General features: G+C 35.5%; 5 protein-coding genes across 5 annotated transcripts; 2 read left to right on the plus strand and 3 right to left on the minus strand.

Moving 5' to 3' along the window:
- Nucleotides 1-2,038: 2,038 nt before the first annotated feature.
- Nucleotides 2,039-3,121, minus strand: LOC132554474 (galactoside alpha-(1,2)-fucosyltransferase 2-like). The gene has a single exon (XM_060218791.1). It carries the CDS (start codon nt 3,119-3,121, stop codon nt 2,039-2,041), a length of 1,083 nt encoding a protein of 360 aa, XP_060074774.1.
- Nucleotides 3,122-8,624: 5,503 nt separating this feature from the next.
- LOC132554454 (C-type lectin domain family 6 member A-like) lies at nt 8,625-18,376 on the plus strand. Its single transcript, XM_060218772.1, has 4 exons — nt 8,625-8,667; nt 14,878-15,123; nt 15,421-15,609; nt 18,147-18,376. Exons 1-4 carry the CDS (start codon nt 8,625-8,627, stop codon nt 18,374-18,376), a joined length of 708 nt encoding a protein of 235 aa, XP_060074755.1.
- Nucleotides 18,377-21,756: 3,380 nt separating this feature from the next.
- On the minus strand, nt 21,757-30,922 carry LOC132554455 (uncharacterized). Its single transcript, XM_060218773.1, has 10 exons — nt 30,917-30,922; nt 28,307-28,403; nt 27,839-28,002; nt 27,346-27,470; nt 26,751-26,899; nt 25,890-25,950; nt 25,398-25,560; nt 24,335-24,464; nt 23,036-23,331; nt 21,757-21,795 (listed from the first exon to the last, which is right to left on the minus strand). The coding sequence occupies exons 1-10, from the start codon at nt 30,920-30,922 to the stop codon at nt 21,757-21,759; spliced, it is 1,230 nt and encodes a 409-aa protein (XP_060074756.1).
- A 3,426-nt stretch (nt 30,923-34,348) lies between these two features.
- LOC132554456 (uncharacterized) lies at nt 34,349-40,767 on the minus strand. Its single transcript, XM_060218774.1, has 9 exons — nt 40,695-40,767; nt 38,692-38,855; nt 38,070-38,191; nt 37,405-37,553; nt 36,670-36,730; nt 35,869-36,028; nt 35,216-35,294; nt 35,084-35,185; nt 34,349-34,611 (listed from the first exon to the last, which is right to left on the minus strand). The coding sequence occupies exons 1-9, from the start codon at nt 40,765-40,767 to the stop codon at nt 34,349-34,351; spliced, it is 1,173 nt and encodes a 390-aa protein (XP_060074757.1).
- Nucleotides 40,768-51,031: 10,264 nt separating this feature from the next.
- LOC132554460 (uncharacterized) lies at nt 51,032-52,463 on the plus strand. Its single transcript, XM_060218778.1, has 2 exons — nt 51,032-51,611; nt 52,333-52,463. The coding sequence occupies exons 1-2, from the start codon at nt 51,032-51,034 to the stop codon at nt 52,461-52,463; spliced, it is 711 nt and encodes a 236-aa protein (XP_060074761.1).
- The last annotated feature ends 15,214 nt before the right edge of the window (nt 52,464-67,677 follow it).

Raw genomic sequence — 67,677 nt, forward strand, 5'->3', positions numbered from 1 at the left:
AATGATACCATAGTATCTATACAGTTAACACATTGTGTCTGGCTACATAGATACCGGGACTGTTTTGTTATTAAGTAAATATTCCCATGCTACATATCTGGTATATGAACTCGTGTTCCATTACCTTTTGTGAGTAGCTGATATGGCTAATGTAATGACGTCAAACTAGTACTGTCATATCACATTATGACGTCACAACGGAGACGTTTAAAATATCAATCGCATAATTTTATCTCGTACAATCATGACGTCATAAATTCGCTGGTGTTATGACGACGTAAAATGCCTAGCAACAATGTATGTAGGAAATTAGTTATACGTCATAAAGTTCGGAAAAGAAAATGCTTAAATTCACGTAAATTCTAAGGTATCACATTCCTTGTAATGAACAAATCTTATGATCACATCATCTCTCGCATTATAACGACAGTATTCTGTCGTAGCAACGCATGTATCAAGATATTGAAAGGCTTTATTTTGGAATCGTGCCTTGAAATGGAACGTTATTGTTTGGATTGCGTTATTTATTGTTCTTCGTCAACAATAATTGTCATATAACCGTGTCTTTCACGTGAGAACGGATCGTATCATCACACAATTGTTAAGAACTGCTTCAGAAATTCAAACCTTGGACCTTGCAAAAAATAACACGTGATCCGCAACTATTGTATTGAGGTATTAATTATACTTCAGGATTATCAGTGATAATCCTATTTTTAGCGGCCTTCATGGTATATTTTACAGAGTTTGAAACATATAACCTATATATATATGTTAAAGAGTTATCGCGGCCTCTTTCGATTTACCCTTGTTGTTATTTACATTTCCACTCATTGGACCCCTAGTTTTATTGACAATTGCAAAAGGACGATGTGGGTGTAGTTTAATTTATTACTATTCACTGAATATTAGATAAGACGAGCATACCTGAAAATGACCTGTAGGTTCACGAGAGGATAAGCTCGGCAAACAAAAAAGGCGGAATATATTATAATGTTTTATGATATCATCGATTGTTTGGGCAAATATGATAGAGAACAGACATTCCTACGTCAAACGTGTAGTCGTGTTCGCTCTTTATTTATGGCCTCCATTGTTGTGTCACAATGTAATCAACAAATGTGTGACGTCATTTCCTGATCGAGAGAGATACAATATACTTCACATGTTAAAAACTCGAAAATATCACGTGTGTACACACACTGAATAACGTGGCAATCATTGTGATAAATACGTGTATGTATCTATTGTCAATAATAGTTTGTACTTTTGTCATATTCTGTTATTTGTATTAATGAATCAATTTGTGTAGTAGAAATTGGATGTGACGGGTAATGTCAAATTGTAATATTCCAAGTGCATAACACATACCCTACGGAAGCCCTGGAGTGCCACTACTGAAAAATATTTTATATGGCGGCCGCCACTTAAATATCTGGCTGTTGCCACTTAATTATATCTTACTGTAAGCGCTCCGGTCCAAAATGCCAGACGATAATTAATTAGGGCTTCCGTACATGCCTACTACAGTAACGCCTTTTCAACCGCTTATTCCCAATAGACGACACCAAATCATTTTCCAGGAAAACACTTCAGTTGCTGACTTTAATGTATTTATATGGGTAGCTATGCTGTGTATTGTTTTAAACTGATAAGATAGTCGAGATTGGATCTTTTTAGAAAACAAAGCAAAGTGTTAATAAAGAAAAACGTCTGCAAAGCAATTCCACGTGTTTCTCCGACTAACGTGTACGGAGTGCAATGTATAAATGTGACCTGTTGAATTTTTGCATTTATTTCTTCGATATTTTTGATTAGTTTTGTAATGATACAATAACTATGCTAAAATCAATTTACTGGCAATCAATACAACAGACACTACAAGATTACAGATAATATAGAATAAATGATAAAATGTACATTTTTAATCATTTTTTGATGAAATATGTATTATCTGCCAACAAATTAATAACACTTCTTCTCTTCTTTTCCTTTTTTTTAATACAAACATATCTTTTTTAAAGTTGAAGAAAAAACATCACATAGGAATCCAGTTTGGCGGATAGTAATCATTCCTGTTATACTGATCCGAAAGCCATGTTTTTGGTTTTGGATAGTCTTTAAAATACACAGTTTTTCCTCCTGCTAAATAAGCACCCCACCATCCGAAAGTTCCGGAAGTGATGATACTATGTTTGCAGTGCGCAAGTATGGCCATGTCTAAATATGCAATACTCGTTTCGCTAAAGACTACGTCATCGGCTTCCAGATTTGTCTTCACCCAGCTTACTGAATCACTTACAACGATAAACAGGACCTCTTCGAATTCGTACCGGAAGTATTCAAACACCTTCCGGAAGTATTTTACATCCGCTACATTATATCCACGACGTAGTTCACGTTTGGTGCTCATGTCCCCACGACGCACGTGCACGCCAACCAGAGTCTTATTTCCAGGCCGGAAACTGTTTATTATCTTTTTGGCTCTTCTAACAATATCATCAGTAAACTGGAACAACTTCCGGACCTGCGCAATAACATGGTGAAAATATTTCCACGACTGATAGTATCCATTCAATGTTATATTTTTAGAGTGTGTTAAGTTATGTATCCGGCAGTCGTATATTCCTGCGTGTCTTTCTCCGAATGAAACACGATTTGTGGTTGAAATATGACGAAAATATTTCTGAAACTCAAACGCAGAGAATAAAAGCGATTTTTGACGTAAGAATGGTGTATATCCATGCTGTGCGGCGATCCCAAGTAATGATGCATATTTAAACATTTGATTTCCAAGTCGACCATTAAGATCAACAGTCATATAATGATATTCAAGTAAATCTACAGCTCTATTTTTAGAATTAGGTTTATAAAACTCACATGTAGGTGATTTCGATGTTTCAACATATACTGGCTCCTTCCGAAGGTGAGGCTCCGGTTTAGATCGAGAGGGAGTGCTTCTCCATTTTGTTGAATTGAAAAATGAAATATACCACCGATCTTCAGAGTTAAGCGCCCTTATTAAGCTAATATTAATTACTACTACGGCCAGGATACAGATCACCAGAAAGAATCTCGCAGTTCTGTGCATTTGAAGACACCATTTTCTTTTTAACTTCATGATTACAACACACCGTCATTGCACGCGCTGGTCCCTGTTAATGTTACGGCGTCTTTTCCACTGCAACAGTGCCACACGCTGTATATAACAAGTCCTTGAGCTCGTATCATAAAGGAATTATCCATTGTAATATTCACGTAATTATAAATTCATGTATTTTTTAGTATTCAGTATCTTCCAATAACATTTTATGTCATGTATATTTTTATTTCAAGCACTTGACGCTTCAGTCCGCGTATAACCAATTAACCGTTCGGAGTCACTGAACTTGAATACACACCGATATGTACTTAAAGACATGTATGGCACATGTACACGTACCATGTTGATTTTTTTCTAAATTACCACATGTGATTTGAAGTCATTTATGAATTAGATCGAGGGTACGTTTTTAATGTTTGATTATACGTTTAATACACAATATAAATATATAACTATATTATTCATTATTTCTCATGAATATTAAAATGAACAATCAGGAAAATTCTGTTCGGCTATTCGGAGGAATAGCCATGAAATAAAGCGTCTTAAAAATGTCACATTTGGGCAAACAAATTATAAATATTTCAAATTTTAAACTTCCGCAAATTTCATGTTAAGCTGACAAAGCTTGATATGGATTGTTTTAAAACCCCGTTGCGACCCTAATCGAGCCATTGTCTTCAACCGATTGTAACAAACAATGTCTGGATTTGTTAGGTCTTGCATCATTGATCGTCTGTGACGTGTACAGTTTTAACAGAAGCCAGATCTGAGTAATATCAAACCCAGACTAGTCTCTGGTGAGATATACCCGATAGCCAAGGAATTCGTTCATACCACACACAGGGAGTTAACGTAATGGGGAAATATTTTACGTGTGTATGTTTACGTCAGATATTAATTTGTGCATTGCAATTTCATTGAAGATATATAATTTAGTTGAAACAAATTTTATTGCCAAAATAAATTTGTACAAGGTAATTGGACACAAGTTATTATAACTTATTGGAGCAGTCTCCAATCATTCATATTCAAATACATGCTTATAAAGATACAGGCTGAAATATAAAGTATACATATTAAGCATTCACACACAGACATAAATACATGAATAAGTTTCTTTTAAAATTATAATTAAATCCTCCTCAATGGACAAATATATTAAAATATCAAATGACAACTGATTTATGAAATATGAAGAGTGTTAAAACCGTGTCTTTGTTACGGTACTTATCAAACGTTTTAAAACCCCTGTATACCATCAAAAACCTTTTTACCCGCAGTCTGGCCAATTCACCAAGTATATTCTACTTCCAATATGTCATTCGATTGCTCCCTCTCCTAATAATGGTTTTAACATGGTGATATTTAAAGCGACTATAATTTAATGACATTTAATGACAAATTTATGGACGCAGGCTTTAAGCCTTTATATCCATATCTGAAATACAGTGATAAATATACCTATTGTATCAATGGCTTTTAAAAGTTAACGCATATCATAGTTATCAATAATCATAAATTATATCTTGAAAGTGTTCATCCCAAAGTTGTTCAAAGTGTCTAACTGAATTTGCATTAAAAAAAAGACTTTCTGTTAATTACTAAAACTAAAAGCCATTGCAACCATTTTTACTGATATCTAAAAAATAAAGAATGAAAACAGTGTGGTCTTGATCTAATTCATACATTACTGCTCGTAACCCTGATGCCGCGCATGCGTATAAGCCTAGAAAGAAGCAATATGGCGGACGCAAATACGCAAAAGCGACGAGGACCTAAAAGTTACCTTACAGAAAGTGCTAGAAAGCGTAATTTATATTAGACAGGAGATCGATAGATGGCGAAAGATGAAGGTGGATCTTTGACTGAATACGGGTTCGGAAGTTGCGAAGCTGCTGCTTGACTGGTTAGCTTAACGTTAGCACTATAATTATAACGTATCCGTCTGTCATTGATTATAATCCAATATCCAGTGTTTGACGCGTGAATATGTTATGAACTACTGTATTAAACGTGTTATCTGATAAATGTTGAATGAAAATAGTTGTCTTATTCGCTTGAATTTACTATCGACAACGTGTTTTTGTTGTTGACTGCAAGGTATAGCCCAATTGGGGGTATTCGTTCTAAGTGTAAAAGTATGACCGTACTGGTGTTTCTGTAAGTATAACAACCATGATGATAAACATAGCCTTCATAATAGACAGTGCAATATATATTAATGTGTACAGACAAAGTAACAATCCCTGTGCATTTCTGCACAATTTATAGTCCGATTGTAATTACCTCCCCTGGGGCCCCACTAGAGAGAAGAGAGAGTGGGGATGGGGGTTGGGGCTCTGTTGAAAACGGGATATTTACCCACATTGTTTGAACTCTCTTACGACCGTGTGGACATGTCTAACATAACAATAACTGAAGTTACTTTTACATTTCACGAAATGCCAAGAAAATATAAGTTTATCAGGCGTCCTACAAACTGTTTACTATCTCAATAGTGTCTGCAAATTCATATTTCCATCTCTTCCTCATAACTTAATGAACATAACATATCATTGTGTGAAGACATCGCTTTCCTGTGTCCGCACCGATTGCCTATCATTTTTTTCTCAAATGACCCTCTACCATATCTGTTAAACGGTTATTTAAAATGGGTGTCCCTAAAACGTCTTTGTGAAACCCATGTCCCTACAGTTACGGTTAGAATAGACAGAAAGTGCACAAAATTCACAAGATCAGTTTCAAATAATATTTTAGCATCAGGACAAATCAAGATATTTATTTACGAGTTGCCTCCCTTTAATCATTTGCTTACCGCCAGAATTCAAACGAAGAAATTAGTAAATGTTCCGTATCGTGACGAGGAACAAACAAACACATGTACGTAGATATCTTTACTTATAATTTTGAATAGATAGTGTGTATATACTAAAACCATGTATACTAGATATTATGGTCTTAGGCTGAGTTGACACAAAGTTGAATTCCATTTTGATCTGGACTTTAAATGGAATGTAAACACAATCAGCAATTAACATAGAATTCGAGATTCCTTGATAAGAAAACGTTGAATAAAAGTAAAATTGAAAATAAGTATATAATAGGTTCTTTGACATTGTTATAAAAATATATCTTATTGCTTTATATATTTATTTATTTATTTATTGACCGAGCTGTACTTCCACTTTCGGCCTTTTCGGTGGACATTCCCTCTTGTTTTATAGACCTTTTATGATTTGTTCCGGATATCATTGTTTACCTATATTTGTTTTGTCAACAAATATCTTCAAGTATCACGACAACAGTTGTATGCAGAATTATGTTAATGATCACAAAAATAAATAGCACACGATAAAAAGCTGGTTTTGCTATATATATTAGATATCGTTAAACATTCTGGGTTTAAAGGCATGCGTACAATTATACAAATCACTTTTAGCAAATTTCAAGAAATTATGAAATAATCCATCGTGTTAAACGTTAAAGGGCAGTTTACAGAATCACACTGTTGTAAAATAATTCTATTCATAATAAAGCAGAAGAGTTTTGAGATAATGGAGGAAACACGCTGTTAGAATTGATATTACTCTGTATCAGAGATTTTCAAAAGAAAATTAATTATGTATGAATATTTTCTATGAAGTGTATGAATTTCTACCATAACTATAAATAAGCAGGCACTGAACCTCATTGAATATTGTTAATGTTTAATATAATTCAATTAATTTTAGTTCCTTTAATGATAATAATATTATATATGAAAGGAAAAAAGAAAAACAATGCGGGATAGACTTCTATCTTACTTTTTTAACCTTGCTTTTCAACAATAATTATCATCACTTTTTCTACACTGTACAAAGTATAATTAAACCTTAACAGGGATACATTTGTTTCCTGGAAGAATTTGATCAGATCCACACAATGACACCAGTCACAGTCAACCCTCCTAAGACTACTCCTATGATCCACATCTTTGAGCTTCCATCATCTGCATCACCACTTTTATTATCGTCGGTTGAGCACAGGTCTACAATCCAAGGTTAACAGACGTTGTCTTTGATGCAAATGTCGTCTTTTCGAAAGGAAAGAATAGATTCTAGAATGTATGGAATACATAGGATTAGTATGACTTCAAAATAAAATAGCGCACGACATTCCGTACACCTTACTGTTATGAAAAATGATAAAATTTTACACAAACCTCTGAAATCTATAATCTTCATCCAAGATTGCCGTCTTTATTGAAATTAAGGCCAAAGAGCGACAAAGTCCTTTTTTGAAGCCTACAGTAATATACTGATAACAAAGAAGATTAACGAACGACCTATATTATAAAAAAAACATTATTGTATTTGAATGTCACATATATTTTACATCATACACAGTATACATCATTGAAATTTCACTGAAGATCTAAAAACTGCTTCTCCTGGCTACTGACATTCTTCGTTCCGTCTCGGTCATAAGATAGAAGGGAGGTAATTCGCCTATTATTAGAACACATTCATGTATTTGTGTATCCATTTGTCCAGCCTATGGTGAGGGCTTATTTAGGTTTTAGCTTTTGTTTTTTTCCAATGAAATCTTTGTGAAATTAAAATTAAAAACTGGCTGGGATGCAATATGTGACTGTATAGTATTTACATAATTCAGATACAGTACCCAACTTCTAACAGAGGTAAATATATTGGATCTTATGTATGATAGTGTATGTTACAAACATTCTTAGAAAGTATTTATCATCCGCGGGAAATAATTTGTTTATCCTACTCATTCTGTATTGTGTATATATGGTTTGTATTTATACATAAATAACACTTGTTTATAGAACTTGTCGGTAATTGGAAAGTTTTTATTGAGAATGAAAATAAAATATTTGCATAGCCATTACACTGAGACTTGAGTTAGCATGAAAATGTAAATATTGATTTTACATTTTCGAAGAACCGCACAGCAGATGGATCTACATTGTGCAAATTGGACATTCTCATACGGGCCACTATTTTTTTTATCTTTTTGTAGACTGTGTTATCTTTACCCTATGTTGGCAATGTGTAATGACGAATGACACGTTTTCTTCAGGCCAGACGCGTATGTAGTAACGGTGATGGGCAAATTAAATCCACTGATTCATATAGCGACGATGTATTGTTTAACGAAACCTATCATTTTACATTTAGTCATGGTTTAATACATGGGATTCGATACTCTGGGATGAATAGTTCACACGTTAACAATGTGACTCCATTGTGTTGTTTGTTCTTTTTCAATTGACATTAACATTGACTAAATTTTCTACGTATCGATTCTTTGTACAAACGACACGATCTATATTTTACTGTGAATATCCATTGCGGCACCTTCCGTGGTTTAAAACATACGATACCTATGTGTTTGATTGTCTATTAACTTTGGCTGTTTTGATCAATATATTAATGTTAACTATTATCTGTGTGAGTTCATCAATTCTGGACTATGGCAATCGGAACTGCTCCGCAAAAACATAGGGTAAGCCGAAATGGATTCCTGGCTGATCCTTCCAGCACTGATTGTGATGACAGGTGAGTGTTGTTTTTGTCTTTATTCCTCCTACTAACATCTATGATAATCAAAGGACACATTCCTATGCATTGTTTTTGTTTTCCGAATGTACTCCTTACTGGAATATACTGAGGAAGGTCTCGGAAGGACACCCCATCCGGTAACATTATAATGTCAGCATGCCTTCTAGTTGTCCTCCTCCATAGTGCTGGGCGAACGAAAAACCGAGAGAAGTAATAATTACCCCCTCCGCCCCCCCTCCCCCCCCCCCCACACACACTCATTTCTTTTTTTTAAATGAAACCTCCATTTTGATACTGACATGGGTTTGAACCCAAAACCGCAAAGAAGGACTAGTTCGAATGTGTTAGAAAGTTGTGATATTCCCGCCAACATCCACCTCTTCGTTATTCTATTTGTAGTATACAGACGAACATCTTCACTTCATGGTAAAGAGGATATTATTTCGTCAAATGATTTTATAGATGATAAAATGTAGTTAAGGTCTATTTTATTTCCTGTTTTCAATCTTCCTATAAACTTTACTTAACCAAGATGTCTTGCAAACAGACCAAAAAAACGACAATCAAAGTAGATTCTTTTAAAATCTTGGAAACGCCACAAGTTTAAAAATGAAAATGTATTGCAGATACTATGTCCTTTAACATAAGTCAGTGTTGCTGGTAGCGACAGCCAAATCTGTAGAATTACAGGGAGATGATGGAGATGGTACCACTACATATCTGTTGAATACATCTTTTGTCATCCTCGATCGGTAATGTCACTAATTTCTGGCGGTTAATATTAAGCGGATGTGATTATCTTCATTTGAGCGAATAAACCTATTTAATCTGGTAGAATAATAATTCATTTACATTTTTAAGATTCCTATAAAAGTAGTTACCGTTAGCTTTCCGCATGTCAATACTAAATTAAGCCAGCTGGTCACACTGTGTTGTGTCGAAGCTATATGATTCAAGATGTTGACCTGTAGGTGAAGACGAAATTTTTTTTTTTTTATTTTCGTAATTTTTCTCCACAAAAGTATTTTTTGTAGATAGCAGACCTTGTATTCAACGTCTTCAACCAGAACATACTATCTAAAAATAGTTTTGATAAAAAAAAGTTGCTTGGTTTGGTTTCCTTTTACGTTCTATCCTATCAACGGTTACAGTTATTTGAGTTGGATGCGTGTTTGTGTTGATAGTTCAGAACTGAAGTTTATGTCAATATTGAACTGTGCACATATTAATCTGAAGTTTTAACATACAAATGTATCACTATGATTTCGTATTAGATATTCACTTGAAACACATTACTTTGTACTACACTATATTTTTCCTCTTGTTACATTGACCGTTACAGTCTAAATTCTAAAGATAACATTTGACTTATCTGCGAAACACTTAACCATAATTTTCACTATTGCAGGTCAAATACATCGCATAAATATTGGGTCTATCGTACTGAAGTAAAGCATTGAGCATTTGGTTTTCACATAGCCACCGGCCTATCTGTGTATCATTACTTTCGCCCATTGTTAAAACAATTAAATATCATACTGTGATTGACATCAAAATTCACTCTGGAATCACTTGTTCAGGAAGCAAATATCATTCCTCTTGCTCCCGTCACATAATCGTAAAAGGCGGCTAAATCCGAGACTTTCAATATAATGGTGCTCTATCTAAGCTACTATTCTTTTTAGATAAATCATCTTTACAACAACTGTGTCTTTGCCCCTATGAGGAAGGGTTTCTGGTCTGTTCCCTAGTACAGACTTACCAAGGTCTATAAAACTGTTTCCTGTATTTATTATTCTGCGCTATACACTTTTATTGCTCTAGTGTAAGAGCTATTTCTTCCGTTAGCTTACAACATAGCCAGATGGAGTTTCTAGTCGAACACCTTCGGATTTACACTTCATTGTGATAGTACAACATAAAAAAGGCTACAACAGCTTGCGCACATCCTCAAGATTTATACGATAATAAAACAACCTCCAACTTCGTATACATGGGTTTTGGATTGGTTTTCTGTTGCTCAACGTCCTATCAACAGCTAAGGTCATAAAAGGACGACAACCTGATGGAGTGAGTTTGTGTTTTTGATTTTTTTTTATTTAAGCCTTCAAGAAAATGTCGCGCCATATCTTTTGATAGGACACAATATAAACCCAGATCAGACTGACAAGACTTGTTTTCATCCCAATCAAATACTGAGCGCCACACAGCAATAAGAGCCCTGTTCGGCATGTTTTTTGTTGACCTTGGACAGTAAAGTACATTCAGTATGTACCGGTAACACTATATTTGTCGCCACATCAATTAGGCAAGGGACATTACTAGATAATTGTTTGAATGCATTTCACTTATACCTAACATTTCTGACGATCGATAATGAATTCAAACTACAGATTTTAATGACACCAACAACACATAATGGCCGCCTATTTATCTGGTACCAGCACGGTCGATTTTGGTCTACTAGTGTCACGTGTAATCACGATCAACCCGATAAGTTTGTCGAAATACTTTTGTCTTTACCTCTGGTTGGTAGGTTAGTTAGATAGCTAGTAGTAGACACTGCTGGTGGACTTAAAGTCCCTGTGATTTGTATACTCGACGCTGCTTTAAAATTATCTCATGTTTGAAAATCACAAAATTCATTTATGTGACTGCTGCATTTATCCGTCTAAATGTTCTTTTAATCACTTTTAGTCACCTCCCAGGCTTCAAAGTACAGGCTCTTATTATCAATGACGTGCCCTAGAAGGACAAAACATCTGTATGATGTAGCATCACTGACGAGTCCCCGAAGGACGAAACAGCTGTGTGATGTAGCATCACTGACGAGTCCTAGAAGGACGAAACAGCTGTGTGATGTAGTATCAGCTGTATGTTGTAGCGTCACTGACAAGTCCTAGAAGGACGAAACAGCTGTATGATGTAGCATCACTGACGAATCCTAGAAGGACGAAACAGCTGTATGTTGTAGCATCACTGACGAGTCCTAGAAGGACGAAACAGCTGTATGATGTAGCATCACTGACGAGTCCTAGAAGGACGAAACAGCTGTATGATGTAGTATCAGCTGTATGTTGTAGCGTCACTGACAAGTCCTAGAAGGACGAAACAGCTGTATGATGTAGTATCAGCTGTATGTTGTAGCGTCACTGACAAGTCCTAGAAGGACGAAACATCTGTGTGATGTAGCATCACTGACGAGTCCTAGAAGGACGAAATAGCTGTGTGATGTAGTATCAGCTGTATGTTGTAGCGTCACTGACAAGTCCTAGAAGGACGAAACAGCTGTGTGATGTAGTATCAGCTGTATGTTGTAGCGTCACTGACAAGTCCTAGAAGGACGAAACAGCTGTGTGATGTAGTATCAGCTGTATGTTGTAGCGTCACTGACAAGTCCTAGAAGGACGAAACACAACTATGATGTAGCATCACTGACGTGCCCTAGAAGGACGAAACAGGTGTACGATGTAGCATCACTGACGTGCCCTAGAAGGACGAAACAGCTGTGTGATGTAGTATCAGCTGTATGTTGTAGCGTCACTGACAAGTCCTAGAAGGACGAAACACAACTGTGATGTAGCATCACTGACGTGTCCTAGAAGGACGAAACAGGTGTACGATGTAGCATCACTGACGTGCCCTAGAAGAACGAAACAAGTATGATGTAGCATCACGGACGAGTCCTAGAAGGACGAAACAGGTGTATGTTTTAGCATAAATGACGTGCCCTAGAAGGACGAAATAGGTGTATGATGTAGCATCACTGACGAGTCCTACAAAGACGAAACAGGTGTATGATGTAGCATCACTGACGAGTCCTACAAAGACGAAACAGGTGTATGAAGTAGCATCAATGACGTGCCCTAGAAGGACAAAAATGGCGTATGATGTAGCATAACTGACGTGCCCTGAAAGAACGAAACAGCTGTATGATGTAGCATCACTGACGAGTCCTAGAAGGACGATACAGCTGTGTGATGTAGCATCACTGACGAGTCCTAGAAGGACGAAACAGCTGTATGTTGTAACGTCACTGACGAGTCCTAGAAGGACGAAACAGCTGTACGATGTAGCATTATTGACGAGTCCTAGACGAACGAAACCGCTGTATGATGTAACGTCACTGACGCGTCCCAGAAGGACGAAACAGATATGTGATGTAGCATCCTTGATGGACGAATCAGCTGTTTGGTGTAGCATCACTGACGTCATAGAAGGACGAAACAGGTGTATGATGTAGCATCACTGACGTGTCCTAGATGGACGAAACAGCTGTACGATGTAGCATTATTGACGAGTCCTAGACGAACGAAACCGCTGTATGATGTAACGTCACTGACGCGTCCCAGAAGGACGAAACAGATATGTGATGTAGCATCCTTGATGGACGAATCAGCTGTTTGGTGTAGCATCACTGACGTCATAGAAAGACGAAACAGGTGTATGATGTAGCATTACGGACGAGTCCTAGAAGGATGAAATAGGTGTATGATATAGCATCACTGACGAGTCCTAGAAGAACGAAACATCAGTATGATATAGCATCACTGACGTGCCCTAGAAGGACGAACCATCAGTATGATGTAGCATCACTGACGAGTCTTAGAAGGACGAAACAGCTGTATGATGTAGCATCACTGACGAATCCAAGAAAGACGAAATAGCTGTATGATGTTGATGTAGCATTAGTGACGAGTCCTAGAAGGACGAAATAGGTGTATGATGTAGAATCAGCAGTACGATGTAGCATCACTGACGAGTCCTAGAAGGACGAAGCAGCTGTATGATGTAGCATCACCGACATGCCCTAGAAAGACGAACCATCAGTATGATGTAGCATCAGTGACGAGTCCTAGAAGGACGAAACAGCTGTATGATGTAGCATCACTGTCGTACCCTAGAAAGACGAACCATCAGTATGATGTAGCATCAGTGACGAGTCCTAGAAGGACGAAACAGCTGTATGATGTAGCATCACCGACATGCCCTAGAAAGACGAACCATCAGTATGATGTAGCATCAGTGACGAGTCCTAGAAGGACGAAACATCAGTATGATATAGCATCACTGACGTGCCCTAGAAGGACGAACCATCAGTATGATGTAGCATCACTGACGAGTCTTAGAAGGACGAAACAGCTGTATGATGTAGCATCACCGACATGCCCTAGAAAGACGAACCATCAGTATGATGTAGCATCAGTGACGAGTCCTAGAAGGACGAAACATCAGTATGATATAGCATCACTGACGTGCCCTAGAAGGACGAACCATCAGTATGATGTAGCATCACTGACGAGTCTTAGAAGGACGAAACAGCTGTATGATGGAGTTTAATTGATTGTTTGGCTCTACTGTATCTTATTCTAGATAATGAAAAGGTGTTTTTCATTTGTGTGTCTTTTGTACAATCATGAAAGTAAACCAGCAAAGACATTTTACCTGTTAACGAGTAAACATATACATACAACTTGCACATGTGAGGCAATTTGACCTGGAATGCTTCCGAATGTCTTTTGCCAATTTTCAGTGAAGTGTTTCCATATGAAGTTCCATGCAATATGTTCAGGTGAGTATGACGATACGGCACTATCATTTGCGTAGACCGGCTTTAGATGACTCAGGCTGTTGCAAGGACGTAAATCCCTAAAGAAGCATCTGGGGTAATACATTCTCGGAACTTAAAAGGCTTTCACTTATATTTCAGTGTTGTTTTCTTTACCTGCTATCCTTAATGTATTGATGAAAAGTATAGAATGTTATAAAGTCTATAGCGACTGGTTGTCCTTCGCAGTTTTACTTTTCTTGTTTTCTTCATTGAATTTTTAATTTTGTAGTTCAAAATGTGTATGGTTCTTAAGCTATAATTTGTACATACCCGAAATTATATATTTTTTTTCTTGTGTGAACATAACATGATGTTGTATCTTCTCGAAAACCTTTTTACTGCCAACCATCATTTTTGTTTGCTGGATGGTTATCTCGGTGTTGGTGAAATGTAACCCTGTGGTGTGTTTGTTGTCGTAACCCAGATAATGATATTACAGTAAATACATTATTATGGCACTATAAATGCGTCTATCTTTGAATCAAATTCAGTTTCCAAACAACCTTGTTTGTTTTGATATCGCACAAAAACGGAACAAAGCTTTCGCAGTTGAAGATGTCGAAAACTAGGTCGCCTCTTATGGCTTGTTTCTGCAGGTGTTCCTGGTAGCTGTTTCATACAGTCATCCTGGCAGAATGATGAAAACGAAGCCGACGTCATCTTCAATGACAGCGTATTATTTAAAGCAGAAGTTGACAGCATAATCGACTGCGCTGATTCGTGCAATCTACACACAGTGAAATGTAGATCATTCAGCTATACTTCCAACACCAAGGAATGCCGAGGGTACGGTGATCTTCTACAAGGACGAGAAAGTCAGGCTGGTACTTCACTATGGAAAAGTAAGTAAAAACATTTGTCACTAGAATGAGATAAAGCTAAACCAAATCTGTAGGGACATTCTCAAAACACGACATTCGTTAGGACCGGTGTGACACTGACTTTCTAGCTCGATGGAAAACTTGGAGGTGTGATAAAGTAAAAAAATCATGTAAATGTCCTCACAGAGAAAGGAAAATATAACCAGCCGCCAAAGCACAAAAAATTCAAGAAACCGGAAAGACAGTTTTTGAACCCTTCAAAAAGTAATGTCTATTTTACTGTTTTTGTTTCAAGTTGGACTTATGCTTCAATTTCAGAAGTATGCAGGAGAGACGATTATACGTACGATCCCGCTTACGATACATGCGTGCGGCTCTTCAGTATTGAAAAGTCTTGGTGGGAGGCATCATATTGGTGTAACAACGACGGAGCATATCTGCTAATTGTCGATACCGTAGCGAAAATGCAAGCCACTCAATCCGGGTTGCACAGCATTACGTTTCAAAGTGAGTAGAAGTTTACTGCTGTTGCTGTAAAAAAGTAATTTTTTCTCATTGTTACGATTTGTTTGTTTGTGCCGTGACAAGGATATGTCATAAATTAGACACTTAAGTTTTACATTACATCCGGTCCAATTATAGTAACCGCGAACTTAGAACTCAAACGACATACATATTGTGCTCATGAAGTCCGTCAGTGGTCACTCATACTAGAACATTGAAATAGGATCAGGGTCGTAGATAAACTGCTCAACAGTGTTTTATTTATATATAAACATTAATTATTCACATCATCTCCTGTCCACGTGGGTCCGTGGTGGCAGAGTGGTTAAGGCGTCTGCCGTCTTTATCATTCACCCTCTACTGCTGGGTTGTGGGTTCGAAACCTACATGGGTCGCTGGTGTTCCTCAGAGAGCTCTGCCTTTTCTACATAACACAACTCTGTTAGATTCTTAAATTATCCTGGACGTAAAGCAAAATTAAAATCAACTAAATTAAACCTATTTCCTGTCTACAGAATTTCATCATGATTATTATCAGTGAATATCGATGATACCACACTTTCCTTCGATAGTGTCCACGATAGGGCACAGGGAACGCTAAATCGGGGAGTCAAAATAAACTTCAGAGCGTGTATCCCTCTCACTTGAGAATTCCTCTTTCATATCTGTTGTGTAAATCATCAGAGACCTGACCTTTACCTGCTAGCGGACCATTTGGGAATGAATGTAGCGACTTCCTGTGTAACCTCCGATTGCTCCCGCCGTACTTTTCCATTCTTACTTTAGATACAGGAACAACATTGTTGGGTTGTGCAAGGACAATGAACACATCTTCCTAATTATCAGATGATATGTGATGACATGACCATCTTGCACCACTTATACTCTGTCACTGGTTTGGATGGAACAATACTTTACACGAGTATCGTACTTCTTCCTTTGACGATCCTTAGCACGACTGGATGTTCCCCATACCTCCACCTTTTTCGGAGAGAATCTACATATTTTGAGTAGCTGATACACTTTTCCGCATGAGATCTTTCATTTTCAATCATTTACTAATTCTGGATGCCATCCATACATGAATAAGTATGTCCAATCCTTTCATGACGAGGTATATTCGTGGCTTAAAGACTCTATGTGCAACTGTTTTTTCTAATCAGCTTTGTTGTAGTGTTCCAAACATATCCAGTAACATAACATCGAATGCTTCTTTACTCTAATATCACAAACGATTTCTAAATTAGTTTCCTGGCTTCTCGGTTTTCCTTTTACCTTTTTGTGATATTCTAGCACAGGGAAAATGGTTTGGTAAAGGCAAAAGAAATATTGATAATTTTTTAGTGGCCCTGAAATCCAACAAAACTTTTCGACTCGTCAGGGTAAGTAGACACCTCCCCTCTTACAATTGTTTTGTTGTTTTCTCGATCAACTTCTACAACTACAGCCTTGCCAACAGGGTTAGTAGTTAACAACTAATGCTGTTAAAGACATGGCAACAGAAGCTGAGGCCTTCGTTGCAAGAACGAACGATCAACTAAACTGAAACAAGGCACGGACAGGAAGTAAAGACGGAAACATAACGATGTCAAGTTTATTTGTATCTTATTGTACTGTTTAAGCCGGAGTTCGAGTTAGACATATTTCGGACTGAATTTCGCAATTAGTTTTTACTTCCGAAAATTTTAGTAGCACTACCAACCTAGTATGATAACCAGATATTATATATCGAATATTGTTTCACCTGCTTCTATAAAACTAAAATATTATCAGGTATAAACGCGTGCCAAAACGATTTTAAAGGAATCTTGAAAGGAATAAATTTGTACTGTATCACGACTAAACGGTCTGAGTGAATCGTTTAGCCCTTCAGTTATATATTAAGACTAAAGTAAATGAATGTTATCAGATTTATAAAAAAAAACTTAATTAATTGAATAATGAGGCTGGCGCCCCTCCTCATCTTCTTTCGATCGTTTTGTATTTTCTGCAGTCGCCGCCTATATATCAAGGCATCACTTACAAGTCCTAGAAGATGAAAAAGCTGTAGCAAGCAGTCTACTTCATTGTTTCGATCTTCAGTGCCTAACACCGAATTAGTATGACGATATGTTTTCGCTTGTGTAATTTGTATAATATTTTGTCTTTCCGTCACTATTACAGCATTTATTCATAAAATAATAATGCATCGACACCTAAATAATCTTTCTTCAAACTATGCATTCTACAAACCGAAAATGCCAAGGGCTATCAAAATCGAGTAATCACGTGACTTGCATGGGTAAAATTTCAGAAAGTCTTGCTTTAGATTCAATTTGAATGGCAGTTATCGGATCACCTGCATATATTTATACATTAAATTAATGCATCTCAGCTAAACGAAAAAGGTAGGTAGGGGTTTGTACTTTTGCATTTCTTAAAATGTCAATTTCACTATATTATTTTTAATTCTTAGCCTATGATATATGAATAATAAGCAATATGGTATTCTTTGATATTTTACATAAAGAAAGCTGAGAATACGTACTTTACTTTTTCAGCGGAAGACCGATGGTGGCTTGGCGGGTACGACTATGATGCAAGTTCTGTTAACGACTTCCGTTGGATAAACGGAGAACCAATCAATGACACCAGTATATTGTGGCATCCAAACGAGCCAAATGATGTTAATGAACGTTGTATCAACCTGTACTCACTTTCTGCTTCACTGAATGACCTTCATTGTTCAACCCTAGAATATTTTGTGTGCCAAGAGGATTTGTACACATGATGAGGATTACTTTGGTGATTTGATGTTGAGTTTTCATCTGCTTTGTGATCTCTCAGTGATTAGTCGATTTTATGGCAAGATACGTTTAGCTCATGTATTCAAAATATCATAATTATTTGTAGGTTGATCGAACTTCTGGAATAATAAAAAAATCAAGAAAATACTAACATGTTAACATAGTCGTAATCCAAATTTAAATTCCAGACAAGGAAAAATTATGAACAAAAGACAGAATAACACGGAAACTCCAGAAAAAAAAACTATAAGAATAAGACCAGGAATTCCGGAAGAGTAATCGTAATCTGCTTCGTGGAAGAAGTTTATGTGAGATATTATTGTTAAAGTTCTTACAAATTCAATTCAATATTGAGGTGAAAGCTTTATGCCTAGTTCTAAGACAGCTGTTAAGCAAAAAAATATTTTATTAAAAAGAGACAACGATGACAATATATGTCTGGACTATTTGAAATGATATCAAATTCTAACAATGCATTACAAGCTATACACCCTCCTTTTTCTACCTAAACTTATTCTTTAAGATTGCAGGTGGTAGATTTAGCTGGTCGACTTTAATCCCCGATGTTTGCCCTAACCTGCATGTCAGGTTTCATTTCATTCACATAGTGGCTTGGATCAGAATAAACACATGTACTTGACATTGTCTTTAAATTATCAGATATATAAAAATTCAGAAATTTATATAGATATGGGGCTAGTTCACCTATCCTAGGTTTTGATTTCTTTCGATCACTTTGGATTTTTCCCGGTCATTTCGAAGGCTTCATCATTTAGGCTCTTATTACCAATGATTATCCCTAGAAGGACGAAACAGCTGTATGGTGCAGTTTAGATCATTCTTTGTCTCTATTGTATCTACGTCTTAATTGTGTTTGCACTCCCATTAGAGAAGATTATCGAAAGTGTGATGTTTGATCAAAATCACACAATAATGCAGTCAACAGATAGCAGCCAAAGCTTTTCTGCAGTAAGTGACATTTACCTTGACCTAACAGCGCCCTAAAGACAAACTGGTCAGTGCACGGTCCTTTAAAGGAATGTGAAGTTTGATGGAAATACACATGGAAGACACTAGATTTCTGAAAAAAACTAAGCATAGTTTCGTTGACCTTGACATTAAGTAAAGAATCGTGAAGCTTTTAACCTGTTCAAGATCATCTATAAGTGTGTGAAGTTTAATCAAGCTTCCCCCAGAAGAGAAGCTGCTACACTATTGAAAGGATTTCCTGCAAATGGTGACGATAGTCTTAGCTTTGACCTAACAACCCTGATACTCGAAATTAACAGAGATATATCGGTCCATTAAAAGGAATGTAAAGTTTGATATTTAAAAAATATATATTATCAAGCCACTGCAGCACTAGCAACAGGGACTACCAGGGACCTTGACCGTAATCCCACAAACCAAAAACTCGAAATAATCGGAAATATTATAGTCTGTAATATATTGTAATTTGTATCAGGGAATAAAGTCGATGACAACAAAATACTTAAGAATGGTAATCCCTATGATTTCGGTGCGAAGGAATGAAAAATACCGAAATATACCCCCCAAAATAACATGGACAACAATTATTATAACTGCTTGTTGCTGGCCTCCAGAGATGTTTTGGTCATGAAATGTTCCAAGAGAACATTGGACGGGGATAAACGGACCTCCTTTCTTTAATTATTCACCGAACGTGAACTTGCCCTTAAAACGACTTCTTTTCAATAACCATACGGCCCATGGCACTGATTAATGTACTATAGCATGTAGTCTGCTGTGGTAAAGAGCTACCATGTTTGTTTAAGTTAATGGTCTTGGTCTCCTTTCAATATTACAGTCTTTAAACGGTTTGAAGCAATAGCCGAGAGCCATGAAAATGGTCCACTAAAGCTCCATGCAAATAGTTACCCAATGAATGGTACTTGACCACTTTAAAATGTGATGTGAATTTCAGCATTTTGTTCAACGATCAATACGTTATTGTGTATAAGTAGGTTTGGGGTGTGTGTTTTGAAATCTGCAGAAAAGAACAGACGAACTTTTCATAAAATGGTAGTTCATGGTTACAGCATTCCACTCAGCATTACATAAGATACACAGAACTATTTGGATCTGTTGTTAGCTGAGTGTGATTCAGAAGGGTGGCCCAGTAAAGGTGGAGGAGTCTTCAAATACAACCACAATACTAGTGAGAAACACAATGACAAATGGACATTTGGTGAGATAAGCATTGTTGTATGTCAGCGTGGACGATATACCTTTTTAGGCATCACCAATACTCCTTGTTTACCTTCACTATCGATCTGTGAACTTGTCAAAATGTCATCAAACAATAAGGTATTTACAATAATATATATATTTTCACGGAACTCGATTTTAATTTTTTAATTTTGCGAATGTTTGATTTCTGTAATAAATATACCAATAAATGTGCTTGTGCTTATTCCCTCATTCCGTTGACCCATGAGTTCGTGGTTCTAGCATATTGAAAAAAAATTATACTCGTTTCCTCAATTTCACATGAAATTGAAATCTATACGAGATGTTTTGCATATAGTATAAAGCATTTGTTTCGTTATTCAGTGATTGATGAGGTGAAATGATTACATACTAAGATACAACAGAGATATAGGAGTGCAGGTTTCTCGGTTTTTTTTATTCTATTTAAATATACATTGGTAATTTTACAAACAATATTCTTGTCATGTAGGGAATCAGAAATATAGAATCTTCCCTGATATGAATACCTAAAATTTTAATAATACAAATGCATTAAACATTTTTTTTCAGGTTAGATAGACATGATGGGTTTTTTTACTGGCAAAAATAAGGTTTCTATTAAACATATCCGCATCAAAAATTGTTAGTCAAAATCATAAGTAGATTGCAAAATGATACACTTCCTTAATATTCACAAAAGAAGCTTTATATGAAGTTTTTGTCAAGCAATGAAATTTTTGTGCTAAAAAGGATATTGAAAATCTGAACAATTTTTTGACAGAATAAGGAAACTTACCATTTTTTAAATATAGGAATAAAATAATAATATGTATCTAGTATAATGTAATTTAAATTATAATTCTTTTTTGGATATCAGCTTTAAACATGATTCGTTTTGATGAAAGCATATCATGTAAAGTATACTACATTCAACTTCTTTATTTCGAAGTCTGCGGGACCGTTGGAAAACTTCGGTTTATCCGAATATTCGATTTAATTGAGATGGAATTTTTGGTGAAAAGTTTAATCTGAACAGTCGGTAAACTTCGAATTAAACGGGGTATTAGTTGTATTCGAGCTCGAGATAACGAAGTTTGACTGTGTTTTAAAGAAACGGAGAAAAGGGGTTTATCAAAATATCCGAAAAGCCTTCTTAGTCCACAGAAGCATCTAGTTTCCCAACGTGCATCATCTACAACAAACACAAAGGAAGTATATTAGAGGACAAAAAGATAGAATAACGAACGATATTTTTTTAGTTTCAACAAAAATGATCGAAATGAAAAATTAGAAGTTAAAATTTTGTTTTAACTGTCCTCTTTCATAAATCCCGTATGTTTGTTGTAGATTTGTGTTATTTAAACATTTTCTTTATTTGGTACATGAATATATACAAAGACAATATATAATTTACATGGTGTGAGTTTGAGAAAAAAGTCACTAGATAAAGAGCTGAAATCAAATATCACTTTGAGGACCAGCTCTTTTTTCAATGTCTATGGTATTCCTTGAACTAATTAATCGACAGCATGAGATGGCAAATTCTCCAAGTTTTTTTTTATCTTATTATGATCACAATACATTTAACGAGCTAATAGTATGGATTGTATTTCACGATATAAAAAAGGAAATCTTAGTGTCAACATGATGTTAAATAAATCCCAAAATCGATAAGAGATTACAAGTATTACAAAAGAAAGATTTAAACGGAAAAGAATTTTTTAAATAGCACATGGAGAATATGTTTACGTGTTCCAGAGGAGTAAGCGTCTTCTGCTTCTTCAACGACACGTGCAATCAAAATTGCAGTAAGTCTAAATAAGATCAAAGCAAGTTTAACTTTACTTCTACATTACAATTTCTATATAATTTTATTTCCTTTTCCAAAGTCATTTCTTCACGTGTCATCATATATTGGTAACTTTATTCGTTGAGTCAACATCAGATTCACCGCCATCACCATCTCCAAAACCTATCTGGAGCAGTGTTCTGTGTTTACCTTCTATCAGAATAGAATGTTTGGGAACATCAATTGTTTTTTCAAAATCATCATCGACATTGAAAATGGGTAGGACCTGGTCGTTAATAGCTGTATTTGTATCAAGACCCTGACACTCCTCTCCAAACTCATAACATTTGGTCATAATATTGCTAGAGGTACAAGCATGCCCTTCAGTTGTCCTAGAGACGTTTACGTCAGTTGAAACAAGATCGTCAACATAGATACCAGTACTGTCATCACGTGACTTCAGATCATGTGATTCAACATCACGTGATTCATTTGCTACAGGTTCGTCCTCCCCAAGCATTGAATCATCATTTTCACTGTCAGTCGAGCCATCTACGCCAAAATTATCTGTATTTGACGGTAGTTCGAGATGTCTTACGTTATTCGATGTTTTCGTCACTTCCGGTGACACCTGAACACTTACTGTCACAGATTTACCATTCCTTGGTGTTCCTTCCTCTTCCGGTAAGAACTGCATCATCTTTTGATCATTCAGCTCGTAACCAGACGGAATATTCAACATGGCTGACAGTCTTCTGCCAACGACACGTGCAACGTTGACCTTGCTGGTTTCTCCTCTTGCTGCCAGGAGGCGCTGATAAAGATAACAGCTCAAAACCCATGACGTCACTAAGGACACGCATACTAATCCGGCTATAACGTATATGAGGTATTTGTTGATATTAACATTTCCGTCGGTGGTGTCCGACTGTTTTTTCTCTGCAATAAGGAATTACATATGGTCAATGTTTTTCACAATTTCTTTCACTAGCAACTTTACAATGTGATCACCCCCCCACCCCCCCACCCCCCCCCCCCCCCCCCAAAAAAAATCATATTGAAGTATTCATTTGTCTGTTTGGTTTTATCACCCTGTGAACAGCTAGTGCCATTTCGAGGCTTGGTCTCATTTTAGTAACTGATAGCGACCTCACAGAAGAACAAACAGGAGGCCAGCTTCCTGAGAAACTCAAACCTACAGAAACAATGAGCGTCGAGCATCGAACCACGCATCTACAATCTTAGCCTAAGCTTACGTAATCCAACACCGTAACGTCCATTGGTATCGCGGCCTCCACCCCCAAACAAAACTGGTGAAAATATCCGAAAATATGACTTGTAACCAAGAAAATTCATAATTATGTACACATGTTTCCTCTATATATACACCACAATACTATATATATATGTAGATATATACAGTAATGTGATCACAGTACACTGGATAACCGACCGTAATACACGGGTAGCGTTAGAATGAACTTCATTTCTTTAAAACAATTTCGAAACCAGTTTTTCAAACTTATATTGGTCCCTCTTGTAAAGGCGGATGGAAGCGCGCGAGGGGTCTGACTGTGCGAGGAAATCGGCGTACCCGGGGAAAACCCACATGGACGGAAAGATGAACTCATACATTTTCATGTATATCGATGAATCAGTAGTTTATTCACGAAAATTTTCAACCTAGAACAAATTTTATAGATTTTGATGACTTCATTCATGTATATGATCTGTAATCAGATTAATTCTTATATTGATCTTGAAATTAAATTTGTTTAGAGTTATGTCCCTCTATTATATACCGGTCTAATTATATACATATTTGTGTACCTTAATTAGTTAATTATAGATTTTTAACAAAACTGATTTTTGCTTTATTTGTTCTAATAAGAGTTGCACGTAAAGATATGTTTGCACATTTCCTTAAATACACTTTACCTACCGGAAGGATGCGAATGAGGGGCGATAACTCGGACTGTTGTTCCACAAGTAATTTTATCAACATCGTTTTCCGACGACAATCTCCGCTTCCGTTTTTTCTTCCCCCAGCCGACAACTTGTCGACATACGGTCTGGAATCACAAAACATGAGGTAAGCATTTTGAAATTATTTGCACGTAAAATCTTAAATAGTGGTTTTGCGTTCAAGAGTTGATAATTTCCATTTTAATTTCTTTCGCCATTACCAATCTCTAAACAACTAGATTGTACTTTATGCAATGTGACTCATTTAATTTTCGTTTTGTATGTATGGCATAGATGTATTCTGAAAACATCAACAAAAATCTTCAAATCGTTAAATTCGTCACAGTGTTTATTTTCCAGGATTTGCAGAAGGATAATCGTGATTATTTCACTAACTGATGTCTTCTCTTACATCCTTAAACAAGAAGTCCTGATAACTTCACCAAGGATCAGCCCTTATCACTGCGACAAATCATCACTTCATCAAGGAATAGCCACAATGACGTCATCAAAGAACAGCCACGATGACGTCATCAAAGAATAGCCCCATAGAAAACCCTTATCACATTATCAAAGAATAGCTACCATGATGTCGTAAAATAAAAGCATCGCTTAGTTCATCAAAGAATAGCCACGATCACACTATCAAAGAATAGCCACGATCACACTATCAAAGAATAGTTACGATGACTTCATCAAAGAAAAGCCCCGATCAACTCATCAAAATAAAGCTCCGATCATTCATCGAAGATTGGCTACGATGAAGTCACGAAAGAGAAGCCGCCGATAATTTCGCCAAAGATTAGTCAAAATGACGTCATCAAAGTATAGCCATGATCACTTCATCAAAAAGGGATATTCGCGATGACGTCATCATAGAATAACCACGGTGACGTCATCAAAGAATAGTCACCTATGGCTTAATCAAAATCCATATAAAGAATAATCGCAATCACTCGATCACAGTTAAGCCTCGATCAGGTTTGGAAAGTTTGGATAAGATCCACAAGTGGCAATGAACATTATCTTAATATACGTACCGGTTCACAGCTACCCTGACACACCAACAATGTACAGGCGAAGGTCATATCAACCGAATCCTTGCCCTCGTAGTTAGTCGGGATGAATGCTTTAAAGTTAGAAACGAGGCTCCCGTCTGAATCGCGATGGAAATTAGGAAATATATTGTCATCTTCTGCACATCTATTTGAAACCAAAGAAAAACAGACTCAGTTCAATTATCTTTGTCCAATACGGTTTGTTTTCTGAAAGTTTCCAGCAAGATTTCTTTTTTTTCTAGGAAATATAGAAATTGTGCCAAGTAATAGATTTTCAACACTGTAATTTAAGATGGTCCATGGTCTTCATGAGATGTGTTATCAAATGTGTTTGAAATTGATAAAGGTCAGAGTTGACCAACCACCGGATCGCTTTATCACTACTAAGCGGCTACATCCCTAACAGAACGTGAGACTTTATACTGACGAGATATATTTACAGGTGTGTTAATGGTATATATATAAAATATTTACCTGTCGTGGACAATGTCAATATCAGACGCTGAACAGTCTGTAGCACTGATTTCAAAGTCAGCTGTAAATAAAAACAATAACATTAAAAAACAGAAACGTATATATTGTTATGTTTAGTGACAGTACATCAGATGTAACAACCTGTTATCTGTCTCAACATTAAACAGCGACTCATTTTTTGTATGTGGTCAATTAAAAAGAAATACAGGATGAACTTCATATTACCTGTTATGTGACGACAATTTCAAAAATACTAAGTATGTGAAAATGTTATGATTAATTGAAAATCCCAATAAAATTCAAACCGATAAAGGGAAAAAACCCCAAAAAACAAGTTATTAAACAGAACAATTTAGAACTATTGATTGTGCGTTTTAAGTTTGCACGAGTGAGTGAAGTGCCATTTTTGTCAAATGTCAGATTTTCATCCAGTCAGATAAACAAAATGTCATATACCATATATCATACATTTATTTCACTGTCAGAAACTTTACAGAATGGTTTGAATGGAATAACACAACATGTTGTGGTAGAAATGTTTTATCGCATACACATATAGCTACACTGCTATCAATATATATTTTGTTAGAATTACACGCTATAGCGAAGCTGTGATTGGCTGAAATTTCCCATTCTTTCTGTTGTGACGACATAACTTCATGACATCATAAGAATTGTGAACATGAACGTTTTTCACGAATGTACATAATAAGTTTTATTTTTAGATTTTGCATCCTGTTTATGTATTTTTTGTATTTTAGGTTTTGGTTTTCTGTTTTTTTCTTTTCACAAAGTGAAAACAATCCGAAATGTCCATTTCTCAAATTTTCAAAATTTGTCAAGTGAAAACCTTGTGCTCACCTCTGTATTGTTCGTCTAATGAGACCTCCATGCGTAGTTCGTCACTAAGAATGACCGTCCCCTGACTGACGTCATTAGAACGGTTAGAAATGATCCTCATCCGGGCAGTTGGTTTCGTCGTCTTGTTTATTCCATGGCTTAATTCTCCACTAATAAAAATACATTATTCTATAGTACATCAGATCTAAACAGACTGTCTCCTAGAATCAGAAGGACGATATATCCCCATCATTTTGCTATTTTGTATTTCATTCTTAATTTGATTTCATAGTCGCTTCAGTTTATGAGATACTTGATCACTTACATCACCAAAATCACTCAAATGCATCTTTGACCTTTCATTGATGCTAGGGGCTAAAATTGAGAAATCCAGCTTACAGCACCGGAGTCACGTTAATCAAAATCGGCCTGAACAAGAGTGAGACACGAACGTGTGCAAAACCTTCTAACAAATCTTATTAACGTTTATTCTGATACACTATGTTGAATAGAAGGTTTTTAATCCTTTGCCAAAGACTCAAAACTATCAACTAAATACTTAAATTTTGAAAAGAAAAAAAACATATAATATTTTGTTTTATTTATCAGTACTTACTGGGGCATGATGATGTTTCCTACCACGATGTCACCCATATCAACAACACACATGACAGGAATTACTTTGTCACTTCCGGTTTGTATATCGGATCTCTCTTGCACAATTACTCGGAACATCTTGTCCTTTTCGTCCAGAGAAATGCAAGAGAATATTTTAAAAATATGACGCAAACGTTAAATTAAAGTATATACATAAGAAAGGAAAAATTATGTCATGAGTTTTCAAGGCTATTAATATCGGTGTCAACACTTTCAACTGATGAAATCTATTTTTCACGGAAATTTTGAATTAAAAATGGGGAAATGTTTTAATTTTTTTGTTTTTTAGCCAAAGGACTACTTCTGTTCAACATTTAATTAGATATGTTAGAAAATAACTAGCCGATATATGAAATACATAATGTTAATTTTACTTGATTCGACAGTATATCTTTTTGCTCTTCCTTGATCGTATACTTCCGGTGTTAGAACAATGCTTAAATAATACTTACGAGAGTAATATTACAGAGGTCAAAGTTGAATATGTAGTCACTTGACTGGGCGGAAGTGTCTTGTTTACATTCCACGCCTCTTCCCTGTATGTAAATAATTCCTAAATCACTCGCGGACTGCGTGTTTATGACGACATTCGTACTGCTGCATGACGTCACAGTCACTGAAAACATGAGATGAACATTGAAAGTAAACTGGCAGTTATAAAAGTTACTATACCGGAAGCCTTGAATATAATTCGGTCTTTTACCCTTTTAAGTGGACGAGAAAAGATAGCTAAATAATCGTAGCTTGGAAATTGTATGATGTAATGGGAGAGGATGGATGTGAAATGAGGAAGAGAGGATGGGATGTGAGATGAGGAAGAGAGGATGGGATGTGAGCTGAGGAAGAGCAGGGTCCTCAATAGAATCAGATCTGTTATTATAATAGACAGATTACACAATATCTAAACTACTGTATCTCACCATTAGGATTAAACTGCGCATGAACACTACACAGTGACGTCACGAGTAGACAGGCCAACAGGAAGTAGGTGCGGCCCATCCTCATCACCCAACAAATCTGTAACAGAATATAGATATTTATTACAGATAATGATGTGGACGTCTTAATACTGCCAAGTTACGCTTTATATATGGATGAAATAATTTATGTCTGCTCTTGTTCTCAAGGATACTATTTGAATAAGTCCAACCTCGTTATCTCGAACTCTGAAGGACCATGGGGGAAACCTCGAGATAACCGAGTATTCGATATAAGTGAGTTCGATTGTTTGGTGTAATGTTAAGCAAGGACCGTCGAAATGTTTCGAATCATGCGGTCTACCGGGTTATACGAGGTCGAGATAATGAGGTTCGACTGTATGTGCAAGAAGGAAAACTTAGTCACAAATTCCTTAATCTACTAGAGTTTACAATTCTCTGCAAAAGGGAAGCCGTTAACAGGTATATAGCACAAATTAACCGTGCCAAAAGACATACGCACAAATAAATTACTCAGCCAGAAAACATAGTTCCATATTTGTAATGACAGGCCATTTTTTGAGAAATGGAATTGCTAGATACCTTTAAACAAAGCTATTTACTTATTTATATAGTAAAATTGCTAAAACATCTTAATCTGAAGATTTTGATTTTTCATATGTAAATCTAGCAAACTATTGCGCGTTGTATTACGCCAAAGACAGGATACAACAAAGCCATGTGACGTATGTATTCCGACCGTAGCTGTAGGAGGCGTATATATTGTGAGCCAATACGACTCTGCTCATGCATTAAATACTAACAAAAGACGATTTGATCTCTCATCATGCTTTGGTCTTTGAAAGAAATGTTCATTATTTACATTATATAGCTATAGAAATATACACACATACCGTCAATTGTTAAACACTTTCGGTCTTATTACTGAAGATTTTAACTATATCATTATGTATAAAAAGCGTATTTCTCCGGGGTTAAAAACACCTACCTTCATCACATGTGAACTTGCGTCTCAATTCGATGCCGTCCTCCTGCCTTCTGGTACAGGTAAACACTTGCCCGTAACTTACCTGTAATTACTAATACTAAGTCCACGTGAGCGTGAAATCAATGTTTCTGATTGGACAATGATGTTTGTGTTGACATCGGATATAGGTCATCATCATAAATTTATGTAAGTATAGATTTACTTATATATTTAATAAATAACTCTATCCGCATTACCATAGCGATATTTGTACTTATTAAATTAGAATGATTAAGTAGGTTCTGACGTCATGTAATTAGGTCACGAATATACGGACTGGTCAGCGTACACAGCCAGATGACCATTTTGTAATCTTAATAATAATTATGATTTAATTTTGATATGGCAATAAACATATTCAAAGATAATTTACATCATATGAGCTAACAGGGACGAATACTGAAACATTGTCCTCCACTCGTTATGGCTATGCAAATTGTAGCCAGTATTTGAGGATTTAGGTTAAACTATAATGTTGCGGTTTTGGGGGAGGGGTGTAATTAGATGTACAGTTGAACTCGGTTTAATTGAATAGCTGGGTTTCATCTAATTGAGAATTTTGAAATTTCGTAAAAGAAAACCTCGAAAGTTTAACAACGGTTTTGACGAGGGCCTTGTTTAAAACGGACTTATTTTGCGAAATTCAAACCTACTGTGTGATACGATGACATTACGCAGCAATATATGCCACAGTTGTCGTTCCTGAACTGTCACATTTATTTTGGTAACGCAATGCACTGTGGGATAGATCGGCTACGGCGGATTACTTCAGTATTAACGTTATATCACTACGCGCGCGAGGGAAACTATCATCATCAGTGGATAATGAATTACAAAGTCTCTACACTCATTTACAACTCTAACTGTAAATATGATTAAAACATTTTTGCACTTTTTAAACAGATCAGGTTTGTTTATTGATATTAAAGAAGACGGCTAGACTTTCATGGTGTAGATAAAATGTGTTAGATGCTAAATGTGACGTAGAAATGTAGGTATTTAGATATATATTAAAGGAAGTTAACTTAAAGAAGAAAATATTTGCGGTTTGTTTGGTTTATTGTCCTATGAACATCCAGGGCGTACTGATCAGTTTAAGACCTATTGGGTTTAGAATGCTTTGTAAAATTTGGTGACAAATTCCCTGAACAAAATATAGGAGGTCCGGCGCAAGTTATCCAGAGCATTCAGGGAAAAGCGTCTTTATTAAGAATAAACCACGTCAACACAGAACGGTTTTTTCCTCAAAGTCCTTACAATCACAAACCACTAAAGTATAGGAGCGTAGACCTGGACAGCTCGAATCCTTAAAGATAACAGACTGAGCTACCGCGGTTATAAGCAAACTAGTAATCAACCATTAGAACTATTTTGTCGTCCTTAGATATCAAAATTTTGAAGTTGATATCATTTAGCGATGGTTTGCCTGATTATTGATAGTGTAAATGTGTATTCATAATGAAAATCAGTTAAATTTCGTGTGGGATTTATTTTCGCGTGAATACGTGAGGAGAGCTAGTCGCGAATTAAAATTCCTCACGATTATACGATCGGAAACTACTTACCGGCATCGTAGACGAAAAAATTAGGTCTGTAATGGCTCCTCCATCGCGAATTGAATGGCACTTCTAGATCAACGTTCGCAAAATTATATTTCTAAAATGTAGGTCCGCGAAATAAAATATTAGCGAAAACTAAGTTATTTAGGGTATACAATGTTCACAAGTACCAATATTTAAACCAAAATAACTCTAATTTCAGAAGAGTGGTCTGAATTTTATGTTGAATATGATGTGGCTGTTTGGATATCTAGATACAACAGACGAGATGACGAAATAAAACATACTTACAAGGCTGTATAATATGACCATAAAATTGTTTTGATTCAATCATCGTCATTCTTGATAATTTGGTTAAAGAACGGAAGGTGAAGGTCACGACCCAGCTGTACACCGTGTTGATAATTAATTATTTACATCATCATAATGTGATTAATTCAATTACAGATGAACTTGACCAGATAGACACTATACCTTTAGCTAAGGGATGACTTTGGGCAATACGCTCCTGTCGGATTTAGAACAGCTACAACTGTGTTACCGTTATGTTTACCTCTGTCATCGAGAAAAGTACAGGAACAAAACCCTGGCAGCGTCAAAACATGTCTTCACAATTTATTTTAACAGTTAGTAGACGAAAAATATTTTGATAAATTTAATTAAAAATGTTTAAATATTTCTGCATTGTTTATTCTGACTTAGCGAAGCACTCTTTTTTCTCTAAATTTTGTCTGGTTGTGTTATATTTATGTTCGTGGAACATTTTTTTAAGATTTGTTTTGGTGTTCCAGAAAAAGCAAACTCGTGTTCATCCTGTCACATAAATATACCCGAAGTGATTCTTAATTAAATGATTTACACACAAATTTTAGGCTGAAATATTCGATAATTGTGGTTCTAGTAAATTGAAAGTTTAAACTAGTCGATAAATGTTTCGTTTGATTTATAATACTCCGCGTACTATTTACATTGATATCGGACGGCTTTCCGATATATGCAAGCTGAGAGTAAATATTAGTACGTGTGGCTTTCGGGGTGCTCCAATATCTTCGCGCACGCCTCCATGCAATAGAGTGGAGCTGTATAGAAAGGGATTTTATATTGCTACCTCAGTGATGTCTATCGCCCCAGTCATATTGCATATGTACCAGTCATAGTAACACCGCAATGTTAGACGATAAGGAGGGAGTATCAACGACTGCATCAAAGACTTTGATTTGTCTCGGCCAGAAAAAAAAAATACTGAGGACAAGAATATTGTTCACTTTTTTAAAGAAAAGATAAAATCAATAAGTTTTTCAATTACCCTGAACAATTTGACACATATCTATATAAAATAAATTTTATGTTCTAACAAGTTTAGTTTAAACTTCATTGAGACGTAATATGCTGCGGAATGGAGATAGAAAATGATCTGATATGATAAACAATACATAAGTAATCATACTATAGGGTTTCACAACGATTTACATATCCAATGGGAACCATGAAATGAGTTCAACGGGCCCGAGAGGAGAAATCGAAGAAATTATTTTAAATTCTACTCCTCAAGTAGGAATGACTACATTTTGCTCAAATTTGGTCTGAAGCATTCTTGGGTGAAGGAAATCAAATTTGTATTAATGGTCGGTCTCTTCCCCCTGGGTGGAAGCGACGGGAACAAAGAGTGGAAATAGAACTAATTCTTAAAAATTCTACCTCTCCTGTAGAAATGATTAGAGTTAGCTTAAATTTAGTTTGAAGCATTCTTAACGAATGTGGAATAGGTCTACGAATTACACATTTCCATGTTTACTATATTCACAGGTGTCATGCGCAGTATAGTCATTATTTGGGTTATATTTATGGAGAAGACATAATAAGTTTCTAGAATTTGTCTCTGATTCATTAATCTGTTTCTGATAATAAAACATTTTTAGTCACGGGGAATCGGTTTTGTATAAAAGAGGTCATGGCCCCGAAGGGTCAAAAAGTTGAAAAAAAAACAAATTCTTGAAAATCCTTCCTCTTCTTTAGGATAAGTAGGATTCTGCCTCAATTTGGTCTGAAACATATATAGTTAAGCTGACTCCCTAGAAACAGACGGTTCGGTCCCAACGGAAATATATATATACTGTGTATTTAGTACTTGAATATTCAGAATTTCTTTTCCTTTATTTTGGAGAAAGCAATTTTAGCCATGCAGGCTCCATGGGCCTCTGTTTAAATAATTCTCTTCTGTTACTGTGATTTTAAGTGATTCAGATATCTTCAGAAAATAATATTGCTGTATATCGATGTTATCCTTTGCATACCAATCTGACGTCACAACGATACGTCACAACGATTGTGTCCATACGTGTTGGTTATGTTTCAAGGGGCTCTTGTCCCAATTATGACATTTCCGTACCATGTAATTGAAATCGACACTTTTAAAGTTGAAATACGATAAAATCAATTTACAGTCGAACCGCGGTACCTCGAATTCGTATAATTCGAAAACACAAAAACTCGCTTAACTCGAATACTCAGTTATCTTTAACTTTTCCGCCTCATTCGAGATAATGAGGTTCAGCATTTTTAGAATAAGGTGTTAATACTGTTATTTTCTAGCAGCCATGATTCTTTTTTATATAAAAAAAAATGTCCAAAAGACTTATATATATTACTGACTATATGGGCATGACTGATGCTCTGTTCTGTCCCATATTTTCTTTTAGACTGTATGGTAATACTTTGTCATAGGCAACATTTAAAATAATAAAAAAGCCAGTTATTCCTGAGAACTAGAAGTAAAATATAACAATTTCAATATGTTTACATTAAATTAAATTTATTATTGCGATGCTGTGCTTGTACAATATGATAAACAATGTGAACATGTACATCCGGATTTCAGAAATAAACTTGAAATTCATGAATTTACAATTTTTGAAGGACTTATCAAGACAAGTTAGGATTACGTTTCATGCTGTTTTAAAAAATTCACACATAAATATATGTTCTGATGGAACTCGTCAGGCTTAATTTCAATATAAAAACCCAACTTACGATATTTTTTCATTTGTACTCTGTATATAGATTTAGCTACAGTGAACGATTCGGAAATGATCCTGTAGGCATCATAATACGTTTGCGCCTGCGCAATGCACTGTAAACCGACGTGGCGACCTAATTGATTTAGTCTTTATGATAAAGCATTAAATAAGCGATTTTTTCATTCACATCAGTATCTATTTGTTATATATAAATATAAGTTATTTTTCTATGTCGTTTTTTAATATTGCCTTCATGTGTTTCATTTACTTTATTAAGTTGGTCTAATTTTGATATTACAGCGAGCTGCCATTACAATGGACTTTGAACAGTCACCAGAATGTTTTAAAGACACAGAACAGCCAGTGATTTGCCATTCTTTTAAAACATTCCTTTAAAAATCACAAAATCTGCAGCAACATATCAAACAGGAATAAACTGTCCGCTAAATCTTCTAGTAGTTGTTCCGAAGCGAGAGTTAGGAACTGGGATAGAAACGGAAGTGGCGCTGGGTGTGACTTCCGGTATAGATTCTTCCTTTTTACTTTGTTTTGGCTGTTTTCTCTTCCGGTATTTATTGATCACTGACGTCATGACCACTACACATGCAAAAACGATAAACGACCCGAGAGTTCCGAACATCAACAAGAGGATGACAGGTATACAGATCTGATCGTCTTCATTGCCTAAAACAGGAAAGAAAAATTCTATTTATCATCGTGACTTCTGTGTCCTTGTGAGCTGTTAGGCAATACGAACTGTATGACAATTCGGGTAAGAAAATCCATATGTCCATACTATATCCCTCTTAAATCGAATTTAAGTTAAAATTTCTTTTTTTTTTAAATTTTAATTGATTTTTTACTTAGGTTTATTTTATTAGTTTTTTAAGGGGATTGTTTCTTGTTTCTTTGATTTTTTTCCGAAAGTCCAGGTTCGTAAAGAATCGCGGTAAGCGTTCATTATGGCATCAATGGCATCGAGGTCAATTAATCCAGATAATTCAGATAAAGCGAAAATAGTTGCAATAGTTTAATATGCTGAAGACGGATCTATATAATTTGTTAGTATGTTTTTTTAAATAAGAAGCGTACTAATATGTTTTCCCGAAGTCTCAATATTTTCGTCTAAACTTTAGTTTTACTGATAATATTTTACCTGTTGCAAAACTTTCAAACGTTTCTCCAACACTGATTGAGGCTCCAACATTTACATTTTGAAAGGCAACATCTTCATCAGCCATGCGCTTATTTCGTCTACCTCCAAAATGTCCATCGATGTCATCAACACTCTCCTTGTTTATTCTTTTGTTTTTATCAGCTAAGCGCTTTCTTCTCCCGTATCCAACCTCGCCATTTGCACAATTCGTCTGTAAATAATGTTAATTAGCTCTGTTGTGTTTCTTTTACATCAGAAATGTGAACCTAGTAATATGTATACTGTAAGTTGTGTACAACATGCCAGCGGTAAAAACTCGACTGTTTTGAGGTTATTCCGTGTCGCTAATTGTGTCCTTATTCATGTTCTCAAATACTTAATACCTTTGAGATTACATCAACATTGTGGAATTACGAAATTCAGTCACAAGTTGTTAATCGACTTAAAATATTTATTTGTAGAATGCTTTTACAATAATTCAATTACAACAATGCAATAACAGATTTTGACTAAATATGACGTTATTTCTCTTTCTGTTGTTTCAATCAATTTTATAGACTTTTTTTCTTTTTTCGTTTTTTCTTTGTTTTTTTGTTTTGTTTTTTTATTCGTAATTTCCTTTTCACGTATATTTTTTTCACTTTATTTTCTCCTCGAGCCTTTTTCATCTAAAATCGATTTTTAATTGAAATACACATTCAATAATAAACACTTCGCGAAATTAAAAAAAATTTATGTGGATAATTACGGATCTTTGACCGCTTATTACATGACAAATACTGTACCTGTGAGCATGCGCCGAAACAAAGCTGGAGTGTACAAGAGAATGTCATGTCAACGATTCCACCGTTTAGAGCCGTCGTCCTAAAAGCTCCAAAAGAAGTTGCTATAATGCCCTGGACAGGCTGGACGAAATTTGGAAACAGACCGACATCAGTTGAACAGCTACGACATTAAACAAATAATAACAATTCAAACAAATTTATCGACAAATTTAACTAAATATCCCCGAACATAAAATATTTCAAGACAATTTGTCCTTTTTCCCACGGCCGTTTTTTTATCAGTGGTTGATGTGATATGCTATCCGTGATATGCTATTCTTTATTCAGCCTGTATACACTGTATCTATTCCATAACGTTGTAAGATAGATGCAATGTCCGCAACCTTAGCTGTTTCATGTGCCTGTACTATTTTAGGCGAATTATAATCCTGTTGTTAAACAGTCTTCATGGAAAATCCAGTTATCATTACCATATCGTAATTTTCACGAAAAGTTAAATTTTATTCCAACATTTTATAATCTTATCTCTGTATTTCATATCATCACGATTATCAATATTATCATATTATCAATGATATGACAAATTGAATCACGTTAACCCTTTCACAAAAACTGCCGCGTCATAAATATCATCACGTCATTGATTTAGGTGTTGTTATAAACGTGCACTTTGTAGTCATACATCTAAAAAAAAATTCCATGCCTATCCCTTCATTTCCCCTGTTCAATCCTACTTCCTATATCAATACACAAATACAAACTGTATCAGTACAGTGTATTAAATAGTGAGACATTACTTACAAGTCCTGTATGAGTTCTATCGTGTTCGCCGTACAGTATCTGGCCTTCAAGTCGAAGTCGGCTAAAAGTATATATATATATAAACACTCAGCAGACTTATTCTGAATTTTACACAAATCACAGTTTTCAACTTTCGCAAAAATTATAGAAATAAAGAAAAATGTATATCTTGTTAAACTGCATGCGATTAATATACGATTAGATCAGAACATGTTATTGGCTACAAGTCCTCACAACAGCTAACGCGATATGACGGCGGTGTATGTGAATGATGGTTCAATGTGGAATAATGTTCATTTTAACAAAAGGAACATGCTCTCTGTTTCGAAACAACAAAGTAAACACCGGCACCCCAAAATTATCTTTATTCGAACAAAAATCCGGTGGCACGAGGACAAAGTGTGAAAATCACAATGATAAAGAAAGAAAGAAAGAAAGAAAGGAAGGAAGGAAGGAAGGAAGGAAGGAAGAAAGAAAGAAAGAAAGAAAGAAAGAAAGAAAGAAAGAAAGGAAGGAAACATAGATATCTCGTTTAAAAATATACAAGGCTAATAAGAAAAGTGTATCGGGAGGGAAAGCGTCTTTTTCTTTATAGCGAATATACAAAGCTTTCATATCGTCACCTAATCCATATCATTACTAAATCCTATCTAGGTTTTATTGATAGAATGAAGAACTGCACTGATTTGAAATCGTTTCAATAAGTTGATAATCTATCAAAATAGAAATTCTAACCTATAAACTCTGACCCTAGTTGAATAGACATGGTCAGTGTATCTGTGAGGCGGACTTGACCAGCGGTCACCTCCTGTCCGTTCGAGTAGATGGTCATTGTAGCCGTTGGCCTTAACGTTATGTTGACTCCTACCTCATCAACACCTTCCCTGTCGGATAGATATAGGGACAACATGTGTGTGAGAGTGATCTCCCCTTAATGGTAACCTATCAAAATAAGCATACAAATCCGGCTAATATACCAATTAACATTAATTACCCGATTGACGTCACAATGAAGCCAGTAAACTATCAATTTCAATTCTATTTGGTATGCAATTACTTTTCCTCCTCAACATTTTTATTCGTTTAATCACATACACGATATTTAAAAGGCTTTAAAAAATGAAATATAGGAAAGCGAATGGTAATGAATTAAAATCTAATACTTTTAAAATGTTTGGTTTTCCTATACTAAATGCTTAAAAGATGCAGTGATTGGCAAATTATACACTGTCTTGAAATTTGTCTTTGCGACTAAATCTAAATTTTGTGCTCAGAGGGAAATGTAGCGAAAATCATAATCTTCTAAAAAATCGAGCAGTTCTCTAATAGGGTAAACCACGAAATTTTACCTCCACTAAAATTAAGGATTCTCAAATACTTCATTCAGATTTCAAACCTACAGGTTAAGTTCATTTCCGCTCAGCTCAATAGACAGCTCATATAGACAGCGAACAGGAAACACAAGGTCATATCCGGTTTGATAGTGAGGCTTCTTTTGAACGATGATCGAGAATGACTGATACTGGGAAAATTAAGATGCAACAGATTTTAGTCAGTCAACAGTAAGTAATTTCTTTGCTGCATGGTTTACGTGAACATTTGATACTGTTCATAGGTACAGTACAACGTTGACTTTATCAAACAAATAGAGCCTTGAAATCTATCAGACTGTGGTTTCACGTGACCGTGTAAAAATCAAAATACTGTATACGATGTTAATAATCTGACATCAAAATAACTTATTATGGGTAATCAATATACAATATTTATCTCAATAAGCAACTGTTCAGAATCAATAAAACATAAAAATATCTAAAAAGGAAATAATTAACTTCCATGCTCGATATTCTCTCCCGGTAATGATTATTTCAAATACAGGGGAAGATATTTGTTTTCTTGTTTATCTGACACAAATCCGTCTCATTAAACTATATTATAGTGATATGCGAAAGAAATTTATAATATTATCTTTTATCACTTCGTAACATACAAGTTTAGGTAGAACTTTTTCAGCCATCTTACCGGATCTACTCCGCATGCGCCGAACACGAATACAAACTCTGTTGTAACGTTGACAGTGTTCTGCTTGCAGCTAGTACTGTGACCCTGTATGTATATGATGCCACCATTTTCGGCGCCCTCTAGTGTCAAAGTCAACTCTGTTTCAGTACACATCTCGACATTAACTGGAAGAAAACCAGCAGATCGTTACGGATAATACGGTTATTGCATGTAAGAGAAGTTAAAATGCTCACAGCCTTTTGGACCGGCTATGAAGATACTAGTTATCTGCCCTTGATGGAGGCTGACTTCCAGACTAAATGACCAATCAAGCTGAGAGCTTCCAACTGCCAGACATGACAGCCTTTCATGTGATAAGACATATTTTAAATTTGACTGAGGAAGAAGCAGATAAAAACATTATAGTATCGAAAACAATGGAGATATGCCGTAAATAACCCAGATTATGCCGATTAACATAGATAATTACATTCAGGTGTAACTCAAAGACAAGATCATACTTATATGAATAATGATTTGATCTCGTTCAAACTATTATAGTTTATCCTAAACCGGAAATACAGAGAAAATGACCTTAATGATAGTTGAATTATCACCACAAACATATGTACATATGCTAGATTCTTGTCGCGTTTAGAAACGATTTACACTTGTAGGTATGACTTAAGAAATGATTGTTGTCCATAATATTTCTTTCTTTTTGTTTTCCTGTCGAAAAAAAAATACTTCCGTTCCTTTCCAATTGGATATTTGCCTGTGATAAATTATTTAATTGTTATCTGATCCCAATAACACATTTTTGTAATGAAATAACCCTGATAGGTTTGTTAAGATCGGCGCTTCGCATGAACTCAACAGCTACGTCCGTTTGATGCCTTTGTTATAAGGTTGATATGTTTGTAGCTGATATGAAACAATACACGGAAACACGATCTGTTCTATATTGTAACAGACCAGATAACTGTTAAACCAACCCACGCGAGTCTGACGTGACAGCTGATGACTTTAATTTTGATTGACAGCTTATTAGAAGTAAGATCTCTGTCGTATGTATATTTCACCTTTAGAGAAGTATTCAATCATGTTTCATTTTATCAATGGACGGTATTGTGCATATGAACAGTATTAATCAGGTAATCACACTTTAGGATGAAGACGCAATTAAGTCGTTATTAAATTTGATTTAAATGGGAACTAATTTATAAACTTATCAATTACATTTCAGTATAAAAATATACATTTAAGAATTTACTATATACTTAGATGAATTGATTATAACATTAAAGTTGGCTGCTTCATTGCCCGGGAAATGTCAACTAAGAAAGAAAAATACTATGTGAAATCGCGGCTGTTCTGTCAGACGTTTCCCTCCTGATTCGGAGAAGTGACATACGTCGTGTGTATTACATTTTTTTTCTCTGACGTAGTCGTAACTAGAAATATTTTATTAACTTTACGGTTTTACTAAAAGAGAGACAAATAACCCGGCAAAATGATAATAACATACTTTGCAGCTAAAACATCATAGAAAATCATTATCCGCGCTATGGGATCAGTTTTAAAATTTTTTTTTCTAATTTTTTAGTAAAACCACGGAAATTTCGACCACCCAATACGATAACCCCTACAGTATGTATGATATTTAGAAATGAAGCTGAAATATAATAGTTACAAATAGACACAATGTTGAGGAGAAAAAAAAATCTTTTTTTCAAATTTTAATTTTCAACTGTTTCCGGACAGTCACATCTAAAACAACTGTTGTTTATTACATATATCTTGTTCTCATTGCACTTAATCATTAGGGAAAATATATTTCTCTTTAAACCTTGAAACATCTCGAGTAAATTTGATATTTGCCCTGTAGACAGCGAAAATAGGTTTAACAAAGGGAACAGAACATTGAATTGTTTTAAACTTGCAAGGTTACACTTCAGAAAAGTAAAGTTTTACAGCTGAAATATCATAAAATGTTAAACAATATAAAAATCCTTTCTTCTTACCTGACGGATTGAACGCCGACACCAGGACGATGGTAACGAGGAGGAAGTTGATGCTTCCAAATATCCACCGCATGTTGGGTTAATATTGGCGGACTCCACAGAATCACAAGAACATATTGTCATATGCACTTCGAGAAAACATTAAACTGCTTCATTTTGCCATATCCATTCCTTTATCGATGGATAACTACACACGTCCTTGATGTTTATTTAAATTGGAGATTGAAAATATTGTTAGAATATCATTTTTATTTTTGTGATGTATTTTCATTTTTATAGGCATTATCGTACAATATCAAGGACATTATAACCTCATGTTTTTATACAATATGACTTTGGCAGTGCTAGAGTGTTTAAATAGCATCAAACAAATTATCTATAAAACACATCCGTAAGGAGGTTACAGAACCATATGTCGTCCAAGCAGACAACAATATATCCACTTAGTGACTGAAGAACTGACCGGTCAATGTTATCTAGAAAACAAAAACAATATACATGTATATACATCAATATTGGAATGGATACTTTTTACTTATCGATAATATATATGCATTTAAAGACAAACATAAACAAACTAATATATTTGATTTGATTTAAAGTGTGTCATATTTATATTTCGAAGCCTCTCAGGTATAACTTTTCTCTTATTAAATTTTTCATAAATCAGTCGGATGCGATCATATCCATATATAACTGTACCAATCTGTCAGGTTTCAATATGTATCTAACGTTAATAGCCTCATCATCAACATGTAAAGTTTTAATTATGAAAATTGATAAATAACCAGTTCTTATTTATAACATACAAAATGTTAACATGAAAATGCGAAATTACTAGCATATTTGCTTTCATTAAGAAAACAACACAATTAAAAATACAACGATTATTTACCCTTTACAGGTAAAAAGGGACATCTTCATATATTTCATGTAAGCTGAGTAAGCTTTGATTTTCCCGTTTGCTTTTAAAGATTATGGCGAAAGTCTTTAAGTATTGTTAGTTCAGTTATGCATCAACTGTTTAAAGAATGATACATCCGGGCCAACACGAATGATTAATATAAGCTTCAGGCTTGTTTCACAGCTGTTGTAAAATGTTTTTAAATAGAAAATGATAATATTGTTATACAGCAATTATTTTAGCCTTTGAAAAATAATTAAAATTTTAAAATATATACTTACAAAAATTGTCGAATGTAAGTAAGTCTATTTGAGCTTTTTATTTACCGTCCTGTAAGGCTGGAATGGTTTACACAGATTAAGCTGTATGTGACCTTGGTTATTGTGTACCATGTCAGGAATAATTGATATGATTTGATTAATACGTCGGTATTACGGCATTGTCTCACGCTACGTCAAATAAGATAGTAAATCTGCTTGATGTGTCCCAGATTCATAATCTTGTTATTTGTGATTAATTGTGTTTACTACAGTGATCTCCATACGCAGGTAAAGTGGTCAGTGGGTCAACATTTAGAAAACAGGAGACAACAACATTACGTCTTAGATACTGGATAATGTCAACGTTCAGTGAAGGATGACTCTTGACCTATAAACAACATCTACTGACAGTACTGTATGTATATACGTATATATGTGTGTGTATGGTGTGGCGGTGTGTGTGTGTTTGTTGTGTGTGTTTGTGTGTGTGTGTGTGTTTGTTGTGTGTGTTTGTTGTGTGTGTGTTGTGTGTGTGTGTGTTTGAGTGTGTGTTGTGTGTTTGTGTGTGTTGTGTGTGTGTGTGTGTGTGTGTGTGTGTGTTTGTGTGTGTGTCTGTGTGTGTGTGTGTGTGTGTGTGTGTGTGTGTGTGTGTGTGTGTGTGTGTGTTGTAGTCGTCAGTGTGTGTGTATGAAGGTCTGTGTGCAGTGGTATGTGTGTGTGTGTGTGTGTGTGTGTGTGTGTTGTAGTCGTTAGTGTGTGTGTATGAAGGTCTGTGTGCAGTGGTATGTGTGTGTGTGTGTGTATTTGTTGTGTGTGTTTGTGTGTGTGTTTGTTGTGTGTGTTTGTGTGTGTGTTGTGTGTGTGTGTGTTTGTGTGTGTGTGTGTGTGTGTGTGTGTGTGTGTGTGTGTGTGTTTGTGTGTGTGTGTGTGTGTGTGTGAGTGTGTTGTAGTCGTCAGTGTGTGTGTATGAAGGTCTGTGTGCAGTGGTGTGTGTGAGTGTGTTGTAGTCGTCAGTGTGTGTGTATGAAGGTCTGTGTGCAGTGGTATGTGTGTGTGTGTGTGTTGTAGTCGTCAGTGTGTGTGTGTATGAAGGTCTGTGTGCAGTGGTATGTGTGTGTGTGTAAGTGTGTTGTGTGTTGTGTGTTTGTGTGTGTGTGTGTGTGTTAGTGTGTTGTAGTCGTTAGTGTGTGTGTATGAAGGTCTGTGTGCAGTGGTATGTGTGTGTGTGTGTGAGTGTGTTGTAGTCGTTAGTGTGTGTGTATGAAGGTCTGTGTGCAGTGGTATGTGTGTGTGTCTTTGATATTCTGTATGATCTACCAATCACGAATACATTTACTATACAGTTAACACTTTCTGGAGAAACTGAAAGCAACACATTGTGCCGCCCTGACAATTAAGAAAATATTAGGACATATAAGAAAGCCTGTCCTCAAATGGCCTACTTCCTATAGGTATTTGTTCCTTTCAAAACTCACAAAAATATCTTTAAATATTACTTCTGCTTTGTAATGCAATATATGTTACTTCCAAGGATTAAATGTTTGATTCACAAAGAAATATGAAAGAAATATAAGTGAAATGAAAAAAATAAGTTAATTTAAATTCCTTCATAAATAATATGAAAAAAGTTCCACTTTACCTTATGTAACGTTGTATTAAACGTGTTTTTTACTTGTCTGTCTTTTCTTACATTTTACATTGTTTATTTGTATTAACGAAATAACTGTATCATGCTACTGTATTGATTATTGCAGCTTACTTTGTCTAATTATACCTGTGTACTGAAAGCTGTTTAATGCAGTTCGTATTATTGTTTGGCTCTACTCTTTCTTATATTAAGTTTGTTTTGAAAGATTTTATTCTCTTAATGCAGTTACACTTCAAAATGTAGGCCCTTAGCATCACTGACGAGTCCCAGTGGGACGAAACAGCTGTATGATGTAGCATCACTGACGAGTCCTCGAAGGACGAAACAGCTGAATGATGTAGCATCACTGACGAGTCCTCGATGGACGAAACAGCTGTATGATGTAGCATCACTGACGAGTCCTAGAAGGACGAAACAGCTGTATGATGTAGCATCACTGACGAGTCCTCGAAGGACGAAATAGTTGTATGATGAAGCATCACTGCCGAGTCCTCGAAGGACGAAACAGCTGTTTGATGTAGCATCACTGACGAGTCCTTGAAGGACGAAACAGCTGTATGATGTAGCATCACTGACGAGTCCTAGAAGGACGAAACAGCTGTATGATGTAGCATCACTGACGAGTCCTTGAAGGACGAAACAGTATTGTGATGTAGTTTGAATCTTTATTTGGCGCTACTGTACATAACTTTATATGTAATTAAAGATGCTGTCACGTTTGTGTCTTTCGTACAATCTTTTAGCAGCTGTTTGATGTGCAGTTCAAGTCATAATTTTGCTTTACACTTAAACTCTACACTGCAAAGTGCTACCACGAGTGACAGTGCCTTTAGTAAAATCGTTTTATCCTCTGCGTGATAATGATCAAATGATTTGTAATCATTTCTAATAAGGACGACAGAGTCTGTAATGATATCTTGCCATCATGACAGTTTGACCTTTACATCACTTTAATCATCACCTGTCAGATGAGTTCATGACTAACAACTAACAGAGACTGATGACTTAATTATGTGACCAACATGCAATACCAGTGTCCCTACACTTTATATCACATATTTATTAAAATCATTCATATACATGTAGACCTGTTTCAATTTTCGTCGGTTTCCGTGTAGAGAGGTTGTCAGGAGATTATTGGTGCAAATCATCATGGCGAATACTGCGATATTGCAGGCACTGGCTTTCATTGTTTTATGTAAGTATGTAAATCAACATATACAAACTTATTATTAAATTTCTTTTTATACGATTCAGGACCACCGTCGTCATAACTAACTCCTGCGATTTTGTTATGGAAATGGTTGATGTTCTACGGATATACCGACTGATTCTTTTATTTTTCACCATGCTCTCGTTTGGAAGGAGACATTACTTATACGATTTAAGTTATACGGTGGGTATCGTGGATGAATCATAATACGCTTACTCCTCCGAAACACCTGGATTTATTTTCATTGAACATTTTCAGGACTCTAAATATAAATCTATTGTTTTGTTGATTCAGTATTTTGCCCTAGTTTTTTTTTAAATTTGATTTTTGATGAAGATTATGTTTGCATTTCAATAACTTCTTTTGTTGTTTTCGTAACAAAATATGCCATTTTTTTCGTTTATGTTTATGGTATTAGAAATATGAAGCCGGTCATGATGTTACAAAAATTAGATGTCGTAATCTTTCATGGTAAATACATAAAAAACAAACGCAACGAGTGCTTTATATAATTTTATATGTTGCAATTCAATATGGCTATAGACGATTCACAAAAATGACAAATAATATCTGTCATATACTTTTAAAACCTGGGTCGCTGGGACTTTTTACAGTAGAATAGAATGAGAACCTCAGAACCGTTAATTACTTAAAACGATTTTTTTTTCATTAATTATTCTGGCTAGACTTTCATACCAAACATATGATTAATGGTATTCATAGCATGCGATTTAAACATGCATCTCAATGTCAGCTGCTTCCTCGCATTCATATTGCCTCATTGACCTATATTGACTGAGGATTAAAACACGATAGCTTTGGTAGGTCTCACATAAGTCTTATTTTTTAATTTGTATCATACATCATCTTCTTGACTCCTGGCGTATGCACGAATTATTAGGAACTATAATTAATGACTTAATACGAATAGGAAAGGAGAAGTTTCAAAGGGCTAACCTTAATGTTTCCAGAGTGTGTAATACTTTGTAAAAGAAGCAAGGTGGGCTAATGGTAGATTTTTCGACTAATGATCAATGGGTCGCTTGTTTGATTCAAAGCACGGACATCTTATACTATACTCAGCTTGTTTAAGAAGAATCATATGCAAATAAGTCTGTGATTGATCAGCACTGGACATGTGGTGTAGGCTACGGGCTCTTCGCTATGAAATAACAGTTTCGATAGCGCGTCCCGATAGATTTGAGAAAGAGTAATTTGTGAAACACTCTAAGGTAGAAATGTTCATACTGATTGATTTACGACTTAAACACATAAAAATAACCGAACCCTTTCCTGTCGGAACAAGTATAAAACGGAGTAATGATCTTCGAGAAACAGTTTTATTTTTATGAGATTTAATGTCATTCACACATACATAATTCTAGTTATGTGTTCCTTCATCTGGATCGTTAAACGCATCAAATGTTTAAGATTAGGTTGTTGTCCATTGACGAGCAGAAATTAAATATCAAACTGAAAAAAACTTCAACCATTACTTTTTATCATGATTGTAATAGACCATCACGTAAAACGTAGCCTGTTGTTAATTTGAATTTAATTTAGTTAGTTTTAGAAGTTTATATATGAGAGTATCCGTCCTGTAAATAATCACATTACTGTAAGCATAAACATATTCGCGGTTATTTCAATTTATTGCGTCTTTGTGTTATACATTTTGACTGAAATATCATTGTGCTAATTACAGTTTCTGGATGTTATACATATAAAGAACAATTAATGATTTACAAATCAATTATTTTGTTTATTTCACAAGAAACAATAATGAACTCTTAACTTGGCTCATTTACATTGGCTATAATAAGGTTTGTTTTTGTTTTTATTTTCAGATGTCAGCGTCAGTTTTGTGACAGCAATCGCTAAGCCTGAAGGTAAACAGCTTATTAATAACAATATCAGTAACAAAAATATTTTACCTATATTGCAGAAATAAGATTATATATTATTCGTACAGAATTAATACAAACCATTTAATTTTGAATATCTTTCAGTTGGCGTTATCACTCCATTGGACTCCACTAAAACCAACCTTAATAACGGTATGTGGTGTTGTATCAGAATCTAGGCTTTCCACGATTTACATGCAATATTCTATAATAGCACGGTTACATTGTTGTTTCAATCGTTTCGAGTAAAAACAAATATGTTCAGATACTGTAAACAGGGAACGTTTGTTACAAGATATATAACGATATACATATCACTATATATACTAGTATTAGTGTCTTTTATTTATGGTTTGCTCAGTTTTATTGAATCTGAGTTTAAAATATGATTTCGATGATATACTGGTATTTTCTTTATTGTTTTTCTAAATGTGTTCCATATTTTTGTAATGTTTGCAGACTAACATTTGTATTACTAAATCTGCAAGCAATATCCAGCAAATATTTTTCAGCTGATTTAGTCTGGCTTAGTTTTTGTTTTGTGTAACTTTACCTATTATCACATCAATGGTCGTTTAAGGACAGTTTTCCTATATATACCAGGTAAGCGCATGTGTTTTCGAGATGTTGATATCTATTTGTGTTAGCTCTCTAATGAAAGTGAGGAATTGAAATCGAAATTATAGTGCTACCTGGCTGAAATATACTGCCCAGAAGTCCCAGCAGAACATAACATACGGTCACATTATACGGACAATTAACAAACCTGTTGCTACACTATTATGTTGTAACTTACCAAAATAACTTTTAGACATGTATACATATATGGTATGTATATATTGCTAACATTTTATTTCTATAAGGACTTGCCGAAACGAAACCGGAAGTTGCTAGTTTCACAATGATGGAAAGGATGATGAAGTCGTTAAAAGAAAAAGCAGAAAGTCCAAACGGTTTGTCGGATTTTACACCTCTGTTGGCCAAGTTCATGCATGGATTGACCACTGAACATGATAACCGCGGTAAGACTATGCAATTGTGACCACAACATTTCGTTCAAACCATATGAAATAACTAGCAGACATATGTATTTGGTCATATTCCCAAATGGTTGTTATTTTTAAGATTGTACAAAAAGCACGCAAGTCAGTATTGTATGTACCTTTATATTTACAATTAGATACAGTAGAGTCAGAAAATTGGATTAAACTGCACCAATGAGCTGTTTCGTCCTTTTAGGACTCGAACATTGTTAAGTCGTTTAGGCGACTGATGGAAACCAGATGAGATCGCAAGAAAATAAAAATGTAGACGGACAGGTGCACTATCCATATAGTATAATAACTTTCGTAATTGTGAAATACATTTGATAATTTTAACAACCACAAGTACTAGTGAAAGAGTTGTAGATGTAAATATATCAACATTTAGGGTAACTTAATTAAATTTTAGATATTCACGGAGTTCAATGATAATTCCAATATCGTTATATAAAAATCTGTTCTTTAGACTTAAATTGTGTGGGGTCCCTTACACAGACGTTATATTCTTGAACACTTGATGTCATGAACAAATAAGAAAATTAACTCAGTATTCATGTAAAATTTACTTATTTCTGGATATTAATGTATTAAAATTCAGATAAGATAAACTCCCATGATTTGTGTTCTTTGTTTTTGTTTGTTTATTTTGTTCATTTTTTTTATCCGAAATTTCTTTCGTAATTGATATGTTATCTGATTTTATGATAACATTGTATTATTTTTAGCATTTGGTTGACTCGATTTATTAAAGCAAAGAATTTTTTTTATTGTTAAAATATCATTCAAAGATTGTATGATATAGTATCAACTAGCTCTTTTCGACAAGTAAGCAAGCGTTAGATAGAAACAATTGCTATTTATCAATATTCTATAACAAAACCTCATCAGTATAATTTCAGATATTTGAATTTGAACAAACGCGTATTTAAAAATAAATAGATGAAATCATATCATGAATATTGTTGTGTGCTGTACGTTGACTACAACTGCAGAAATATAATCTTTATCATAGTGATCTATATTATTATGATTATGTCAGATTACAAAGACATATTTTTTAAAAAAAAATTTCCACACATAAAAAACCATCGGAACAAATAACAAGCATTTTTTTCACGACTGTGGTAAAGTTTCATATTAAAAACAAAACAAAACAAAACAAAAACGGTAGAAATTTGTACAGGTATAACAAATTACCTTTTTCAGACATACCTTTTCCAATGGGGAATCACAACGAAAAATCACAATTATCGAAATCTAGTCATATCGATCAGGGACATCTTACTTCTGATCTCAGAACGGCCAATACTAAGCCACCTAAGGGTAAGAATACTTACAGAACCGTTTGTTTATCGTATACTATTGCCTTTAGACTTTTTGTATGTAACTAATCGTGATTTATTCTGTATGCTGCTATATCTGAATTACTTCAGCACTGATTTCCGATAATGTCACTTTTTGCCTGTGAGATATATTCCTATGCCAATATTTATATTGATTGATTGTACATTTTCATCTTCAAATAATAATAAAAAATCACTTGATCTACACAGGGGATAAGTTAAAGGCCATGGTAATATCTTAAGTACAAATACAAGTTGATAACCGTATTTGTGCGAGCTTTCGAAAACACCTGTTATCTTTATTAAGCAAGGCGTGCAATTAGCTGTCTTTAAAAACTTTGCTATATGTCGCGGCTCAATCATTTGCATTCTTTCATTAACAAATGGGCGTTTCCAGAGCTTTAATCTCGGTTTAAGCTTCGCATCTTTTTCTGTACGTACATGAGCTTTTTTTCATATAAAACACGATGAGCGTATTCTACAAGTAAAATACCGATACGAAGACTGCTTCATTTAGAGCTATAAACCATAGAACCAGACGATAAAGTTAATGGCTTCATACAGCTTTCCCATCTTTTTATGACTCCTCAGGGCTTGGAATTTTAAACCTTGAAGAGTTATTTCTGACGTTCCTTAGTAAGTTTGGTTATTTGATAAATATAAATGTTGTTATTTCTAACTTCGTTAGACCAGGGGTAACGTTGAGGATGATGTCAATGAAAGAGAAATATTACAGTCTTGTTTTTTATCTTCTCATTTTCATGTTTATTCTCTTATGTTTTAACTGTGTCTTCAGTTTATCGATTGTGGGCCTGAAGTTTGTTTACATGTCGATATTCGTTGTTATTGTAATTATAGTTCCAATATCTTAATTTCTACTTCTGATGTTTCTTATTTTATTACTAGGCCGATTGACTGCGCAGAGCTCCATAGCTGACATAATGGCACATTTGATCGGCATCCCTAATCTTGGAACTCCCATCTCCTCAACAGGTAGGAGCGATACTTTTTTTCCATTGAGCACTTATAATACTACAGAAGCAGATAGGTTTAAACTAGAATATTGATAAACACAAATTACCAAAACATTATGAAGATTAATATCTTTTAAAACTTTGGTACACTGGATTTATCCATCACCATTTTTGTCATTTAGTATAAAATCAAATACTGTCTGTTACTATTTATAGATACCTTTGTAAATAGATACAGCAGCATCGTATACGTTGGATTTGTGCTCTATTGGTTCTAGAAAATATCGTTCGTTAACTTGTATCATGCATCAATTTCTTGATTCCTGGTGTATTGACGAATTATTAGTCACTATAATTAATGACTAAATTCGAAAGGAATAAGAGAAGTTTCTAAGGGCTAAACTTGCTTTTTTCCAGAGTGTATAACACTTCGTAAAGAAGCAAGGTGGTTGAGAGGTAGGTTTTGGACTAGTTATTCAATGTTGTTTATCTTTTATTAATCTTTACACATGGTTGGTTTTATAGGTCATACAGATCAAGGACACTCAGAATCAGGACACGGTCATTCTACATCTAAAACATCGAAATCGTTTCTTGGTATGTAGGCTAGATATTTTAATTTTAAATAAGTCATATGTTATGGAAACTCATTTAAATTCTTTGAAAAATCCTTCTTGAAAAAAGAACCTTGAAATTCTATAATGCATTTGAATTTCTTAAAAGTGGGCATCAGATAAAATGTTCTCATGCCTCAAACTGTCATAGTTTTTACTATATCTCTCTCTATATATATATGGAAACGATCAGAAACGAAATCTTTTGAACGAATGATTCATAAAAGTGTTTACTGTTAACAGTTAGCCTAGACAGATTTTATTAATAAGATTTAACGTCCATACAGAAAAATATCAGTTATTTCTAATAAATATTTGTTATTATTGATCGTCTTCGTTTGATGTTCTGAATAGATTCGGCTTCAAAATCCAGATCTTCTAAGGCATCGTTTGTACCGGATGTACACAATGCTGATGATATGAAGGTGATGGGAATGAAACTAAAGCTGGCTAAAGATTTACTGAAAACTTCCGTTACTACTTTGACTGCAGCAAGTAGCATTATCGAGAAACTTATAACTGAAGCTGGCGAGACTTTCACCGGAAATGACCATCGACCATTAGGCGATCACTTATTCAAGAGTCCTGGTGATACTAACAAAATCATTGTTGAGCAGAAGCGTAGTAGAAAACATAAAACGGAAACAAAGACCGAGTCACATTCATCTCCATCTCGGAAAACGGGAAGTAGTATAGTCGATAATGAGCAACTGACCCCATTTCAAAGTATATTCGGAGAAATTGTAAAAGCTAAGAGCAGTTTACATGAAAACCCAATGCGAGAAAAAGACTTTGTAAAATCAGGAAAAAATTCTTTGCAACCAAACTCCAATGACAAAGAGAGATTCTCACATCCTATGGATTTTCCTCACCAGGCGGAACCGTATCCACATTTAAAAGGAAGTGGTAAAATGCCGGATATGATGCAACATCCATCACCAATGAACATGATGAATTCCTTTGCAGGATCTATGTTGCCACAGTTTGAATCGCCGGTACCGCTACAGCATTCAAGTATGATTTTACATCTATCTTTAAATCATTGATTCATATAGTTATATTCATAGACTCTACAGACATACAAGTGAATAAAACTTTTTAATACAAGTTTAGATAGAATTAAATTCATCAAGCAGCTGTTTCGTCCATCTAGGACTCTTTAGTAATGCTAGGGACCTACACTTCAACTTCGGAGGCGACAGAGGTAATCCAAAGTGATCGAAAGAACATCAAAATGTAGATTCGGAGGTGCACTAGCCTCATGATTAGTAAATGTCGTAAGAGTCCTATCTCTGATAAATTTACAAAAACGTTAAAATCATGTGTATATCAACGTGATATGACGGTTGTTGTCCTTATACAACCCGTTTAAACTTTTCATTTGCTTACATTTTGTCCTTGTTTAATTGACTGTTAGACTGAATTAAGTTTCTCTTCCGTATTTTCTAATCTTTTTGTTAACTTGTCCATAGAACACATAAGAGGAGGTATTTTCTCTGATCAATTCCAATCCTCGTACGTTTTATTGTAACAGAATACATGGAAGCTTAATCGATGGTTCAGGTTTTCGTAGTCTCACTAAAACCTTCAAGTAAATAACATGATATTGTTAACTGAAGTCTCGAAATAAACCATTTCCGATTAGTTTTATTTTCGAGTTCTCGATTGTTTTTGCAATTTCGAAACATCCTTTTAAGTAAATAAGGTGAGTGAGTTTATGTGTCTGATGTTTTAGTGCCCATGGGTCCACCAAACCAAGGCTTCGGTCCAGGACCAAACCAACAACGTTTCGGAAGTGGGACTGGACCAACACTTAACCGTGGATTTTTACCTCAAGGTGATCCAAGGAACTTCATGAGTGGGTAAGCTCAAATAATCAACATGATTAGGAAATACTACTTTTAAAAGTGATTAATATTCTTAGGATATTTGATCTAATTCATTTCTTTGTTACTCTTAACCTAACGAATTGATATGTCCACAAACATGCTACAAATTGTGTTAGTAGGTTCATAGAGATATAACTATTCACGGAAACACGTGTTCATGAGACAGTATTAATAAACATGGAAATTAAAATATATGCTTCCAAATAGGTTCCACACAGTGGACAACATATCGTCCCAAGTCTTCCTTTTTATATTTGTTGTAACTATTACCAATCTGATACGATAAGGACTTGTACAGAACATTGATTCGTGAGTTAAATTACTTGATTAAGTAGTCTGTGGTTCATAATGTGAAAAAAAGCAAATCTAAACAATAGTTTTATCAATAAATGGATAAAATAAAAAAATAAGGATGTCAATTGCTGATGTTTTCTGTTAACTGTCCTTCAATCTATGAATTCATTTTCTACTTTTTTAGGTGAAAAGTGATAAAAAGGGGGAAGAATACAGCGATATTTACGAAACCAAACTTTTTGAATTGCGATTTTAAAGGAGCACACACCATCCCAACGCAAAAAATGCACATATATTTGAAGGATGGTTAGCTGCTGTAAATGTATTTATTTTACTACAATCACATTTTATCGTATCATCATTGTCAGGTACATATGCGCAATAATGAATTTACGCATCTATGTTATATAGCCAAAACAATGTGTAGTAGACGCGACAATTAGTGGATTACTTTTCAGTGCGAAAAACGCTTAAATAATTTCACTGAAAACATATGTATGTTTCAAGGATGTGACGCTTTCCGTGCTTTAGAATGACGTGTTTAAGAAACATACATTATGTATGAGCATCAATTATAGATTTGCATTCAGGATCAGACGAAATATATTACTTCAACAAACCGGAACATTTTAACAATACTTATTAATTAAATGTAAGTCATACATTTTTACATGACAACATTGAAGTGACAACGATCATATAACATCATTATATATTCTGTGTAAATAAAGTAAAACTCTTTTACCTGTGTTTGTGCTATAACTTTTGGATATATGGTAAATATTGCATCTCTGACTATATATTTCATTACACGTGCACATTGGCAGCAGATTCTGTCAAAATGGCTTCTTTTTATGTCTCAACAGTACTTCAAAAGTGTCAACAAATAATATAACTTTACTGTAAAATTCTTAATTTTCGCGAGGTATTTTATTTCGCTATTTTCGTCTGTTTTCTGAATTCAAAGTTGTACTGTGTCCATGGAAGTTATTTCTTGTCATTACCATTTTCGAGAAAACCTCGAAAACTAATTCAAACGGAAATATAGGGTTTCCCAGAATGTATAACCAATAAAATGTTCAACGAGTGTGGACTAACACACCACGATGATACAAACTTACAGGCGTTTCTTATAATGATATCATGCATTAGTGGCCAGGTTTTGACACTTCAGTTCCATTGCAATTTACATTTGTAGGAAAGTAACCCATTATCAGTGATTTTGGTCCCTCTATGACCCTTGTTATCATAAGGACCTTAACCGCAAACAAACACATATTTGGTTACGGACATGTCAATGTTTAGCGATAAATTCCCATAAGTTTAAGTTAAGCAAACAGCTCTTAATTCACATATATGAAAAGATCCTTATAAAATTCGAACTTTTTGAAGACGTCTGGAATACACAATTAGAAACTTCAACAATTGAAAATACTTATTGTTAATGTTTTATTACGGAAACCGTTGTTAACGACATGAAATAGTGGTAATGGTGCACGAATTAACCAATCAACATTTCCAAATTTATTAAATGTTAACGTCGTAGTGTAGTAAAGGAAGCCAGCAACACAATTAATGCATAGGACTGGAATGACCTAAAAGTAAAAATAACGGAAATTAATAAAATCTAAGATTCAATGACGCATACCGTAAAAGTTCAAAAATAACACTCGATAGACATTCTTAAATAGTAAAAACCAAACTTTTTTTCTTATGTAGGAAACTCTATGCGTATTTCTTCAGAAATATTTTCGAGGTCGTCTTGTTATCTAGTTTTGAGGATATAGCGGTTCACTAATTACATCGATATGCTATTTTTGTTATTGTCATCATGAGCATAACATTACTCGTTTGGATTACTATATTGGATGCCTTCGGTGAAAATGAAGGCACTTACCTCTCTAGAACACATGGTCTAATCATTCTGTGATTTGTACAAATTCTTTTTTGTCTCATGTTTTGATTTCGTTTTATTTATTATGTTAGTATTGGTGAACTCGTGGAGTACCGTGGATAGCATTCGAAATGAAAAAAAACCCACTCAATTTAATGACTTTACAGTCAAATTACATGTACTATGATTTCATACATAAATTTATGTATATTTTTCAACATTGAAATATCCATGGACGTTATAAACTTGGATTATAATGATATATAATGATACTTACAACGACACTGTCGGCAGTGTGCCACATCATACACTATGCAAGAAGGATGACAATCCGGCGTTAGAGGGCGACACTGACCTAAGGGTAGGAATACAAAACGAGATAATCAGAATCCAAAATAATTCAAATGCATGTTGCCTTGCCTAAAACCTGCTACTGATTGAGATGAATGTAGTATAATTGTTTTTAATTATATACTCACTTCCACCACCACTGCCACCTCCACCAAATGCTCCAGATCCACCGAATCCTCCGCCTCCACCCATCACTCCACCAGAACCATGACTGCCGGTAGAGCCTCCGGCAGCAGCACCGCCATTGCTGCCGTGTGACGTCACCACTATTTGTGCCTGATGACCACCTGCTCAACAACAGTAATCGTTCAGGCAATAAACCATTATACATCCAATGATGTAATGTTTTTGGCACTCAAATTTTCAAACGCTCTTACTTGAATTATCTATGATTAAGTAAGGTATCGGAAATGAAAACGTGGTTTTCAATCTGGAGGGAGTTGGTCATGAAAAGCTCAACTCAAGACATCAAATAAATACAGAGTTCAAGATTGGTGGCATATCTAGTACAATATACAATCATGCTTATGCTTATATAGATGACGTCACCTCATCTACAATGTTCAGTATGCATGGTTTGTACCAGTACTGGCTATTGCCACTTACCCGTGTCACAGTCTTAACAGTGTTCCATCGACTTGGTTTTTACCTTGCGAGACTAGCTGTATACTCGATACAAAGAACTATTAGCGTAGTTTGTGAAAGAAGTGGCCGTATTTACGTACCTGTGCCACACTCAGTACCATGTTCCGTTGACAAGGTTTATAATAAAAAAGTGGCTATAGTTACGCACCTGTGCCACACTCCGTACAGTGTTCCGTTGACGTGGTTTGGACGTGGACTGGCTGTACTATCTGTATGGTATGGTGGTTTTCTGTACAATCGTGGCACGCTGGTTGTTAGAAACGAAATAGTTTTAGTATTATATCAACAAGTGCAGTAACACGACAAAATGATAGTATTGTCATTACTTGTGTCACTGCTAAACCCATGTATACTACTTGTGTCCACCATACTTCTTAAGTAGCAAAATGTTTGCAGCGAGTTTCATTCCACTTACCAATACTATCATACTGTCAATAGACGATGGTTAAGACTTAGATCAAACTTGGTTATCAGATTGGTGTAGAATAAAACAGGTCAGGAAAAAAAGATCAGCAACTAAAATAACTTACTCTCCTTCTCCACACAGGAACAAGTTGGACATCCATCTTGACCCGCACTTCCCATATGATACCCATATTTACATGACGTCATACACTGCTCGGTTTGCGGACATTTCTGCAGGATCGCCACAACGGCGGTCTGGTCGGGTTTTGGTGTAGGCCGTGGCTTTTCACAATGATGACATTCTGGGAAGACAAATACTGTTTTTAGTATAATGTTCCCAATATTGACGGAAAGGAAACATTATACATCAACAATCAAACACAGCGGAAACGATTTTACACAAAACAGCATATCCATAGACCTACAGCTGTACATTATATGGTATATTGTAGCAATGGGCCTAAGGACTATAATTGCCTTATTAACAATTGTAGGAGTATACAATGTTACACAATGTGCACACGATTTCGGAACGATGTGTGCACGATGTGTGTATAATGTTTGCACAACAATAACCTGGACGAAAATTGCCATCACACATCTGCACGCAAGCGCAACTGTTCTATTGCACAGATGTTTAGAAAGGAAAAGTGTAAAATTAGGTTTATCGTTTAGAAAGGTATGAGTAAAACAAGGTAAATTTCTTAATTAAGCAATATATATTTAGGTAAGACACATTAAGATATATCAGGTACGCTCTGCATAGAATATAAAATAATAATAATAATACTTAATTGTCATTTGAAATGGTAGCAGGCCAGAAACGCAAAGCATTAACACAACCTAAGCAAAAATAGTAACTCCTCGTTGTCTAAGTTGAATTTCCGGTTTATAAAAATCATAGCACATGCGCGGTAAAGACGCACCCTCCTCATGGACACAATCACAAATAGGGCAACCATCTTTTCCACGCTTGTAACCACTGTCACAATTTTTAGTACAAGCAAACTTTGTTAAGCAGCTGTTTTCTTGATTTTCAGGCGGATGTTCTGTAACAAAGTAAATATATACAGGTGAAAGTAGTTATAAAGGAATATAGATAAAATAACTTGTTACTTATTTAATCAAACCTAATTTATTATTATTATTATATCGCTGGCGTAAAAACAGGCCATGATATAAACATATTAAGAAGAAGAATATATTTCGGAGGAACGATATGTTGTTTTTTTTCTAGATTAAGCAAATTACATTTTGCTTTCTTCATTGGAGTCATTGCTTTTTTTACCGATGAAGCATCACAGACGAGTCATATCCAAATGCATATCTAATGTAAAGTTAATAAAGTTATTAAATTATATTCAATATATAGCCATGACTTACAGTTATAGCATTAACATAGTACTAACCTATAGCTTCGACGCATTCACATGTAGGACATGAATTGGATCCTTTCACGTACCCGACGGAACACGTGACCGGACATGTAAATGTAGTTGGACAGGTTGTGACCGTCGAAGCTTTAAATCAAGTACATCTCAGAGTTATGTTGCCTGCTGACATCTTTCAGATGAGTATTGGAATATATTTCAACTAAAGCGATTTTCCTACCTTTACACAACATTTCGCCCAGATGTAAATTACCTTTTCTTTGTTTAACTACCAGACTGCTATTTCTGCTATTACGAAAATATATAAAACCATGAACCAATTTACTGTATACTGAAAAAAACTACAGTTTTCCATGTCAATTCTCTTGATACTTACCCTGAATATCATGCTGTAAATCTTCTTTTAGTCCCTTTGATGGTGTACTTGTTGCATGTTCGGTATTTTCTTCTTCTATCTGCCCTTCCGATCCTGTCTTGCTTTGATGCGGAAGTCCTGTCATTACTTCTCCGTGACCGATCACACAAGAACAAACCGGGCAACCATTGCTTTCAATGTTACTGAACGAATATCCCAAGGGACACGTTGTCATACAGTGCATAGTTTCTGGACAGTTCTTGATAATATTTTCTATTGTGTTTTGGGAGTCCGTAGATCCTTGTTGACTATTATCACCATGTCCGATGATTCCTCCACTCATTGGACTATGACCCCCCAAAACTAATCCCGAACCTCCCCCATGAGATGAGACTCCATTAGAACCTCCAAGGGATGACCCAGTATTAGAACTACCAAATGGCGGAGGCTTTACATTGTTCATACCACCACTGAAACCGGTTGATACTAATGCACTTCCTCCCAATCCATTACCTACAGACCCGAATGAAGAACCAAACGGAGAGCTGTTGCCTCCCGGGAGACTAGAGAAAGGCCCGGTACCGGTGGTGTTGTTACCCATGGCCAAAGAAAAGGGCCCTTTACCACCCGATCCACCTGCTGCAGCCTGTGCAAAACTACTCAGATGAAATCCGTCCCCATTGTTACCGAAAGGACCGGCACCACCTGCATTGAACGGTCCACTTGACCAGTTTCCATTTCCGCTTTGTGAAGCCTGGTTGGGACTTAACTGTCCTAAATAACCTTCCATTTGTGACGTTGGAGTAAATGTACTGCCATTTGGACCTGAACCTGTCTGCACAGATCCCCCAAATTCGTAGTTGTGGAGAAAGTAAGGAGCTCCAACTCCTGCAGAAGCACCTCCGGCCTCTGAAGAGGAACCTGGTTTGAAAGGTGATACTCCATTTGGCTTTGTTTGAGAAAGGCCTCCACCATTACCCCCTATACCTGTTGCAATAGGTAATCCTCCCGCTATTGTCTGTACTCCGCTTTCTATCATATTTCCGCTTCCGGATAAACTCCCCGAAGTTGTTGCAGAATTTCCTGATCCTTGGCCACTAGTTTGAAGACTACCACTTAAACCAGCGATATTGATAATCGACGGTGAACCACTATTTGAACCACTTAGGGCTGAACCTCCACTTAGAACACTCAGCAATGACGCACCACTTGTAGCATGAAAGGCGGATCCATCGCTCGAAGTGCCAAACAAAGCACTCGAACTTGAAGCATTTGGTGTTGAACCACTGCTCGTACTAGAAAAAGGCAAACCTAAGCCGGATGCGCTGAAAGGTGAATTTACACTGGAAACACTCGTCGACGAACCACTGCCCGCACTAGCAAAAGGCGAACCACCACTTGATGCGCTGAAGGGTGAATTTCCACCTGAAACACTCGTCGACGAACCACTTCCCGCACTAGCAAAAGGTGAACCACCGCTTGATGCACTGAATGGTGAATTTCCACTGGAAACACCAATCGATGAAGCACTGTTTCCACTAGTAAAAGGTGAACCACCGCTTGATGCACTGAAGGGTGAATTTCCACTGGAACCACTGGTCGATGTACCACTGCCCGAACTAACAAACGGCGAACCAAAGCTTGATGCAGTGAATGGTGAATTTCCACTGGAGCTACTCGTCGACGAACCACTTCCCGCATTAGCAAAAGGTGATCCACCGCTTGATGCACTGAATGGTGAATTTCCACTGGAAACACCAATCGATGAACCACTGTTTCCACTAGTAAAAGGTGAACCACCGCTTGATGCACTGAAGGGTGAATTTCCACTGGAACCACTCGTCGATGAACCACTTCCCGCACTAGCAAACGGTGGTCCACCACTTGATGCACTGAAGGGTGAATTTCCACTGGAAACACCAATCGATGAGCCACTGTTTCCACTAGTAAAAGGTGAACCACCGCTTGATGCACTGAAGGGTGAATTTCCACTGGAACCACTCGTCGATGAACCACTTCCCGCACTAGCAAACGGTGGTCCACCACTTGATGCACTGAAGGGTGAATTTCCACTGGAACCACTCGTCGATGAACCACTTCCCGCACTAGCAAACGGTGATCCACCGCTTGATGCACTGAATGGTGAATTTCCACTGGAAACACCTATCGATGAACCACTGTTTCCACTAGCAAAAGGTGAACTACCGCCCATTGCACTGAATGGTGAGTTTCCGCTTGATGCAACAGATGAAGAACCAGTGCCTAAACTCGCAAAGGGCGAACTGGTGCCCGAAGGACTAGCATGACTATTACTAGATGTCATTCCTGTTTGCAAGTGAGTTGTACCTGTCCCGTGATCACACTCGTTGCATATCTCTTGGCCATTAACTGATGGCGATATAACTATATGTTGTTGAACCGCCGCTCCGTTTGTTTGCGAACCACACGTATCGCAATGTTCTGTGTTCATATAAGTAACGTTTTCTTTTCAAAATTAATCGTAGTACATTCCGCAGTGATATTACTCAGCAGAAACACAAATTTCATGCAAATTAGTAAACATTCTATGGTGAATAAATAATAACATATACAACGAGTTTGTAAAAAAAAATACGCAAAAACACCGTATGTCTGCGGTGCTTGATAACACTTTATGTTATTTTTCCGGCCTGCTACCATATCAATGACATATGAATACTGCTAGATTATTTAGTGTTATCTATGGATATCAGAAGAAATATTTCGCAGATTGTTTACGAATTCTACAATTTCAGTGCCATGTAACATAATTATGACATTATCTCATGTTGCGACGCCATTCTACATCATCATCATAGACGTCACTATGACGTGTACTTTTTGAATACCGTTACCGTCTATATTAATGAGATATATTCAACGACATCTTTTGTATCAGGCGTAAACCTTACCTTCATGATGTGTCTGCACTTGTTGAACAGTTACTATAGTGAGACATTCACACGTCGGACATCCGTCTTCCCCACATTTATAACCGTCATGGCATGGCGCATGACAGGAGAAGGAGGCGGGGCACCTCATTGGTTTTTCTATCACCATAACCGCAGTTGATCCGACAGCTACATGAAAGATAAACACGTGGACGGTATTGCCGTCATTGCGCTAGGTCTGGCGAACGCTTCAATACACTTCAATGTTCTCTTTAATTCGTTGTTTATTACATATACAAATGTATTTATAACATGATTGATATTTTTGTCATGTTAACAGATAACATGAAAGATTAAAACAAGCATTTGAATGAACACATACAAATAACATTCTGGTACAGTTATTAGAGATTGTACAAAACACACACAATTGAATAACACCTTTCATTATTTAGTGTGAGATGCAGTTGAACCAAACAATGAATTAAACTGCATTATACAGTTGTTTCGTCCTTCTAGGACTCGTCAGTGATGCTAATATGTGAAAGATGTATGTATCCTATATCACAGCTAAACGAGGTATAGACTAAAACGTGTTAATATCGCTTTGAAATTGCACTAAAACTTTACTACTTGCTAAATGTTTTGGGAATTTGATAAACCTGAACGGACATAACGTAAAAAGAATTAGTAAAAAAAATATAACGAAGGGCAAATCAAGCATTAAGAAAAACTTATACGTTTAAAATTAGGGATAATATTTTTGCAAGGAACTTACCTGCTGGCGCGATACATTCACAGACGGGACATCCATTACTGTCACACTTGTAGCCGATGTTACAGCACACATCACAGTGAAGTTCTGCTGGACATTTTACCTCTAAAACCTCTATCACCTGGGCTGGAAGGCGGGGAAATTAAAAGTTTTGCATTGCTTAGTTCAAATTTGCTATTGAGAATCAATAACGACTTTAGGAGTCGTGTGTGAAAAAAATCGTTGGCAAGTGGACTAGATACGAAACCAAATAAATTTCATTATTTTCATATATCTGGAAATTTAAGAGCAACTTAAATTAACAGCTTATATTTTGAGCCATGCCACAAGTCGAATGAATTAAAACGTGACATGCCGGCTTTTGCAAACCTCAGGAATTTAAAGTCCATCAGCAGTGTTTACCACAGTATCGAAGATTAATTCTATAAACAGTTACAATACATGATTTGTAACTGTAAAACGCTATTTAACGATATATAATTGGTATACTTATGTACTACTTACTGACTGCCTGTATACAACTACACATTGGACATCCGTCAGGACCTGTGTTTCCAAGCTGGTACCCAGATTTACATGACAACATGCAGTTAAGTGTCTTCTCGCACTGCAGTGGTTTTGGGGCCGGGGTGGTCGGTGCAGCTGTAGGAGCTGTTGGGACAGATGCAGCGCTTTCGTATTAGCCTATGCTATGGAATTCTACAGTTTTTTTAAAAAATGTTTTAGTCTCTTTTATATAATATCACATAGAACATTTTCTTTTTCAATCCCTCCGTTAGGTTTCGAATTTGGTATATCTGACTTACTAGTCTTACGCTCGACCACTCGAGCTAAAGCAAATGTGTCTATAATCATGTTATATTTTGCGGTGTTATTGTCAAAGGTTACATTTATCTACGTTGCAAAAAAACACCTTGTATATAATCATATATTGCCGGAGGAGACAAAGTCTATGCAATGGAACTTTCTTTTCTTGAAAAGTATAGATTCGATATCTTGATTTAACATTAATAATTCTACTTTATACACAATTGATGCTACTGGTTCGAAGATACTTACGTGGTAAGCAAGTGCAAGATTGACATCCGTCACTTCCTGTTTCGCCAAGCGTGTATCCGGTTTTACAGGAGAGCATGCATAAATATGTTTGCATGCAGGTTTTAGTTGGTACCGGTTTTGGTGCTGGTGTAGCTTCTGAAAAGGAGAAAACATAAGAGTTGCATCATTAAAATTAAATAAATACTGGCAAAAATGCACTTGTTAAACTCATTTCTCATGAAAATAAACACAAATCGCTTCAGATAAAAATCAATATCATACCGTATAAATAATATGAGGGATATACATCGATCTGAGGGGAAAATGTTAATAAAAAGACTACAAAAATAGTTATAGTACCTCTATCTCTTAAAACGTCTTACATACACGAAAAAATGGTTATTTAATGAGCTACTTCTAGAGAAGAGGAATTCGATGGATAAAACTGATGTAAATGATAGGATTAGACTTCACGTCTGCTGCTAAATCTAAAATTATGTCATATCTCATGACTGCCTTCACTATGAAATGTACGTTTGCTAACGAAAAGCAACAGTTTAGTTGCTTGTACAAAAGACACATAACTGAATGGCACATCTCAATACAGATCTAGAATGAGCTACAGAAAAGTTGAACTGGGAATTAAACTAAATTTTACAACTGTTTCGTCCTTTTAGAACTCGTCAGCGATGGCTAAGCGCCTCAGTTTTAAAGTCTAGGGGCCGACTGATAGTAAAATAGAAAGCAATTCAAAATTGTCGAAAAAAGTCTACCAGGGGTGTAGCACGTGTCCCATATTTTGATATATATCCGATAATTTCAAAATAAATTTAATTTCATGTGTAGACATTGTAGATGTGAGAAGTCATTCCATACCTGGCATACACGAACATGACTGACAGCCGTCATGACCCTTTTCCCCTAAGGTGTATCTTGTGTGGCACGTTGCCATGCATAGCTTGGTCCCGGTGCAGGAAGAATGGTGTGTTGCTTGCACGAACTGCACGTTCGCTTGAAATAAATATTCCCAGTCAAAGTACATACAGTATACTCATTTGAATAAATATTAAATATATAAACATACATTGCATCAACTATATCGATCAGTAAATAAAGGTAAGGTGGACCTTAGCTGGTAGTTATAACAGGGTAGAGGTATTAAAAACGACATATTTTGCGATCGATCACTTTAATTTTATTTACATCAATATTACTTGATATATGTTTTCCTATTGGAATAATGTGGGTCAGTAGAAAATCAGATGTGAAGGTGCACTTACCTCAGGAAATAAAAGGTTGAGTCTAAATGAAAGAATATTTTATGTTCTGAATCCTGCCAAAACAAATACAAAGTCAAAGTAATGTTGAAACTGTTACATCCCCGTTACCTGTTGCATGTGAGACTGTATTGACAGTGTGTGACGTAGTGTGTGACGTGGAATGATGGGGACATGTGCACGAGCGGCAGCCATTGCTGCCAACTGCCCCAAGCGAATACTGTCCCTGACACGTAGTCATGCAGAGAAGAGTCCCTGAACATTCCTTCAATGGTTTCTCTTTCACTTCTTGATGTGTTGCTCCCTGAATAGAAACAGTTCTACAGTTATGATCTCGTTAAGTAAACTAGTTGAACAAGTAAAAGTTGTCACTGGTGTCTCATTGGTGTGACAGAAATGAATAGTTTTTGCATATTAACAGTTTTTCCTCGTGACTGTTTTTCTAATGTAACCATGGTGCTGTCTAACATTTTACTTGGAAAACCGTTATCAGAAAGGTTAAGCGTGCGGTAAAATGACTATGATATGGCGAAGTTATCAAAACTGCTAATTCGTCCTCAGTTCTTGTGTCTCAACTTTAATTGGGATCAAAACAGATAAAACTGCTACAATATGGAGACAAAGCTTATTACCACTTGTATAACTATAAGGTAGAATTGAAAATGTCTTTATTCATTTTTTGTCAAAATGTCCTTAATAGTACAACGTAGAGTATCCTTATGCATTAAAGAGTGAAATAAAAGTGTTCTTTATTTTTCTTATGAGCTCAAATTGTTTTTTTCAGTTAACGGACGTTTGTAAAACAGGGATAACCTCAATGTACCTGTATCGATCCGAATGGGCTACCTCCTGCTAAAGTGCCTGGCTGGAAGTTAGGGAATGACCCTCCCAATCCACCTCCTCCGCTAACCATACCTGTGTAAAACAAAACATTTATATAAAGAACAAACGATAAAATATTGAATGATATATCATGGAATCAATCCCTAAAAGGTGATATCTATGTGATTACCAGAAAAGATTGTAGGAAAGATACACGGGTTCATATATAACTTTATTGCTTATTTGTAATGTGGTACATGAAAGACAAATAATGAATCGGAAGCGACTGAGGATAATCACAGATACAACACCGAAAACAGAATTAGCTTAAGACAATAATGAAAGCTAAAATATGTATTGTGCACAGAAAAGACACATATTTATATAAAATAAGCAGAGTCAAACAATAAATTAAGCGGGATCATACAGCTGTTTTGTCCTTTTAAGACGTTTCATTGATACTGAAGGCCGAAATGGTACCATTTAAGGCCACTGAGGAAAATCCAATGTGATCAAATGAAATGCCAAAATCTAGATGGTGAGGTGCAGTAGTCGTTATTGTCATATATCTGAACGCCACGTGCGTATGTTTATTCTGAACTGTGTCATTGGGATAAACTACAGCGTACAGGATTACAGTCGAAAGATATTAATGAAAACAGTAAACACTTTTTCAAGGTAAAAAATTCTATAAGTATATAAAGGATACCTGTCATTCCATAGAAACCTCCGGGATGAAACATAACTGAAAAAGAAAGAAATAAAACTCTTCATAAACTGATCACAGATTCAAAAACAACTATTGTGGAAACAAAATGCAATTCGAAGATTCAAGAGAGAACAGTTTTACCAATATATATATAATTATAAATTATAAATAATGTTCACTTACGTTCTCCGCATGCGCATTCCTTGCATCCTCTCTCGTTTATCTTGACACAGCCAGGAATACAGTTTACTCGTTGGGGGCAAAACGAGTATCCGGCTAACATTAAAGAACATGTTATGGTTAAGGTTAGGACTTATCTTAATAACTTAATCGTATATACAGCATTGGCAAATTAATTATATGTTTAAAGAACACGATGAGTGAAATACAAAAGTCGCGTTTTTTTCTGTTTTATGAATAAGGGCAATTAATGCCAATGATGCATAGACTAACAAAAATATACATCATATATAATATACGAAGATTTTGTTTAATTTTAATGTAAAAAAAGCTGTTCCACACTAAACAAGATGATTAGATTATAATAAATATATAAAAAAGATTAAGAAATCAAATGTTTTATCAAATGATATGTTCGTATGCTGCTTTTCGTCTCAATAACTAAAAACGCATAAATGCTAACATTCATCATTACTATGAAATGACCTTAAACAACTTGTCATGGAAATATATATATAATGAAAAAAAATATCGTTTGATTATTGCAGCAAAAACAGATGAGGGTGCCGTTCTTTTTCAATTCGTGTGTCTTCGAACAATATTAGTGAGTATCTAACTAGTGGCGTAAAAGAATGTTAATGAGTTTCTTACCTGTGGCGTCGAACAATATTAATGAGTATTTACCTGTTTTGTTAAACAATATCAATAAGTATTTTATCTGTGGTGTTAAACAATATTAATGAGAATTTTATCTGTGGTGTTAAACAATATTAATGTGTATTTTACCTGCGGTGTTAAACAATATTAATGAGTATTTTATCTGTGGTGTTAAACAATATTAATGAGTATTTTACCTGTGGTTGTTACGGCTAAGGCTAGAATCCAGATGATCATTGTGCCTTATTAAGATTGAATGCAGTCTTATTTGTTGAAGTCGAGCTGTTCAATCCTTTAATCTGGTGAGTTATAATACCGAATAGGTGTCATGTAAAGGTGACGATGATCAATATAACACCTGGCCTTAGACCGAACAAGTTATCCGAATACCGATTAAGGTGCACGATTGTGTGATAATAATTACATATATTATGTCTTACACCTGGTTGAAATATTAGCAGGTGCCATCTTGTGATGTCTATGAATAAAAACTGATAACATATAGCATATAGACATGGATATACATAGTGAAAGTATCAGTTGTTATTTTGCATCTGTGTCAATGCTGTTAAAGACTACATTGAAGTATTCAGTTAACTAAGATTTTACGTTCTATGTGTTGTGTGCACTGCTGAAACCGATTTGCGTTCTATTGCAATAACAAGAACCACTTGTTTTGTTAAGGATTAATAACTTTGAAAAATTAAAGAAGTTTCCTTGTGATAATTGATTGCAATATTTCTTAACTTAGGGTGACCTGTTTTCTTTGATAATATCTTATTCCATCGCATGGGTCAGTCAAGCTTAACATTGCATAAAGACGGCACATTTTTATTGTGGGATATAGCATAGAACAAATAGCCCATTAAATGAGTGTTACACAAAAGATGAGATTATTTGTTATTACGGAATTAGGTAGTTAATCCGCGATTCAACTGCTGAATAACATTAAGGGTTATAATGTATAGTTTATATATCTGTGACGCCTAAAAATGTCTTGTCAACACCATGATTTTTTACTTTTTAGTGCCGTATCTTGTCTTTAAATAATACAAAAACAAAATAAAAACAAAAACAAAACAAAGGAACAAAATGAAAAATAAAATAAAAGAAAAATAAAAAAAATACCCTACACCCCCCCCCCCAAAAAAAAAAGAGAAGAAATTGATGATAAAGCAAAAAAATGGCATTTAAGAGGAGATAATAACACATCGGGAAACGTCTTGTTCACGTTTATGGATTCAAAATGTATTCCACACCGTTTTCAGTACATCACTAAAACTGTTTCACTATAAAGCTGAAATGGCATAGGCGTAATACCCAAAGACTCGGAAATAAGACGCTGTATATTTTTCATATAAAGTAAATACAGTGTTGTTTATGTGGGAAACTGCAGGATTATTAAAAATAGGCTTATATTTGGAGTTGGGATGTGTTTCAGTTCAGTGAAGGAGAAGACGCTTACTCTTTCGGAACATTTCGTCATTTT

The sequence above is a fragment of the Ylistrum balloti genome, unplaced genomic scaffold (assembly GCF_031769215.1).
Source record: "Ylistrum balloti isolate Yb309-2 unplaced genomic scaffold, AGI_CSIRO_Ybal_v1 Utg370406, whole genome shotgun sequence".
Lineage (NCBI taxonomy): Eukaryota > Metazoa > Mollusca > Bivalvia > Pectinida > Pectinidae > Ylistrum > Ylistrum balloti.

Bases quoted from the DNA above. Each gene is read 5' to 3' on its own strand.
- LOC132554456 (XM_060218774.1), bottom strand. From the start codon at position 40,767: ATGCGGTGGATATTTGGAAGCATCAACTTCCTCCTCGTTACCATCGTC. The intron at 37,554-38,069 runs GTAGGTTTGAAA...TCTATCCGACAG, and splicing joins AGCGGAAATGAACTTAACCT to GGAAGGTGTTGATGAGGTAG. The intron at 36,029-36,669 runs GTAAGTAATGTC...TTAATGTCGTAG, and splicing joins ATAGAACTCATACAGGACTT to CTGTTCAACTGATGTCGGTC.
- LOC132554460 (XM_060218778.1), top strand. From the start codon at position 51,032: ATGAAACTAAAGCTGGCTAAAGATTTACTGAAAACTTCCGTTACTACT. The intron at 51,612-52,332 runs GTATGATTTTAC...CTGATGTTTTAG, and splicing joins GGTACCGCTACAGCATTCAA to TGCCCATGGGTCCACCAAAC.
- LOC132554454 (XM_060218772.1), top strand. From the start codon at position 8,625: ATGGATTCCTGGCTGATCCTTCCAGCACTGATTGTGATGACAG. The intron at 8,668-14,877 runs GTGAGTGTTGTT...TTGTTTCTGCAG, and splicing joins AGCACTGATTGTGATGACAG to GTGTTCCTGGTAGCTGTTTC. The intron at 15,124-15,420 runs GTAAGTAAAAAC...CTTCAATTTCAG, and splicing joins TGGTACTTCACTATGGAAAA to AAGTATGCAGGAGAGACGAT.
- LOC132554455 (XM_060218773.1), bottom strand. The intron at 26,900-27,345 runs GTAAGTACTGAT...TATTTTTATTAG, and splicing joins GGAAACATCATCATGCCCCA to TGGAGAATTAAGCCATGGAA. The intron at 23,332-24,334 runs GTAGGTAAAGTG...TCCTTATTGCAG, and splicing joins CCCTCATTCGCATCCTTCCG to AGAAAAAACAGTCGGACACC.
- LOC132554474 (XM_060218791.1), bottom strand. From the start codon at position 3,121: ATGAAGTTAAAAAGAAAATGGTGTCTTCAAATGCACAGAACTGCGAGA.